At 38.5% G+C, this 71,435-nt stretch overlaps 3 protein-coding genes across 4 annotated transcripts; 2 read left to right on the top strand and 1 right to left on the bottom strand.

Annotated features, from left to right (window-relative positions):
- The first annotated feature begins 24,869 nt into the window (after nt 1-24,869).
- Nucleotides 24,870-28,270, top strand: LOC125274191 (nuclear factor 7, brain-like). The gene is made up of 6 exons (XM_048200379.1): nt 24,870-25,501; nt 25,602-25,697; nt 25,816-26,046; nt 26,136-26,158; nt 26,240-26,358; nt 27,553-28,270. The coding sequence occupies exons 1-6, from the start codon at nt 25,106-25,108 to the stop codon at nt 28,104-28,106; spliced, it is 1,419 nt and encodes a 472-aa protein (XP_048056336.1). The 5' UTR covers nt 24,870-25,105; the 3' UTR covers nt 28,107-28,270.
- Nucleotides 28,271-28,931: 661 nt separating this feature from the next.
- On the top strand, nt 28,932-35,538 carry trir (telomerase RNA component interacting RNase). Its single transcript, XM_048200270.1, has 3 exons — nt 28,932-29,666; nt 29,809-29,886; nt 35,122-35,538. The coding sequence occupies exons 1-3, from the start codon at nt 29,364-29,366 to the stop codon at nt 35,227-35,229; spliced, it is 489 nt and encodes a 162-aa protein (XP_048056227.1). The 5' UTR covers nt 28,932-29,363; the 3' UTR covers nt 35,230-35,538.
- A 2,745-nt stretch (nt 35,539-38,283) lies between these two features.
- On the bottom strand, nt 38,284-54,670 carry ubn2b (ubinuclein 2b). 2 transcript variants are annotated; one of them, XM_048199941.1, is made up of 15 exons: nt 54,097-54,670; nt 52,196-52,312; nt 51,981-52,082; nt 51,593-51,724; nt 49,985-50,082; nt 48,646-49,102; nt 47,254-47,324; nt 46,930-47,166; nt 45,010-45,120; nt 44,764-44,907; nt 44,640-44,690; nt 42,226-43,348; nt 41,167-41,362; nt 38,981-39,049; nt 38,284-38,862 (listed from the first exon to the last, which is right to left on the bottom strand). In XM_048199941.1, exons 1-15 carry the CDS (start codon nt 54,364-54,366, stop codon nt 38,816-38,818), a joined length of 3,225 nt encoding a protein of 1,074 aa, XP_048055898.1. In that variant the 5' UTR covers nt 54,367-54,670; the 3' UTR covers nt 38,284-38,815. The 2 variants fall into 2 exon arrangements, with proteins under 2 accessions (XP_048055898.1, XP_048055908.1); XM_048199951.1 differs by lacking the exon at nt 38,981-39,049.
- Nucleotides 54,671-71,435: the final 16,765 nt, after the last annotated feature.

Raw genomic sequence — 71,435 nt, 5'->3', positions numbered from 1 at the left:
TGAAGTTATTGAATATAATTTCTATAATAGTCAAGTTATTGATTTTTTTTTCATTATGAAAAATCATAAAAATGATACAAAAACAAATGTCCCCCAAATAAGAGTTGTAGTATAACTATCAGGACATCAGTGATGTGTGCAGTGAATTTGGTGACAATACAGTGTATTACAGTGAAGTTATTGAATATAATTTCCATAATAGTCAAGTTATGGAATTATTTTCATATAAAAAAAAAAATCATAAAAATGATACAAAAAGAAATTTCCCCCAAATAAGTGTTGTAGTATAACTATCAGGACATCATTGATGTGTGCGGTGAATTTGGTGACAATACAGTGTATTACAGTGAAGTTATTGAATATAATTTCCATAATAGTCAAGTTATGGAATTATTTTCATATAAAACAAATCATAAAAATGATACAAAAAGAAATTTCCCCCAAATAAGTGTTGTAGTATAACTATCAGGACATCAGTGATGTGTGCAGTGAATTTGGTGACAGTACAGTGTATTACAGTGAAGTTATTGAATATAATTTCCATAATAGTCAAGTTATGGAATTATTTTCATATAAATAAAAAATCATAAAAATGATACAAAAATATATTTCCCCCAAATAAGTGTTGTAGTATAACTATCAGGACATCATTGATGTGTGCGGTGAATTTGGTGTCAATACAGTGTATTACAGTGAAGTTATTGAATATAATTTCTATAATAGTCAAGTTAATGATTTTTTTTCATTATGAAAAATCATAAAAATGATACAAAAATAAATTTCCCCCAAATAAGTGTTGTAGTATAACTATCAGGACATCAGTGATGTGTGCAGTGAATTTGGTGACAGTACAGTGTATTACAGTGAAGTTATTGAATATAATTTCTATAATAGTCAAGTTAATGATTTTTTTTCATTATGAAAAATCATAAAAATGATACAAAAATAAATTTCCCCCAAATAAGTGTTGTAGTATAACTATCAGGACATCATTGATGTGTGCGGTGAATTTGGTGACAATACAGTGTATTACAGTGAAGTTATTGACTGTTTTTGTAGTATTCGCTTTTCCGGTTTTGCACTTTGCAGACGGTCCCTTGGAATCTGTCTCTCAGTCGTCCGCACATAGAGACTAATATATTTTGTCCACCGCGGAGGAAAGCTGATTTTGAGAAAAATTGGGTTGTAGCTGCCTCTCTACATTACTACAATAGAAAAGAGGTGTTATTTGTGTAGTAACATCGTTTAGCTCAGGAGTTATTGACCCGGGATAGTCGAATCTGTGAATATGCGGCCAGACAGCCATTAGGAGCGCACACTGTTCTTTTTCTGAATGCTGTATGATATAGCCTAGTGTTATGTAATAAAGGCTTGATTTATTCATTTATTTCGTTTCATTTTCTTAACAATTAAGATGCTGCATGTGTTTATCCAGTCTAATCGAAGTGTGCGTCTCTCCCCCGAATTTCCCAACAAAAATCCCGCGCCCTCTCAGAAAATACATAAAACTGACATTACTGAGCTATATGCGTTTAAAAGTAGCCTATTAAAATGGTGCAATGGCTCAGTTCAACGTGTTGGGAAATCGGGCATTTTGTCCCGCGTCAGCATTGATTCAAAAGTTAATAACGCTCAACATTAATAATGTTACTATTTCATTCTTTCATTGTTTCGGCAAATGTCTCCCACTTTGCTCTTTCTATTTGTGTATTTGTGAAGCTTCCACTCCTCAGTCTTCACCTTTTCTCTTGCCGCCTCCATCTCTAGGCCTACCTGCAGACTGAGCTCGTGCGTCATCTTCGCGCAAGTTATTCAGCCAATAAAGTCTAGGCCTATGTATTTCATAGAAAATTGTGTCTAGTACTATATAAATTACAAAGGTTTAATTGGCATCTTTATTTCAAACGACCCGACCGACCGCGACCCGAATATCATTAAAAATATTTTTGGATGACTCGTAACCGCGGGTAACCGCGGGTGACCGCAGGCACCTGCTCATTTTGGATCAACCCGCGCATCACTGGTTCCGATAGAAACCTGAAACTCACACTTAGGACTGCACGTGCGCATTGGCTCATCTAGCTTGAAAAATAAGTGTTTAACGCTATTTGAGCATAAGAAACATTATGGGACAGTTCATGTCAGATTTTGTTGCTGATTTGAAATATGTTACTTAAAGGTGCCCTAGAACCCTTTTTCGCAAGATGTAATATAAGTCTAAGGTGTCCCCTGAATGTGTCTGTGAAGTTTCAGCTCAAAATACCCCATAGATTTTTTATTATTCAATTTTTTAACTGCTTATTTTGGGGCATAATTCAATATGCGCCAATTCAGCGCGCGTCCCCTTTACCTGCTTGCGCTCGTGGTAACTTTAACCACATTTAACAGTACATTAGCAACATGCTAACGAAACATTTAGAAAGACAATTCACAAATATCACTAAAAATATCATGATATCATGTCAGTTATTATTGCTCCATCTGCCATTTTTCGCTATTGTCCTTGCTTGCTTACCTGCATAAAGTCTGTTGATTCAGCTGTGCTGCTCCAGACATTAATACTGCCTTGTCTAATGCCTTGAACATGAACTGGCATATGCAAAATTTGGGGCCGTACATATTAATGATCCCAACTGTTGCGTCACAGTCAGTGTTATTGAGATTCGCCTGTTCTTCAGAGGTCTTTTGCACAAATCAAATTTACATAAGAAGGAGGAAACAATAGTGTTTGAGACTCACTGTATGTCATTTCCATGTACAGAACACCAATTATTTAACTATGCCAAGGTAAATTCAATTTTTAATTCTAGGGCACCTTTAATTGTGAGTTCGCCAAGCAGTTTTTGAGATTTCAGGTTTCTCCAATTCAAATACAGTAGTCAACATTTGAAGTGGATCAAAACAGTTAATCAAAATTGTCCCAAGAACTAAGTAGTCCTAGGAGGAATTTTTAGGACAACTTTGATGAAAGGTTTTGATCCACTTCAAATGTTGACTACTATAGATAGGATTAGGTCTTGGATGCCCGAAATATCTGCCCTGAGGCGTTTCAATTATGCCTGCTGAGTGAACATAATTTCCTAGTGATGGGCAGATCGAGGCTTCGTGAAACACTGAAGCAGTTGAAGCAAATGTGCCGTGATGTGTCAAGGCTTCGAAACAATCTGACACCCGTCTCCATGGTGACCCCTAGTGGTCAGAACAGTGTAAATGCAACAAAACACTCAGGCAAACATGCATTAAAACACCTTTTACAAATGTATTGCAAAGGTTTTATTGAAAGTAAAATCAATCAAATGCAATTGAAGGCAGGGTAGGTAAGAAATTTTGTTCCAAATTTGTTTAAACTTTCTATATATATATACATGCATAATTAAAATGTAAGAACTCTGATAAAAAGAGTATACAAATCGAGTGACTCTAGACCGTTTAATCTGTATTAAAAACAGCTCATTATTTCCATCCGGGACGAAACATAGGATTGGCTTAGGCGGCTGTCACTCTCTCGCAACCATGGCAACCACCCTTTTGCCACACATGACCTGCCCACTTGCGCGTGCACGTTTGATTTGGGGAATTCAAGAGGCATGGATCCTAGGAATACCAAAACAATGGCAGAGAAACAGCAAGCAAAATTCACAGTACCGGCCTATGCAGTTAGTGAAGGCAAACCAGGCAAAAAAGGAAGACAGTAACAGTACAAGAAAAGGCAATGAACAAAAAGTCTTTGGATAAACAAAGAAATAAAACGCGAGTTAATATCGGCGTGGCTCTCCAGCGATGGCGAGAACTGAGGGAACTCAAGGGGCTGAAAAGTGACTCCTTGATGGCTTTATTTCTGCTGGACAGGTAAATCTTTCTTTTTGTATTTTGATCATACATATTTTTTTTGTTTATTTTTTCATGAAGCATGTGTCATTAGCACACGTAGCTGCGTAATATAGCTAACATAACATTACTTAGCGAGCCGTAGTAGAGACGATAAATAATCTATAGGCCTAGCACAAGATGATAGCTATAGTGTTGAATTGTGCATATTTTTGCTTTAGATAACTAAATACATGTTTAACAGATAGTAGGCCTAACGTTACTCCGCATCTAGGAACTTTTCTTATAACTATATTTACTCTCTGTCTAACTCTTTTACCATGTTCACCTGTAAGTTTACCTGCACGTTTTTTTTCGCCTTTGTTTTGTTTTTATATTCTCTACCTATGTTTACTGATGTCTTTATCTTGTATCTGTGTGTGTCGTACACACTTTGTTGTATGTGTGTGTTATTATTTTGTGTCTGCAATGCAGTTGTGAGTTGATATTTGAGTGTATGTTACTCTGTTTATCTGTAGAACAACGTATATGTTATGAATCTTACACGAAATTCATCTTCATCACAGTGTAAATGATGGTAATGGAAAAACGTGTATCATGCAACCTGTTTTTAGCTTTGCCTTATAGATAACTAACTCGTTAGCGAATTAAATTATGTTTATCTTCATAATTATAAAGTTATTTTTATTACATGTGATTCTGACATGATGTCACTACATCTCCGCTCGTCTCAGGTAAATAATGCGTCTTCCAGCTCAGTGGTTGGAGTCGCACGTTCATGCATTTTGGGGGCGTGGCTTTGGAAGGAGCCCAGAAGGGAGGGGGTGGAGTGAATGGAAATAATGAGCTGTCTTTAAAACAGTCGTGAGAGGTCTACAGACACTCGATTTTTATACTTTCTTTTTCAGAGTACTTACATTTTAAATATGTATTGATATATAAATAAAGTTTAAACAAATTTTGAAAAAAAAGTTTTTTATAAATTTTTTACCTACCCTGCCTTTAACTAATCATCTAATACGATTAAATATAGAGTGTCTGTATAATATGCGTTCTTTTATCAGTTTTCAAGGCTTGTTTCTCTGTTCCATGGCTCAAGCTAAACAGGCCAATAAGAGCTCTTAATAACTACCATTATTCATTTTAATTATTCTAATGTCTAATTAAAACATCTACAAATGTATAAAACTGATCAGAGATCAGGTACAAACTCATAGACACATGATCAACTGTTCTCAGTGAATCTGCATGATTCATGGGTTCACTTTATCATCGCCCTCTACCGGTGAACCATTGAAATTTCGAACTGTTTTGAAACGATTCGAAACAGTGATGACGTAATGAAGCCTCGTTTACTGAAATCACGTGACTTTGGCAGTTTAATACACGCCGCTCCGAATCACTGATTCGAAACAAAGGATTCATGAAGCTTCGGAGCTTCATGAAGCAGTGTTTCGAAATCAACCATCACTATAATTTCCTTGAAAGGGACTTGCTTCCATTCACAACCTGCAAAAGCAAGCTCGTGCGAAAAGTTTCAGATTTCGCTGTTCCAAAGTTCAAGTTTGGTGAACTCTTGAGCTGTGAATTCGCATCACGTGAAGACGTATGACCAGTGAAAGACTGATATGTCACAGCGTGACCTCTTTGCTAAATATAAATAACAATATTTTTGCATTAAAGTCGAGTAGATTGTATTTTTATTTTTTACATTTTTAAAGTATTACTATTTGTTATATGTTGAATTCCGGTTTATAAGAAAAGACGTTGCAGAGCTTGACGTCATATGACGACCATTGAGATCTTGCACTAGTGCGCAGATCTAACAAATCGTTCGAGCGACTGGAGGTGCGCACTCAAAAATGACCAAAGAGTTTCGATATTTTTCCTATTTAAAACTTGACTCTTCTGTAGTTACATCGTGTACTAAGACCGACGAAAAATGAAAAGTTGCGATTTTCTAGGCCGATATGTCTAGGAACTACACTTTCATTCCTGCATAATAATCAAGGATCTTCGCTGCCGTACCATGGGTGCAGCAGGCGCAATGATCACACAGATACATTTTTTACTTTTGGTAGGCTAGGCTAAACCTTATGAAAAAGCGAGCATTTCGCCATAGGATTTCAGGTCAATCGACTGAAGCGACAACACTGAGTCGTGCAGCCCCGTGGCATGCCAACAAACACAATACTCGTTCCGTATCTCAGGGAACCGAGGTTACGTTCATAACCGAGTATGTTCCCTTTCGATACTTCACTCATACTGCGTGTGGGGAATGAATACAATCCCGCCGTGCCATGGGAGGGAACGACTGAACCTATCTTGGACACCAGAGGGGTCCAGAGAATAATTAAGGAGGCCGAAGCTGTCAAGCCCTTTATGTTACACATGCTAAGAAGGTAGCTAGCTGATGACGACAGGGCTCACTAGAGGCCGTTGGATCATACTGAGAGGACCCGAATGTTTAACGCCGGAATGGCCAGGTTATAGAATCTGACAAAAGTGGACGGCGAGGACCAGCCGGGCACCTCACAGATGTCTTTAATAGAGTCATCACTAGAACAGGCCCATGAGGAGCCCATACCTCTGGTGGAGTGGGCTCTTACTCCTATGGGGCAATCAAGGCCCAGACAAGTAGCATAAAGCAATAGCGTCGACTATACAACGCGAGAGTCATTGCTTTGTGACCGGAAGCCCCTTGGTGCGGCCGCCAAAGCAGATGAAGAGCTGGTCAGACTGCTGAAACGGCTGTGACCGCTCGATGTAGGTCCTCAATGCCCTAAATGGGCAGAGTAAATCCAACTCTTGCTCATCCGCCGAGGGAGGTAGCGGCGAGAGGGAAATTACCTGTGCTCTGAAATGGAGTCGAGAGCACTTTAGGGACGTAGCCATGCCTGGGTTTTAGAATGACCTTCGAGTCGTTAGGCCCAAATTCAAGGCATGCATGGCTCACAGTGAGGGCCTGCAGGTCGCCTACGCACTTAACCGATGCTAGAGCAAGCAGCAGAGCGGTTTTAAGTGACAGGGGCCAAAGGTCAGCTGACCACAGCGGCTCAAAGGTGTAGTGATTTTTACTTTGTCCATCCAAGGACGCGAAGTAAAATAGGGATTGGTACTCACGTCACCGCTGACGTTGTGATTTTTGGATCACACAATTCTCTTAAGGTGTGATTATGAGTACATCAGATGACCACTTCCCCCCCCTTTCCCTAGTTCAGGGCACCAGTCAAGGTCTTTTACCATTGGCAGTATGAGAACACTCCCAACAGGGGCTTTCATTCATTTAGAATTAACACTCTGAGGTCTGAAAACGCGCCGGCGCATTTTGCAGGTTTTTTTTCACATTGCAGCAAAACAGACTTAAAATACTCCATCATTTTTTGTCATAGAGACATAAGTAATATATCAATTGAAACTATAGAATATCTTCTTTTATTTGTATACACTCAGAGTAAAAACAAAATGTTGTGCTTTTTGTAAAATAAAGAAAACTAACATGATGCGTGATTTCTCCTCTCCCTCTGAACGAAGTCCAATCTGATAGTTCTCAGAAAATGAACTGTAACTTAGTGAATACTAATCACAGAAAAATTAAACTTATGTCTAAAAAAATGTTAAGATGTCAGGTTTTAAATCATGTAAGTCAAATCGAAAACAAACCTTCTGTGTTTATGTAATCTGTATGAAAAGAGAGCCATGTCAGAAGTCCGTGATTCAGCTCATTATCTGCTAATGCGGCCACGCCCACGGAGCCAGCGCTATTCAGACGCAAATTCAGAGGCAATACATGCATTCATCGTCTCAATCGTGTATTTATTGTCTTGAAAAGTGTTTATCTGGATGTAAAAGTCATGGTTAGCGAGCTCTAGAAGACATGCAGTTAGTTCCTGTTTTCTTTTCTTCTATAGATGAATTTTAGATGAGTTTTTGTTTCTTTAGCGCCCTCCGGCTGCAGTATGAATTGGAAACTCCATTCATGGAATAGCCTCTTCTTCTTTTAGATGAATTTGTGGACTAAAAATGCACAGAGAGCGCCCTCTGACTTCAAGTATGAATTGAAAACACCAGCGCTCATAGTAATGACAATGAATATTAAATAAATATAACTCCTCTGTATAGAAAATTGACATAAGCATAGAATCCAATATTTCTCCAAATGTGCATGCTTTTAAACTAAAAGCCTATATTCAGACTCTTTGCATCACAGAAATACATTATATTTTAAAGTATAATATAAAACCATTACTTTATATTGTAATAATATTTTTCTGTACAGTAGGTGGCCATCCAAAACGGTGTTTCTACCGCCGCCGCGTCGCAAAGTGCATTTGCAGCTTTTGACCGCTGAGTGGCGCTTTAAACACGTTATCCAACAAATGCATCTAAGCACATTTAACTTTATGCAAACTGTCAATTTTCTCAAATATTAGGCCTATATTTATCACAAATACATTTTTTATTTATATTTTAAACTCCTTTAATAAAACAGGATGTTTGACACGCACATACTTTGTTATTCGTTACCTGTCCTTTATTTGACAGATAACTACTTAGGAAAAATATAGCCTGTTTGGACACTGATTAAGAAATTGTTGCGTGTTTCATGAATTATATCCTTTAAAACGTGAGTCACTGAATAATTTCGCTCCCATTAAGGCACGATTTAGCTAAATCATTGAAACTAAAAAGAATGGACGGATTAATAAAACGTCATAAAAAAACTGCAACTCCTGCAGCCGCGTTTAAATGCATGAGTGTATTTTATTCCTTAAAATATCAAATATCAAATTCAGAAACAACACATTCCAGCGGATAGATCGCCTCTTATTTAACACAGACCTACGAATTTATTATCGAATTGAGATATTTATTTCTTTTTAGGTACAATTATTCGCTGAGTTTAAGTTCATTTTGAGACGTTTCATATTCTCGCAGAGAGCCAGCTAAAAGCGCACCCTGTTTTTTATTTATTTTATTTTATTTTTCAAAAGTAGAAGGTGTTGTTGTTATTGTGAGGGTACACAAATAAAAGTAGACCATTTGTAGTCTTGCACTAATCTGTAGGCTATCGCCAAAAATGACGGAAGGCCTGTTTTAAATTGTTTCAGCTGTCATGAAGAGAAAATCCATCAGAACGCGCCGGCGCTTTCGTCGGCCAGAGGGATAAAAATGTAACCAATTTAGTTTCATAATTATATTTAAATATTGGGCTATAGCATAATATATATATATTTTTTTTTAAGATGTCACCAATGTTGATTATGAAAAGGGAATAGCATGACGGATGCACAATGTTGGGAGACATATGCAGCGGGTCAGACATAAGTTTGACCACTTCATTAAGTTTTGTTTTATAGTAAGTCTTTCTTTAAAGTGAATTTCGTTTTGTAGAAATTGTATCCTAATTTCAATCAATGTTTCATCAACCAATTGCCTATATTTAATAATTAGGAAGAAAACCATGAACGTCGGGTGTGGAATGGATTGAAGTGCGTAACAAACGAACTCATGTTTCCGCGGCCTTTGAATAAGGCTGAATCAATAGATGTCTTTCTGTTTTTATTAAATTTCTTAAATACGTGTCTTTATTACTTAATTAATTGATGAGATGTTTTGGTCTAACAATATATTTTGGCTGGTCTAAATTCTAAGTTAGACACAAATTTGCGTATAGGCTATAGGCTATATAAGGCAGTCAAGCGCGTAAATTGCTGTTTCGGCCGCAAATTTCCAGTAATTTCGATCGGTGCATCAAATGATATAGGCCTAAACTAAATTCATGTATTTACAGTAAAAGAAATAGCCTAACTCTAGATTTATTTGCTAGGATATTTACGTTTGGGAAATATATAATAATAATAATAATAATAATAATATCTCAACAAAGACCGAACATATTTAGCTATTTGTCTCGGCACACGACCGCTAACAGTAACACAGTAGCCAACAGCGCATCAAAGCTTGCTGTTGTCTTGGCTACCTTACAAAAGGCGATGGAAACAACAGTGAATTTCCCCTCCTTTTGTGGTAATTTAGCACTATTTTCTATGGTATTCTGCTTGTATTTTCGACTAAACTCAATTGACTAAAGATAAAAAATAAAGCATAGATAAAAAATAAAGCATCCAACTGAATCAGTTGGATGCTTTATTTTTTATCTTTAGTCAATTGAGTTTAGTTCTAAAAAAAAAGCAAAGGCTAGTAAATAATCTGCGACGGGGCCCATCATAGGGTGGGGGCTGCGGGGGTGTCCCGTACGCCCATGATGTAATGGTAATACATCGCTTACAAAGGGTTCATGTTAACTACTGTATGATTATCAGACGATTTTAATGTGTTAATGTTTCAACCATATCGTGCAATTATAGCTAACAATCTGATAAACTGCAATTGTGCAGTTTGTATCCATTAACACGCTCATAAACATTACAAAAAGAAATGTCATGCCATAAGCTACACAACTACGAAAAAAAAAAAAACGTTGATATCCCAATAATCAACATTTTGTTATTCAACAAGTGCTAGGCTATTAAGATAAAAAGTTTCTGCTATAGTTTGCGCCTAATCTGACTCTCCACAATGGGCTACACAATATTTTATAGGCCTATTTGTATTTTGACTGCAGTTAAGAGCAAAATGACGAGAACATGTTTAACATTGGATGTTTAAGATTCTTTATTACATATTCTTACTTTATGCAAAACATATAGGCATCTGTACATTGTACCTTGATAACATCATAACATAAATTATTAAACTATAGTTCAAATGAACCGTACAAACCCAATCTTGGTTTTTGCTATCGTTTTTTTTTTCTATTTATTTAGGCCTATTTATTTATATCAGCAGATCTTGATTCAGTTCATTTCAATAACTGCTGATGTTGCAAACTGTGGTTAAGCTGTAAAGCAGCTCGAAAGAATTGACCAAGATATGAAACATTATGGCTCCATATTATTAGAACAATAACTGTACAGAATCTTTACTGACATCCAATGTTCCTTAAAGACAAAGAAATAAAATAAAAATGTTAAAGAAAAACAAACAAAAACAACAAACCGATTGTGTTCCATTTATATATCAATGTATAATGTTTACATTATCTTGTATAAAAAGCATTCACCCAACCAAACAGTGCTTGCTCTGCAACAATTGACAAGTTTGAGATAGGGGGAAGGGCGCTTTGTTTAAAATGTTTGTCACCAAAGCCATTAATCCAGAGGGCGGGAGACTCAAAATATTAGCCTAAGCTATGCGCGACAGACCTTTTTGCAATCTTAGTGCTTTTTGTTAATTTTAACATCCCGATCTGATCATATGAAATAAGCTGACGAGATACACAATTGTTAGACTCTGTTATGAGTATTTTCAGTAAGTTTCTTTATTTGTTTGTGTTATGGGGATTTGCAGAAGTTCTCCCCCGTGCGTTTGCCAGCGTCTGTTGCTGCCGAGCAGAGTATGTGCGAAGTTTTGACTGGAGCTGGGAGGGATTTTTTAAAAGTCGGAGCGTCGTGTTTTTTTTTTTTGTTTTTTTTTTTAAATCTGCAAGAAATGTTATGAGTTTGGCGTGTGGTAGGAAAAAAGAGTTTGCACAATAAGGCACTACGCAAATGTGTGTCTAACTAGACCAGCTAAAATATATTGTTCGACCAAAAACATCTTATCAATTAATTAAGTTATAAAGACATGTAATAAAGTAATAAATACATTTAATTAAAACAGAAATACGTATATTGATTCAGCCTTATTTAAAGGCCGCGGTTTCGTTTGTTACGCAATCCATTCCACACCCGACGTTCTTGGTTTTCTTCCTAATTATTAAATATAGCCAATTGGTTGATGAAACATTGATTGAAATTAAGATACAATTTCTACAAAACGAAATTCACTTTAAAGAAAGACTTACTATAAAACAAAACTTAATGAAGTGGTCAAACTTATGTCTAACCCGCTGCATTTGTCTCCCGACATTGTGCATCCGTCATGCTATTCCCTTTTCATAATGAAGGTGAAATTAAAAAATAATAATAATAGGCATTAGCCCAATATTTAAATATAAATATGAAACTAAATTGGTTACATTTTTATCCCTCTGGCCGACGAAAGCGCCGGCGCGTTCTGATGGATTTTCTCTTCATGACAGCTGAAACAATTTAAAACAGGCCTTCCGTCATTTTTGACGATAGCCTACAGATTAATGCAAGACTACAAATGGTCTACTTTTATTTGTGTACCCTCACAATAACAACAACACCTTCTACTTTTGAAAAATAAAATAAAATAAAATAAAATAAAAAGGGTGCACTTTCAGCTGTCTCTCTGCGAGAATCTGAAACGTCTCAAACGTGAACTTAAACTCAGCGAATAATTGTACCTAAAAAGAAATAAATATCTCAATTCGATAAGATATGGGTCTGTGTTAAAAAAGAGGTGATCTATCCACTAGAACGTGTTGTTTCTGAAATCATGGCCAGTGCTCGTTGCTGCTGTTATTAGTTCTCTTGGCGCTCGTGCACACGAGCAGTTTTCACACAGACAATCGAGCGTTTCGTTCTGGTAAAAGCACAAAACAAAATGCACACAACGTGTCCTTGCTCTTGATGTACAATCACTGATGAACACCTTTGGTTTTAATTAAATTAGCCTAAATATTTATTCCTGCCGGTATTTTAGTATGCGATATCAACATCACTAAACATTACATAGCATATAGGCCTAATAGCCAAAAAAAAAAAAAAAAAAAAAAATCAAGAACAATAAAAAAAATCAAGAACAATAGCAGTTAATAAGAATTATTGCTCTTAATGCGGTCTTAATGCTGGACCGTTCTCATTTCGCTCCGCATATGGAACTTGAAGGATTTTTTTTTTTTTTTTGCTAAGAGCAAACCAGAATGAAAATATTACATTTTAAATCCGTGTGTGTGCTCCTAATATATATATATATATATATATATATATATATATATATATATATATATATATATATATATATATATATATAGGCCTATATATGCCTAGTAATGACTGTTTAATGACAATAGCATGCAGTAAGACTTTGTGTAGCCTAAAGGTCTTTCTTTTAATTTTTGATGCATAGAGCCTAAGACTATCCCACGTTTTGAAATTAACTCTCACTTTAAATTTTCTAATGGTTTTTAAGCATGTTAAAATGCTATATTATAATGTTATTGTTGTTTTACTTCGTCCTTTCATCTCCGTTTACAAACCGACATTTTATTATTACAGTCACTTTCCAATCCGTCCCTTTGCGCCACCTGGCGGTAGTTTTTTACACGCGACTGAATTTCAGTTAATGCAACGGCCCTGCGGCGGCGGTATGCGCGGCGGTAATACCCATTTTGGTTGTCCACCTACTGCATGTTTCATATATCATGATGAGCTTGAGACATCACAGAAGGTTTTTTTCACAGCCTACCTGACTGAAATGCCTCATTAATATGCAAGTCATTTCAGCTCATTACTATGCAATTCTTTTGTCTTCTCAGGTGAGAATGGCCCATTATTCAGTGGTGATTCACGCCTCCACGCATACTGTGTTTCTTGGCAAAAAGTGTCTTACAAAAACTAAATCAATATATTGTTTTATATGAAGGAGTAGGCAGCATAATTTTTACATAATTTTTAAGCAAAAACTCTAGTTTACAACCTCCAATACCCTAAAGTATTGTAAACACAGATTTACTATCCTAAATCCTTCTCTTTATTCCTATTCACATATTATAACTTTCTTGTTTTTCACTAGATTACTTAACCTATTGCATAGTATTACTAAACGGAACGATTTATTACTAGTAATCTACCAGCGTAATCACCTAGTGTCAGCCATAGCCCGCTAGCCTGCTAGCTACCGTCTATTTTTTCCTCTAAACTAACCTTCCTTGTCGATCTAATGGCGGATTTATCTGATGTATGTTATTCTGATCTGTCCTCGCCAGATCGGGAAGCTGTGGAGACTTTGCTGCCCGGCATTCAGAGATCCACCGTGAGGTACAGCGTCCCGCACATCACCCTTGCCCCAGGCACCGGCAAGCGACCGAGACATCCAGCTAGCGAGTCCCGTGTGCGATGCAGTTTTTCGGACGGCGTACAAAAACACGGTCAGTCATGTCCGACGATTATCATGTGTACTAAATGCAACATGTACAGCTTAGCTCTTTCTGTCAGCAGTGAGACTTACACTTGTGATAAATGCAGGGATATTGTCAGGCTGACAGAGAGAATCTCAGAATTAGAGACACGCATCCAAACTTTAATTGAGGATAGTGAGAATGAAAGGGCCTTAGATACTGCTTTGGATGCGACTAGCCTAGTAAACACTGCACATTCGGTTCCAGTTGTAGAAGCCACGCAGCAGGCTAACTGGGTGACTGTGAGGCGGCATAGTGGCAAGAACAAACACCACTCTTCCGTTCTGATTAGAACATCAAACAGGTTCTCCCCACTCAGTGACGCACCCACTGAGAATCCTGTTGAAAGTGCCCTAGTTATTGGCGATTCTATTACACGGAACGTGAAAATAGAGACACCAGCCACCATAGTCACATGTTTGCCGGGGGCCAGAGCACCTGACATCAAAGCAAATTTAAAAGTGCTGGCTAATGCTAAACGTAAATATTCTAAAATCATTATCCACGTCGGCACAAATGATGTTCGACTTCGCCAGTCGGAGATCACTAAAATTAACATTAAAGAGGTGTGTGAACTCGCAAATTCAATGTCAGCAGAAGTAATTTGTTCTGGCCCTCTTCCTGTTCGTCGGAGTGATGAGATAGTTAGCAGGTTATCATCACTCAATGGCTGGCTGTCTAAGTGGTGTCCGCAGAATAATATAGGTTTCATAGATAATTGGAAAAGCTTTTGGGGCAGACCTGATCTGTTGAAAAGAGATGGTATTCATCCCTCCCGGGATGGTGCTGCTCTTCTCTCTAGAAATTTGGCAAATAGTCTTAGAGCTGAAACATGACAAACCAGGGCCCAGATCAGGACGCAGACAAACTGGCTAAACCGACCGTCTGCTAGCCGCCTCACGTCACAGAACTCAGATAATTCACAGCACATAGAAACTCTTTCACCTAGATATTATCACATAGAGACTGTGTCTGTACCTCGAACTAGTAAATACAAAAAACTTCCGAAACCTTTAAAGGGTAAAAATTTAATTGATGTTTAAAAAATGAAAATCACAGATAAATCAGATAAACAAATGATAAAGCTTGGGTTACTGAATATTAGATCTATTTCTTCAAAAGCACTTATTGTAAATGAAATTATCACAGACAATAAACTAGACTTGCTGTGTTTGACAGAAACCTGGCTAAAACCAGGCGATTACATTATTTTAAATGAATCTAGTCCTCAAGGTTATGACTATCGACACAATCCTCGACAGAAAGGCAAAGGGGGAGGTGTTGCTGTAATTTATAGTAATATATTCAGAATCATTCAAAAGAATTTCAAATATAATTCCTTCGAAGTGATGGTGCTTTATGTAACATTATGTAAGTTGACATTTGTGCTGGCTACTGTATACAGGCCACCAGGGCACCATACTGACTTTTTCAAAGAATTTGCTGATTTTCTATCAGAGTTAGTACTGGCTGCGGATAAAGTCCTTGTTGTTGGTGATTTTAATATCCATGTAGATAATAATAAAGACGCATTTGGATTGGCATTTGCAGACATTTTAAACTCTATTGGAGTTAGACAACACGTGTCAGGACCCACTCATTGTCGTAATCATACCTTAGATCTAATACTGTCGCATGGAATTGATATTGATGCTGTTGAAATTCTACCGCAGAGCGATGACATATCAGATCATTATTTAGTCTCGTGTATAATACAGTTAGCCAAGGCTACAAAACCACCACCCAGCCATAAATATGGTAGAACCATCACTTCTACCACTAAAGATTGCTTTATAAATAATCTCCCCGAGCAGTTTCATCGCCTTAGTATACCTGACAACTTAGAAGAACTCGATGCTGCAACAGAAACTATTGGCTCTCTCTTTTCCAGCACATTAGATGCAGTCGCTCCTTTACGTCTAAAGAAGATTAAGGAAACTAATCCAACGCCGTGGTATGATGAGCACACTCTGGCTCTAAAACGAGCTGTGAGAAAAGCTGAACGTAGTTGGAAGAAAACAAAACTAGAAGTTTTTCGCCTTTCGTGGAAAGAAAAAATTATTGAGTACAGAACGGCTATAAGAAATGCTAGATCTACTTATTTTTCAAATCTCTTAATAGAAAACAAACATAATCCTAGGTACTTATTTGACACAGTGGCTAAATTAACTAGAAACAGAGATTCAACTGCTGACGTTTCCAAAGAGCACAGCAGTAATGACTTTATGAACTTCTTTACTTGCAAGATTGACAATATTAGAGAGAAAATTATAAACATGCAACCATCTACAGTTTTGCTTCAGACAGTGCACTGTAGTGTCCCTGAGGTAAAACTAGAATCATTCGCCGCTATAGGAGAGGACGAATTATCTAAACTTATCAAATCATCAAAATCAACAACATGTATGTTAGACCCAATGCCGACTAAACTACTGAAAGAAATGCTTCCAGAGGTCGTAGGTCCACTTCTTGATATAATTAATTCATCTTTAACTCTAGGATACGTGCCAAAAACTTTTAAGCAGGCTATTATTAAACCTCTTATTAAAAAACCTCAATTAGATCCGAGAGATTTAGTAAATTACAGGCCAATCTCAAATCTACCTTTTCTGTCAAAGATACTAGAAAAGGCAGTTTCAACACAACTGTGCTCCTTTTTAGAAAGAAATGGAATCTGTGAGGATTTCCAGTCAGGATTTAGACCATACCATAGTACTGAGACTGCTCTCGTTAGAGTTACAAACGATCTACTCTTATCATCCGATCGTGGCTGTATTTCTCTATTAGTGTTATTAGATCTCAGTGCTGCTTTTGACACTATCGATCACAACATTCTTTTAAAAAGACTTGAAAACTATATTGGCATTAGTGGAATTGCTTTGGCATGGTTCAAATCGTACTTATCTGACCGTTATCAGTCTGTAGTAGTTAATGAAGAGATGTCATATCGATCACAAGTTCAATATGGAGTACCACAAGGCTCAGTACTAGGACCGTTGCTTTTCACTCTGTACATGCTGCCCTTAGGAGAGATAATTAGGAAGCATGGTGTTAGTTTTCATTGCTACGCTGACGATACTCAGCTCTATATTTCCTCGCGCCCTGACGAAACCTACAAATTCACAAAACTAACAGAATGCATAGCTGATATTAAAAACTGGATGACAAGAAATTTCTTATTATTAAATTCAGAAAAAACTGATATCCTAATCTTTGGACCAAAAATTTCCTCACGTAAAAACCTTGAATACTCTCTAACACTTGACGGGTGCTCCATTGAATCTTCGTCCTCAGTTAGGAACCTGGGTGTGCTCTTTGATACCAATCTTTCATTTGAAAGCCATGTTTCTAGTATCTGTAAAACCGCCTTCTTCCATCTAAAAAATATATCTAAATTACGACATATGCTCTCAATGACAAATGCGGAACAGTTGGTTCATGCATTCATGACCTCAAGACTAGATTACTGTAACGCTCTACTGGGTGGTTGTTCTGCTCGGCTTTTAAACAGACTACAGTTGGTCCAAAATGTGGCAGCTAGAGTTCTTACTAGAACCAGAAAGTATGACCATATTAGCCCAGTTCTGTCAACATTACATTGGCTCAATATTAAACATCGTATAGATTTTAAAATCTTGCTACTTACTTATAAAGCTCTAAATGGTTTAGCTCCCCAATATCTAAGCGAGCTCTTGGTGCATTATAGTCCTTCACGTCTATTGCGATCTCAGAATTCAGGCCAGTTGATAATACCCAGAATATCAAAATCAACTGAAGGCGGCAGATCCTTTTCCTATTTAGCACCTAAACTCTGGAACAATCTTCCTAGCATTGTTCGGGAAGCAGACACACTCTGTCAGTTTAAATCTAGACTAAAAACACATCTCTTTGCTCTTGCATACACATAACACATTATCAATACATTGACATTTTTCAAATCCGTTAAAGGATTGTTACGCTGCAATAATTAGGTCGGCCGGAACCAAGAACATTTCCTATAACACTAGATATACCTGTACATCAGAATAAGAATGGCATCTACGCTAATATCAGTCTCTCTGCTTATCCTGAGGTTTGCCGGGTGCTGGATCCAGGCCGTATCCAGATCAGATGGAGAACCTGTGTCTGGACCTGACTACAACGTAGCCCAGGAGACAATGGGCCTACAGATCCAGTTCTGGCTGCATCTATAATTCAGATTTTTAATCTCCGTATCCGCTTACATATATTTATATATAATCTATTTTTAATCTCTATAATAAAAATGTATAATTCAGATTTTGATCTCCATATCCATTTACATATATTATATATATCTTCCAAGGGTTTTTTTTCCCTCCTAGGACTTTTTTCCCAGTGTTAGCACGCTGGGTTTTTCTCCTAGGGTTTTTTTTCCACCCCTGGGAGTCAGCCGACATTGGCTTAATGTAGCACCATCTTGTATATGTTACATATTACCACGCTTGCTTGTACAGCTTATTTATAACCACTTCTCTTTTTTTCTGTGCTTCTAACATGTAAAGCTGCTTTGAAACAATTACCAATTGTAAAAAGCGCTATATAAATAAATTTGACTTGACTTGACTTGACTATACTTTTTTGGCCTTATTTCAGTGACTTAAGTTTTTTGTTTTTTCAATAACCACGCATAAATGTTATTCCTTCAAAAACACAAACATGTACATACATGTTCCTCACATATTATTGTAGCCTAGTTTGTGCTGAATACAGTGTAATGACACTTTTTCCATTAATATGTTTATGAACAACTGAAAAAAGCACAAATGTCAGGGCATGTCAAAACTTTTCCAGGCCCCAAATCAGCCTTAGACTCTAGAGGGTTAATGTAAAGTGGTCAGCTGATTTATCTGAAAGATTGGTGATATTGCTAACTTGTAGAACCTTTTCTGTATTATCAGCACAAGGAAGACACAAGTGTAATAAAATAAATTTTATTAACAAAAAGATAAACAAGAATAACTAACACAACTACTAAATGAATACTATGAATGATAAAGGAATAAAGTGCATAAGCTACATAGAATACAAGTGATTAAGTTGGGTGTGGCTATGGAAGAGTTACGCTATCTTATGGAAAGATAAACTGTTTCTCTGAAAATAATAAGGTGGAGAACCTTATTATGCACCAAACAAATAAACGAAAGATTATTTGTTATTAACTAACATCAGCTATATTACATCTAATGGAAATTAGGAAATTATATACTGATAATATACAACAATGCCAAGGTCTCTGGAAAGAGGTTTGGTTAAGTGATATTTACGTTCCACGTGGTTGAGTCCAATGACGGTGACGTCTTCCACTGGTTGTGCTGGGTGACAATGCAGTGGGGAGAGGAGCCAGAATCTGTTTCAACAGTCTTGAACACGAAGCTCTGTGGGATGCTGATCTCCTGGAGCACCAAAGGGTCCTAAAGTCTGGAACACGCAGATGAGGCCCTGGTGTAGGTGCAGAAGGTCCTTAACAATCTGGAACACGCAGACGAAGGTACCTTGAAGTGAAGGTTTGCTCTCCTGAGCTTAACCTTGTTGCAGATGTCGTCACTGTCTCGCTGGACGGAAACTCTGAACATAGTGTTTGTTGATGTCTCTTTCCTCACAAGCTAGAGGCTCAGAACGTGGTCGTCTCTGTTGCTGCCTCACAAGCTGTAGGCTCAGATCACGGGATCTGTTGTTGTCTCTTCTGGATGGACCAGAGGCTCAGAACGGTATATCTGTTATGTCTTCTCCCTTCGCAGGGCAGACTCAGAACGATGTATCTGTTGTGTCTCAGCTTCGCAAGCCGGGACTCAGAACGGTATATCTGTTATGTCTCCTCCGATGGGAGACTCAGAACAATATCTGTTAATGTCTCACTCCTTACAGAGTTGGGACCCAGAACAGTGTATCTGTTGTGTCTTTCCCCTTTGACGGGCAGACTCAGAACAAGGAGTGTCTGTTGAAAGGGTACCTTTATCCCTTTCTGATGAGGAGGAGATTGCATTTTGGCGCTTCTCCATTCGAGTGCTGTGATTGGCTGCTGGCATCAGAGGGGACACACACAGTGTGGCCCACCCTTCTCTCCCCTGTGGAACTCATTTGCATAAAGCACAAAGTTGGAAGTCTTTACAGTGTCTTTAAAGTTTACCAACACATTTCTCACTTTCCAAACCACCACCAGAATACCTTTGGCAATATTCTAAACAAATAGAGACTAAACATGATGGAAATTGTACATTAACAGCTGAATTTGCGTCAGAGGTTGCACTACAAATAGCTGTCACTGAGAATACTTATTTCTGTGAATAAGTATGAAATGGATGTGTAGTTTGCATCAGTTCTAAGGTTTTCAAACATAGTTTTGAATGGATTCGGATGGATCTTTGTGATCTCTCTTTGTTTCACCCATTGCTGCTAAGGTCCCAAGGAATTTTTATGGCAGTCTCTGGCCAACCTTAGGAAGTAGTGTCTAGATGGGTGAAGGGCAGTAACTGCCTGTGGACCAATGAGAAGTCTTGTCCTTCCCAGGCTTGGTACAAGAGGTCTTCTTCTTACCCTCTAATACCCCTTTTCCACCAAGGCAGTTTGAGTGCTGGTTCGGAGCCAGAGCCTAGTTTCAAATCAGTTCTTTGTCTTTCGACACACAAAGCACCAGCTCCGAACCAGAAAAAGTGGTTCGTAAGTAGCACCAAAACATTGCTGGGCTAGAAGTAAGAACCGCTTGCGTCAGGGGCTGGGGGCGGGGTTACCGTGACCAACAAGAAACTTGTGACCGCCATTTTTGAAATAGCAGCTAATCGAGCTAATAGCAGCTCGATCGTAATCTCCGTCTATATACAAATTACGGTGAGCCGTGTTTGGATGCCGATGTAGGTTCGCAAAGCCATGAGCATCAACAGCAGGGAAACATCCGCGATTGTTGATAGAAGGCTTGTTCGAGATGCATCGGAGCAACGCGGACCGGCGGGTGCCGCGGATCCGCGGGAGCGTTTGTAGAGCATACGACTCCTTGTACTTTTGGATCGTTCTCGCGGAGCTTTGATGTCATGCGCCGATCGCTTTGCGAGAAGCCGATGCATCTCAAACGAGCCTGGTGTATTTGTGTTTGGCGCTGCGGCGCTAGCTTTGCTGTGAAATATGAGACGTATACAGTGACGCAAGACCTGGCTCTGTGGTGGCTCTCTAGCCTGTGGAAAGGCAAACTGGTTCTTAGAAGGCTCGTCAATTGAACCAACTCCGAACTGGCACTAGCACTATCTCTGAACTAGCACCTGGTTCGTGCTGGTGGAAAGGGGGTATAAGAGAGGTCTGGATGTTGTCCTTACATCTTTATCTGATGGTGTAGGACAGTTTGTTTGTGTTAGTCCACCGAGATCCAATCAAAATGTAGCAAACCTTTGTCCACTGTTATGGAGCGAGAGGGGCCCGACCGTAAACTGGGCCCTGGAATTCACTACAAAGGGGGCCCCTTTGAATGCTCTGAGGAGGGGGGTTCAACTGCCTAGAACCTCTTAAGAAATGCACAACAAGACTGTTTCGTCCCACTGACTGGCCAGCAATAGGTGCATGGAACGCTGCTATGTCTGCTACGTACACCTTGAGCGTAGAAGGGGTGAAGCCCTTGTCCAGACGCTCCTGGAGAAATGACAATATCGGAGATATGTCACACTCAACAGGGTCTTCGTGTCGAGCTGCACACCAGACTGACCATTTCTGGGCGTAGAGGCATCTAGTAGACGGGGCTCTCGCTTGAGAAATGGTATTCAGCACATCCTCTGGGAGGTTTACAGGCTCCCATCGAGGGACCACAGGTGCAGAGCCCAGCTCTCTGACCGGGGGTGCCAGATTGTCCTGTTTGCCTGAGAGAGGAGGTCCCGTCTTTGTCTTCCCTGATTCGTCTGATGACCTGAGGGATCAAAGTGATCGGGGGAAAAGCATAAAGAAGGAGGCTGGGCCAGTCGTGGGCCAGCGCATCTATGTCCTTCAAAAAGAAGATTGGGCAATGAGAGTTGTCTTCTGAGGCGAAGAGGTCGACCTCTGCCCTCCCAAAGATCTCCCAGATTCTGAGAATCGTCTGGGGATGGAGCATCCACTTGTCTGAGGGGACATTGCTCCGAGATAGCATACCTGCTCCCAGATTCAATTTGCCCGGTATGTGTGATGCTCTTAGTGATCGCAGCCTGGGCAGAGCCCATTCCAAGAGCCACTTTGCCAGTGCACAGAGGCGACTGGATGAAAGCCCGTCTTGGTGATTTATGTAGGACACCACCGTCATGCTGTCCGATCGGACCCCTCAGGACCGTCTGAAAAGAGTGAAGGGCTCGACTCACTGCTAGCATCTCTAGGTAGTTTATGTGTAGATGGCTCTCCTCGCTTGACCACGAGCCTAATGCTGGCTGTCGAGATCACCATCCTTCTGGATACCGCCCCCAAGGGAACCCCACGGCTGAACCACAGAGGGTTCTTCCAGGGTTTCAGGGCTGCTATACAGGCCTGATTTAGCCTGACAAAAAAGCGGCCATGCCGCCAAGCATGAGGTGGGACCCGAAGGTTTAGCCAGTATTGCAGAGGCCGCATTTGCAGGAGGCCAAGCTGCAAAACTGGGGAGGCGGAAGCCATCAGCCCTAGCATCCTCTGGAAAAACTTCAGAGGGAGACGGGTTTTGATTCTGATTGAAGCCGTGAGCTGCTGAATGGCCAGAGCATGCTCTGGCGAGACTGTAGCCCTCGTATGGGCTGAGTCGAAAACTGCATCCAGGAACAATATATGTTGGCTGGGGAGCAGTGAGCTCTTGGCGAAATTGACCCTGAGTCCTAGGCACTCCAAGTGGCTGAGGAGCACTGATCTGTGATGTTCTAGCTCAGTATGAGCCAGTTGTCGAGGTAATTCAAGACACAGATTCCCATCTGTCTCAGAGGGGAAAGCGCCGCATCCATGCACTTTGTAAAAGTGTGAGGAGCTAGGGACATGCCCGAAGGGAAGGACTATATATTGGTAAGCCACTCCCTCGAAAGCGAATCTCAAGAATCATCTGTGATGGGGGGCTATCTGGATGTGAAAGTATGCATCTTTCTGGTCCAGTGAGAAGAACCAGTCCCCGGGGCAAATCTGCATGAGGATCTGTTTCAATGTTAACATCCTGAACTTCTGTCTCATGAGGGAGCGGTTCAGGAGTCTGAGGTCTAGGAAGGGTCTGAGACCGCCATCCTTTTTGGGAACGAGGAAATATCGGCTGTAAAAACCTGATCACTCTCTGAGGGGGGAACTATTTCTATGGCTCCCTTTCCTAACAAGCGAAGGACATGAGCGTTGTCCGGTTTTACCAAAGTGAGAACTGAAAACACGGGGGTCTTCAGGCGAACTGCAGCGAGTAACCTCGATTTATTATCCCCAACACCCAGCTTGACACTCTGGGGATGGCCTGCTAAGCCTTGGCCCACGTGAAAAGGGGTTGGATTAGGTCGGTTAACAGACCGCTGTATAGGGGCCTGAGCACAGACGAGTGTGGAAGAAGAAATTTGCTCTCTTTTTGAAAATATAATTTTTTTATTTTGTTCGCCATGAGAACGGCGTTTGGCGCGGGTGCAACAACAGTGGGCCCAGGGCGCAAAAAAAAAAACATTTTGTCCCCAACACCCAGAACTAAACGGGTGGCGGGGGAACTAGACGAAGCAGCTTTGGGGGTGGTCCGGCCGCAGCGGGACTATTAGATCAGGAAGACTTTGGAGGGGTCAGGTCCAGCGTAATCCTAGGCCAGTGTCCCTGACGTCTAGGGAAAGACTGATGCTTAGAGGAGCGAGATTGCTGACGTTTCTCCTTAGGGGGCACTGCCTGGGATGTAGAGGGTGCTCTGCTGCTGAGTCGGCGCAGGCCTGGGGTGACTCGAGGCAGTGGCTGATCTGGAGCGCTTGGGCAGGAAGTGCCGCATGGCTTGGGATGACGTCTGTGCAGCAGTGAAGCGCTCAGTGAAGCCCTCTACGGTGGGTCCAAAGAGACCGGTGGGAGAGACAGGGGTGTCGAGGAAGGCCACTTTGTTGATCTCCTTAATCTCTGTTAGATTAAGCCAGAGATGATGCTCTAATACAACCAGGCTGGCCATTGACCACCCGATGGCCTGGGTTGTAGGTTTCGTGGCCTGCCAGCCAGAGCAGAGGTCGTCCTGCTGAGCTCGGTAGGGAGGGCCCATTTGATTTTCCATCCCACAGCCATGGGAGGGCAGAGATGAGCAGCCACGGCCTCGTCCAGGGGTGGCATCTGCTCTTATCCCTTCTGATGAGAGCCATCCACGGTGGTGAGAGCTGCAGATGTGGTCGTCATGCACCTCGTGGAAGAATGGTGCCGGTGAAGTCCCTGTGAGCACCGCCTCTGCATGGGACTTGCCAGGCAGAAAATGCACTCACCGTGCCCGCCGTCCTGATGCAGAGGGGCTCTCCATTTTGGCGGGCTTTGGCGCGCTGCATCGCCATAGGCTCACACAGCTCCGCCGCGCCGTCATTGGTTCAAAAATTTTCCAGTTTGAACCAATGGCCGTGCAGTTACACTGCGTTGTTGAAAAAGGCTTCAGTATAGAGGAAAAAATTAGTTTTTTCCAACATGCAGTATGAGTGAAGTATCGAAAGGTAACTGTTTATACAAATGGTAACAATTCACTAAAAAACCATGGTTAGGCTACAATTTTACTTTCATAAAACCATGGTTAAGCACTTCTGAAGAACTCCAATTACTTTTTTATTTGTATTTTTTTAAAGTAAGAGAATTTGTGATTTCGGACACAGCCATGTACCTTTAACCTAAAGGAAATTCTGATGTTGCTCTTTGACCTGTTTAAATACACCTAAAGGTGATCATAAACTCCCTCTGATAACACTTACCAGGAAGAGACTCACTGAATTATTTCTCCTTTTGTCACACTGACTCGCTTCTCTCACGGAAAAAGCAAAAAAGAATCGGCGATCAATGAAGAAAAGGAGAAAAACTTTCAAAAAGAATTTAAAACATTTGTTTCATAACAGACAGCAGATCTTTGTGATTCTTCTGGTTATTTATATTTTGAAACCTTGATTTTTAAACCTTGATTCAGAAAGTGAAAGTAAAGTTTAGATTTGTGGAGGTCAAACAGTGAAAATGGCTTCACTATCTGAAGATGATTTTTCTTGTCCCGTGTGTCATGAAATCTTCAAGACTCCTGTTCTTCTGTCATGTAGTCACAGTTTCTGTAAAGAGTGTCTTCAACAGTACTGGAGAACCAAGGAAACTAAGGAGTGTCCTGTCTGCAGGAGAAGATCCTCGAAAGAGGATCCTCCAGTTAGTCTTGCATTAAAAAACTTGTGTGAGTCGTTCCTGAAGGAAAGAAATGAGAGGCGTTCATCAGGATCTGAGGAGATCTGCAGTTTGCACAATGAGAAACTCAAACTCTTCTGTCTGGAGGACAAACAGCCTGTGTGTTTAGTGTGCTTTACTTCACAGAAACACGTCAATCACACATTCAGACCCATCAGTGAAGTTGTTCCTTCATATAAGGTAAGATGGATTTACAGATGAGGATAAACACTTGTTTAAGCTTATGAGATCTTATTACAGAAATCTCTGGTATCTTATAGTTTTTCTTTTTAAATTCTAGGAGGAGCTAAATACAGCATTGAAGTCCTTACAAGAGAAACTGAAACAAAATAAAAAAATTAAAGGAGAGTTTGAGAAAACAGTTCAACACATCAAGGTGAGGATTGATACTTTTGACATATTTACAAGTTTGTTTAGAACAGCTGAAATGATTTATCTGACATAATTACGTTCCTTTATTGACTGAAACACACGCACACACACTGTGATTTCAGTCTCAAGCTGAGCACACTGAGCATCAGATTAAACAGCAGTTTGAGAAGCTTCATCAGTTTCTCAGAGATGAAGAAGAAGCTACAATCACTGCACTGAGGGAGGAAGAGGAGCAGAAGAAACAGATGATGAAGGAGAAGCTGGAGGAAATGAACAGACACATCTCAGCTCTTTCACACACAATCAAAGACATGGAGGAGATGATGAAAGACAATGACGTCTGCTTTCTGAAGGTCTGATTTCACATCATTGATTGATTGATTGATTGATTGATTGATGATTGATTGAGTTCTTGATGATTAATGGTGTGTTTGTTCTGCAGGAGTTTCCAGTCTCAAAGGAAAGGTGAGTGATCTGCTGGTGTCTCTGGTCTCTCTGATTCTGATCCAAAGCCACTGCAGTTCTGACTCCTGAATGTTTTTCCAGAGTCCAGATCTCACAGCCGGATCCACAGATGGCTTCTGGAGCTTTGATTCATGTGTCACGTTACTTGGGCAACCTGCAGTTCAGAGTCTGGAAGAAGATGCAGGACATCGTCCAAAACAGTGAGTCTGGAGAAGATCTGTGCTCTTACACACACACTGGAAATCACACAGGGGTTTTCATGAGACAAAAGCACTAGATTATTTCATTTTGTAGTAAGGGAAAAGCTAGTCTATATAATATTATATAATATTATCTTTTTGAGAATGTTTCTGTTTTCTTCATCTACTCAAGTCCAGAACAAACTCAACAGTGTAAAAGTGAAAAGATACTTAATAGAGGAACTACTGACAGTCTCTAGAGTTCATGAAGAAAATTATTAATTTTATCATCTCCTCAAAGCTGCACAAAAGGAACATACTTTTGTATGTCTTTGTATTAATAACAATTTTTGAGTAAAACTTGCTTGAGAAATTTAGGGCAATCAGTTTCCACACACTGTAAAAATATTGCCTTGGTTTGAATAAAATAATTGAGGCAACTATTTGCATTAAAATTCTGAGTATTTTGAACTATATTTTTATCATAATAATATATGGAAATATATTTTCCTTCCATAAATATTTTTTAAGATGTTGTACTTGAGAACTTATTTACTTTTTCAAGAACTGCAGGAACATTCAAAAAGTTTCTTATCTTCAGAAGATTTTCATGAATCCTGAATCATTTTGAAAGGGTTTCTAGAAGAAGTGCTGCTTCATGAATCTTGATGTTTCCATGTTTCAGAAACACAATGATGAGGGTTTGTTCAGATAATGATGTTTACCAGAAGAACCTGCTTCAGTTACTCACAACACACAGATTTATTACATCTTAAAATATTAAAACGAGTGATTATTTGTTACTAAGTCAAACACATTAGACAGTAAAAAAGTATTTAAATTCAATCAAATTCACACACATTAAGATTCAGTTTAATGAAGATGATTAGATGAGGATGATCAGATTTTTTACAGATACAGTTTTTCATCTCAACAGCTCTGATTGTTTGATTGTGATTTTAACTTTTCCAGAATATCAGTTTCTCTTGATGAGACACAAATGTTTGAATCATTTAATGTTTGTATCTGATGCCATTAAACACTGATAATAAAAATGAGTGTGTGACTAAAAACACTGACAGTGATCAGAGGAAAATGTCTGATGTGTTTGATCAACAGGACGAGTGTCATAATTCATAATAATCTGTGTACAGTTCCCTCTCGATCATTATATGAACATCAGAATAAAAGCAGCTGTTTATTGTGTCTCATCAGCTCCTGTGATTCTGGATCCAAACACTGCAAATCCATCTCTCGTCCTGTCTGATGATCTGACCAGTCTGATATGGAGCTTGAACCTTGACAAACAACCTCTTCCTGATAATCCAGAGAGATTGGATAGTCATCGCTGTGTTCTGGGTTCAGAGGGTTTTAACTCAGGAACACACTGCTGGGATGTGGAGGTTAAAGGGACTGACTACTGGAGTCTTGGAGTAACTACAGCATCAAACCAGAGGAAGGGACGTGATTTCTATAAGACTGATGTCTGGAGTGTGTGGTATGAGTCACCTTACCATTACCCAGAATTACAAAACGGACTGTTTGAATGGTCTGGTTTTCTTGTTGAACAGAATCTTGATCGTGTGAGAGTTGATCTGGATTATGACAGAGGAATGGTGTCATTCTTTGATCCTGTAACTAACACACATCTACACACATTCACAACCACCTTCACTGACACACTCTTTCCTTTCTTCTGTTGTGGTTATAATTCATCTATGAAGATCTTACTGGTCAATAGTCATCTTTTACACTCATCATGTTTTTAATATTTGTATGTGTAAAACTTCTCAGAAATGCTCTTAAAGGGATAGTTCACCCAAAAAAATGAAAATCCTGTCATCTTTTACTCACTCTCCCTTATGTTGATCCTAACCTGTATGAGTTTCTTTCTTCACACAAAAGTGTAATGTGGCTGTTATCTGACTGGCTTAAGTAGACGGTGGGTGGAGTCATTTGTATTTTTTTTTTTTTGCAGATCTCATTTAATTTTTTTGTGAATCTCTTTACATTTATTTGTGAATCTCAATATATTTATTTGGAATAATGCAACAAATCTCTCCCCAAAGTCAAGAGCCCAGCTAAAGCAAACACTGATCATCATGATGGTGCAAACTGAACATTTTCAACCAGACATCTAAACCTCTGTTAATCTCAATAAGAACTTCTGTAGACGTCTGAGTCTGACAGAAATAAAGTCAGTCTGGTTTTAAATGAATAAAGGTAAGACGAAAATAGTAGATTTTAATTGGGTTTTAATAACTGTTCATAATATCTAATATGTCTTTTACACTGTTTTCCTCTAAACAAATTTGTTTGTCAAAAATCTTTATAAAATTGTTGAATAATAAAGCTTATTAATGTGTGTTTCTGATGGAATCCTACCAAATCTGTGATTTTTTAAAAACAAACTTTTGCTGCCTCCTGGTAACTGTTGCAGTTAATATTGTATTATATGTTTTCATGGGCAATAAAACTGAAATAAGTACAATTTTATGCAAAAGAGTCTGCAGTTACTTATAGAAAAAAAAGAAGAAGAAGAAGGAAAGAATAAGGCATTGCAGTTCTTCCTCCGGCCTAGAGGTGGCGGTGGAGCGTCACTCAAACGTACGAACACTGACTGCAGATGAAATGCAGTATGGCGGAGCGTCACTGAAATCAAACAAAACTGTATGAAATTCATCGGGATTAAAGCCCGGAATCCTGCCGATTCATCCCACAATCCGCCCGATCTGCGATTATAATCACATACGGATTCACGGCTCGATAAATCGCGTTCTTTGTGTTTGTTGTTAGAGGTGTTTTTGTTTATCGGAGACCCCGCGATACTTTATGAGCACATTATAAGACAAACACGCTTATTATTATTTATTTTTCGTCTTTATTACATTCGTCACATTTAAATTACGATTCATTCTTTATTAAGCGCGCAAATCTTCACTTTTCGTGCAGAAATCTAACCAGCCCTGTACAATCACAGGCGTGAATGTAAAGGCTTGTTTATTATTTGACTAAACATCAAAACGATGGAGAAAAAGCAGCATAAATCAGACAAACATCATCATCGCCACCACCACCATCATCATCATCATCAGTCCTCGAGCAGCAGCAGCAGCAGCGGGGAGTCCGGCGGCAGCAGCCCGGCCCACGGTGCGCCCAAAGCGGCCAACGCCTTCGCCAACGACGGCAGCTTCATGGAGATGTTCAAGAAGAAGATGGAGGAGGAGGAGAGGAGGAAGAGAGAGACTGAGGAGCAGGAGAAGACGAAGAGTCCTGCTCCGGCAGGTCAAGCGGCTCAGGACAAGAAGCCCTGTAGCGTGAGCAGCATTGTAAGAGCGGCAGTGGAAGCGCTTTACATTAGTGTAACATTAACACACACACACATACAGCAGTAGATTCTGGCTCTGTTCGGGTCCTGGCCGCTTCCTAAAGCCCGTGTAACGCTCTGAGTCTGTTCCCTTATTAACTCAGGTGGGCAAGCGGAGGGGAGGCGCGCGTTTGGCCCTCAAGACCGGGATGGTGGCCAAGAAACAGAAACTGGACTCTGAGGTGAGAAGCGACAATATTATATAATACAAACCTTTTCGTTATGAATTTATTTAAGTTCATACAGTATCTATCATAAGGTGTTCACGCCATGAGATTACGACTTGTAAAAAGCATTCACGTCCTCGTAGAACTCATAATTACAATTTGTAAACTGGGAATTTGCTGAGAGCTCCGACTTGTACCACGTGACTGCTGCAGATTCATATTGGTGTTGATAGTGTTGCCATAGAAACGCGTAATTCAATAATTTAATAATAACTTCTCCGATTTTTTGACGGTTAAATTTCACATGTAGTATCTACTCAGTATGCGATTTCAGACGCACTGCTAGTTCCTGACTGAACGGACAGTTGATATGCGACAAAACAACGATCCGATTTATTTTTTGCATTTGCTCATAGGTTTGCGAAAGTTGTGTACGGACGCCCATTTCTTCCACACAAAAAAAAACTTATGTTTCAGTTAAACTTAATGACATACAAAGTTGTAATTGTGGTTACAAAGTCAAAATAATGACCAAAGAAATTCGCATTAATGAATTGTGACTTTAAAGGATTAGTCCACTTTTAAAATAAACATTTCCTGATAATTTATTCACCCCCCATGTCATCCAAGATGTTCATGTTCTTCTTTCTTCAGTCGAAAAGAAATTAAGGTTTTTGATGAAAACATTCCAGGATTTTTCTCCATATAGTGGACTTCAACGGAGCTCAAACGGTTGAAGGTCAAAATTACAGTTTCAGTGCAGCTTCAAAGGGCTTTAAACGATACCAGACGAGGAATAAGGGTCTTATTTAGTGAAACGATAGGTCATTTTCGAAAAAAATACAACCATTAACCGTAAACACTAAATATCGCCTTGAACGTATTTCCCGTTTCCGCATTCTTTAAAACACTTACACTGTATGTCCTACACCTTCCCTATTCTACTTACGGAAAAAAAAACTAAACTGGCGCTGCGTTCGTTACTGTAATTTTGACCTTCAACCGTCTGGAGTCCAAGTCCACTATATGGAGAATAATCCTGGAATGATTTCATCAAAAACCTTAATTTCTTTTCGACTGATGAAAGAAAGACATGAACATCTTGGATAACATGGGGGTGAGTAAATTACCAGGAAAAGTTTATTTAAAAGTGGACTAATCCTGTAACCCTTTGAGCGGTACGGTCCCACATAACATTCAGCGACGTCACATAACTGCCAGATTCAAACTGCTTTTGCGCTTTGGCTGCGAGACGGACGCGCTCAGCTCTTGTCATATATCACATCTATGCAGTGTTTTCAGCTACATAATATTTTTTTTTTTAAGGTTTCAGACATTTAAATACGCATAAGCACCAGTAAAACAATTCATTTAGCATTTATAAAATACACACTGATGTCAGACATCAGTGGAAGCAGCAATGACAATCCATTCAAATATAATTTGCAGATATTCATATCAGACACACATAATGGGCCTAGGTAACTATAAAGTTTACTCTATTATTCTTCCAGTTCACCAGCCACTTACTTGCATATATTTCGGGAGAAACTGATGAATTCACCTGCTGTAAATCTGACTGACAGGACTCTGAACAGCGGGGCAAACTAAGATGGCGGCGCCCATCTCGCATTATAGATCATAACGTTCGTTTAGGTTTTAAAACGACAAAACAAACAAACTTACACATATTTGAGGATCGGAATATCAGATAGTTGATGACATGGTAAGCAAGTTTGTGAATATTTTAAGTAAAGGAAAAACAGTTCAGCGCTCGTGACGCGCATGATGCGTCGCCATGGAAACAATAAGGGCAAACGTTCTAAAATAACGGTCGCCTTAAACTCGCTCTAGAACATTTTAAACTCACGCTCGAAAGAGTTAAGTTGAAATCATGACATACTAAGTCATAATTAAGATGCTGAAAAGTTTGGTATTATAAAGTCAAAATTTCTCATTTTCGTCTGTCATAATTGACATAGTAGTCATAGGCCTAAAAGCCAAAATTATTAGGCAAGGCACTTTTATTTATAGAGCACGTTTCAAACAGCCACTGCTGACCAAAGTGCTGTACAATCAGTTCAGACAATATAAAATACATAAATACATCAGCAGACACAAACACATCGTAACCTATCATAAAAACCCATCATAAAATTACATTTAACCAAAAGCCAAAGAGAAAAAATAAGTCTTTAGTGAAGATTTAAAACTATCAACAGTGGAAGACAACGTTAGGTGTTCCGGCAAATCATTCCACAGACGCGGAGCAGCAACAGAAAAGGCACGATCACCTTTTAATTTCAGTCTAGATCGTGGCACAGTGAGCATCAACTTGTTCGAGGACCTTAAAGATCTAGAACATTTCCGGTGGAGAAGATCTGTAATGTATTGAGGAGCTTGACCATTTAACCCCTTAAACACATACAGCAATACCTTGAACTTGACACGGTATTCGACCGGCAACCAGTGAAGCGAAGCAAGAACAGGTGAAATATGTTCCCTCTTTCGGGTACCAGTAAGAAGCCTGGCGGCAGCGTTTTGTACCATTTGTAGGCGGGATAAGGAAGACTTAGCCACCCCAAGGTACAGCGAGTTACAATAATCCAGCCTCGATGAAATAAAGGCATGAATCACTGTCTCCAAATCTTTTACTGTTAAAAATGCTTTTAATTTCGCAATAGATCTCAGATGATAAAAGCTACTCCTCACCACGGAGTTAATTTGTTTGTCAAATTTAAGGCCGTTATCAAAAATCACTCCCAGATTTTTGGTATAAGCATGAGAATTCTCACTTAAAGGACCCAGTTGTTTTTTAATCTGTATATTAGAAGCTGGTGATCCAAAAACTACAATTTCGTTTTTAGAGTCATTCAATGTTAAAAAATTAGCTGCCAGCCAGCCTCTTACCTCCTCGAGACAGTTCAACAAAGACTTTGTCATAATTATCCCCATTTTTTAAAGGGAGATACACCTGTGTATCATCCGCATAAAAGTGATATGGAATATTGTGCTTTCGAAAAATCGAGCCTAAAGGGAGCAAATACAGCGAAAACAACAGCGGGCCCAAAATAGACCCCTGAGGTACACCACAAGTTAATGGTACAGAAGAGGAAGAAAAATTCCCAATCTCCACAGAAAATGTTCTATCTCCAATTCAATGCGGTACCTTGAATTCCTACACAATTACTCAACCGCTCAAGCAAGATAGCATGATCAATTGTATCAAATGCAGCACTGAGGTCCAGAAGGAACAAAATTGCACAGTTACCCGAATCCACAACCAGCAAAAGATCATTCAACACCTTCAGCAAAGCTGACTCTGTACTGTAATGTTGTCTGAAACCAGACTGAAATTTGTCCAACAAATTATTCTCACTTAAAAATACCGTCAATTGATGGAAAACAACCTTTTCCATTACTTTTGATAAAAATGGTAATTTTGAAATTGGACGATAGTTATCTAAAATATAAGGATCTGAACTGGCCTTTTTGCGGAGTGGATTCACTACTGCGTGTTTCAGAATTGATGGAACAGTACCTTGAGATAGGCTGCTATTTATAATGGTTAAAACAAAAGGTTCAAGTACACATAACACTTCCCTAAAAAGATGTGGAGGCACCACATCCAAAGAGCAAGAAGAAATATAAGCAAGAAGTTATAATTTAGATTGTACATTTAGCATGTCATACTTTTACTTTTTATGTCATAATGTAGACTGTCAAACTTTTTACGTCATAATTTAGACTTTTTGTCATAATTTAGACTCTTACTTTTGACTCTTACTCTTACTTGTCATAGTTTTTGACTTTGTCATCATTTCCAACATAATTTTTGACTTATGTCATAATTTTGACCTTTTATGTCTTAATTTTTCGACTTGTCTTAGTTTTCGATTTTGTCATAATTTTCGACTTAATGTAGACATCATACTTTTGATGTCATCATAATTTTAACTGTCATCATTTTGACTGTCAATTTTGGCTTTTTATGTCATAATTTTGACTGTCATAATTTAGACTTGTTAATTTTGACGTCATAATTTTTACTCGTAATTTTGACTTATTTCAATTTTGACGTTGATTTTTATGTCATAATTTTGACTTTTCAATTTTGGCTTTTTATGTAATTTGATGTCAATTTGGACTTTATTTCATAATTTGGATTTTTTTGTCAATTTTAGCTTTTTAATGTTAGTATTTAGACTTTTTTTGTCTCAATTTTTTGCTTTCATGTCAATTTAGACTTGGTGGTTCTTATTTATAAAGCATGCGTACGGCTGTATTTGATCGTAGAGTGTGTGTAGCACCACACCACACCAGCGTTCGTATTTATAAAAACAGTCTTTGACGTGGAAAAGTGCTCAGCACCACATCAGGGTTCAAGCAGACGCACTTTTCCTTGTGGCAGAGAGTTGGAGAACTGCAGGTGTTTGGAAATCTTAGCCATACTTGCCACTTGCCATTCTCAAAAAGTGAAGGATTTGGACGTTGACTGGTGCTCTTTTATATGCTAATGAAATTAATTAGGCGTCTTTTACAAGACGGAGATCCAAACCCATTCAGCTGCGCACAATTTAATGATCATTTGGGAGTCATAAATTTCACTTCTGGAAGAGAGGCGTACACACGTTTGTTGTGCACATGTTAGTTCTCTGAATCACACATACACACATTTGAGAAATGATCGTAAGATCAAATGTAGGACGGCTTCTTTGCAACATTTTATAAATGAGGTATGTCATAATCTTGACATTGTCATACTTTTTCATCTTCCTTGATTTAGTATGTCAGAATTTTGACATTTCATCTCATAGTTATTACTTGGTATGCATGCATTGAAAAATTTTTCTCTTGTGTACTCTCACTTTTTTCCCCCATAATTTCCTTTAGTCTTTTATTTTTATTTTTGATACTATATAATTTAAATTTATAATTTTCAGTTATTTGTTGATTAATGTGATTAAAATATTGTAAAGCATATTGTTTAATTCTTACATTTACCTAGAAACAGTTGAGCAGTATTAAAGGAGTCAATAACACAATAGTTTTTTTTTTTAACCATAATTTTCCTCTCTCTGATCTTTTTAATTAAAAAGGCTTTTACTTCTTCACCTTCAAGACGTCTGTATATAAATTGATAAATGTAAATGACCCCAAATGTTGAATGGTATGAGTGTGTTTGATGCATTTGCAGTAATTTTCATGTGTTAACTCATCTGTGTGTGTGTGTGTGTGTGTTTAACGCAGGTGGAGGCTGGAAAAGGAGATGCCTGGACTAAATACATGGCTGAAGTGAAAAAGTATAAAGCGCATCAGTGTGGAGACGATGATAAAACCAGACCACTGGTCAAATAGACTGGAGCTCTTCTGTGGACACGGGCCGCACTGCCACATCCTCATCCTCTCACACACACACTGATGTTATTCACGCTGTCCTTCTCTTTTCCTTCAAGTCCTTGTTTCCAGATTGAGTTTTACCTTGTGCGCCGTATTTGACCGTTTGTTGGGTTCTGGTTAATTTTATGACATTATTTACAGTGTATTCTTTAGTCCATGGCATTAGAAAGATCTCCTTCCCCTTGTTGATATTTTGTACTCGACATGTTTGGTACTTGAATGTCAATTGATCGAGATTGATGATGAAATTAAAGTCACAGTACCACAGGATTGTCTTCTGACTGTGTATGTTAACATCAACACCTGATTGCATTGTTTATTTATGTGAATAATTCATGTGTTTGCATTTTACACACTTAACCAGTTAGGATACCAGGCTTTATCAAAAAAGAATTACAAATTATTCTGAAATGAAACTCGACCTTTGTATAGTTTTTGCTTCCTTCTCTGTTGCTAATTGGTCAGAATTTAACAGTGTTCTACATTTTAGATGAAATTACTTCAAATGTGCAATATAAACAGCATCATCAAAAATCTGCCTCACTGCAGAACACAAGATCCAGGGGGGTGGGGGTGGATCCAACCCCTCCCACTTTACATATGTGACTCCGCCCCCTGGATATCGAGTGTTTGCAGTGAGTGGCTACTGAAAAAAAGGGCTTATTTTTCCTTTAGCATAAGAAAATCTAGATTTAAATAATGGTAAAATGGTCACGCTCAATGGAACCTGACTTTGAAACATGTATTAGTCCAAATCACTAATAATAATAATGTATATAAAGCTTTCAGAGCTCAAAGCACCTGGACTCTGAATTCACAAGGGTAATTTGTTAAAACAAACCCCCCAAGAGTTTTTAATTCATTTAATTAGATATTTAAAGTGATCTCAATCCGGTGTAAAAAGTAAATGTGCCTTTATTTTTTACCATTTTGATAAAAAAAAAAGGAAGTTTTTTTACTTGATGCACAAAAAAAGCTAACAAGCTTCAAGTGCAGAGATTCGAGTCTGAGATTTTATGGTCTCGCACCATATAATTTTTTAAAACATGAAATAACTTAGAATTAATCATTTTAAGGTGTGGATTAATACAGCAGATAAACTGACATGGTCTTAGACGTCTCATTTCTAAGGCTGCGTCCTCCGGAGGTCCCATTTGAAGGCTGCATATGTCATTGAGGCGGTCTCATTTAAGAAAAGTAACTGTTACACCGTATCCTAACCAGATGCGATAATTCCAGCGACACCAGACGCGACGCGACTACGATATGCGACAAAATCAATCAAAACCCACAGCCAATCAGAACAGCGTGTGGGCGGGCTCTTGCTGCAAGTGCGAGGCATCAGAGATTAATCTTGATGGCACACGATAAGTAGGCTACATAATCAAATTAACAAATATTACACCATTTAAACAATATTAAAAATACATCCTGCATTACTTAAACAAGATTTGCCATAGAATACACTTGTTTGGTCACATATTGAATACTCTTGTTTCCATTTGTTTAATTTCAAGAGCTGAGGTAAATTATCCATGATTACTTTCAGTATGGCCATAAAGCTGGGAGCACTAAATGATAATCAAAGTCACATTACACATTTTTAACATTAAATAAAGCACATAAAAAGTAGCCTACCTGAGATTATCATTGCCATACTTTCTTGTTGGAACTCAACCTCTGAAATGATGCAGCTGAATCATGAAAGTGACATTTGCATTTTAAGATTGCAAATTAACTCTATTCAAAAAAAAAATAATAATAATAATAATAAAAAATAAAAAAACAATAATTTTCACAAAATATTCATGGTCCCCAGAATAATTTGTTGCGTGAATATCATGCAAAACCTGTGTATCAAAAGAAGGAAAACAGTGCTTTCATCTGCTCCTTTTTTTACTGGATATTCTTTACTCTATAAGGAGTTGAGTGATAGCGCCACCTACAGTATAACTGTGAAAACACGGAAAGCCGGAAAATTCTGTCAATGGCGGGGAAAAAGCTAAAAACATCAATAGCAGCTCTTATTTCTATATCCCTCGCAACTAGAATCAGTTCAAATTGATAAAATGTTTGTTGAACCTACTTAGTATTGTTTTATTTGTACTTGAACTGAATAAAATACAATTCTAAACATTTTAGACCAGAATCACTTGTAATGTACACTTAAAACATGCTTTCCAAAAGGAAAAAAGCATGGTAAAAAAAATCCCCCACTGGTAATAGTTTTTAATGTTGTTTTTATGTCTCTATGGCATTTTTAATATGCTTTACGACAAACCATGTGCAAATTTACAAGTCAACACCATTGCTGAGTATTTTGTCTTTAAAACTGCAGCGATCTAAAGACAGTTTCAAAAACACAGTTTGAAATCGCTGGTGTTTGTGACGTCACAAACTAGTGCGGGCGGGGATTAGCATTAACTATTAACTATGACCGATCTGAAGCAGGAGAGTCTCAAGAGAAGCCAGATTATCCCAGTACATTTTTGTTGACATGAAAAATCGGGTATATTTAGCAATATAGCGGGTGTATGATGTATATTACAATGATATGATGAACTATATGCCTTTCTCCATTCTGAGTTTGTGTAACATTAGCAACACATTATAAGCAGCTGTTTGATAAGTCAAGCAAAAGGCTAATCATATTATTTACTGTTGTGTCCGATGTTGTAAAGAGTGACACCATTGTGAAGCGTTTACCTCAGGAAAGTTGACCGAGTGGATCTCTGAGCTTGTGTGAGCAAGTGGAGGCGGGACTGATTAGCATATTCATTAATCCAAGTATATTAAATGAGGCAAGGGTGTAGAATTACATTCAAGCTATTTTAAGACATGACATTTTTTAAATGTCACTTTGGTGATCAAAGATTAGTTATAAGGTATAAAATTATACATTTAAATGACAATCTGGATTTAAACATGACAAAATGTGTTGAAAAAGCACAAATCAAATCAGCCAAAACGTACTAAACAAGCATCAAAAACATCAGACACACAAACACAGTCTTTTGCTAAGGCTTCTGCATTTTTATTTCGCACGTGTCCTGAAACGCAAGTAAACAAATCCTGAAAGTTCAAGTATATTACAATCGTCCCATTCCCGCCCACCGTCATTTGGTTTTCAGTTTGTTTCGACTTTAAAGGGGCGTTTCGTTCGTGAACAGCACCAGAGACACTGACCTACATGAGAGAGGGAGGAACACATTCACTCGCTCATGAATATTCAAACACTCGACACATTAAAAAAACCCATTTACAGAAGCTGCACGCTAATGAACATGCAAACACACACACACACACACACACGTGTTTCCCTCCCCGTCCACAGTGATTAGGTCTGTCTGTGTAAACATTGATACATATGTACAACTGACGCATTATTATTCAAATTTCTAATACATTATTCATGATATTCTGAGCATCGCTATTCAAACGCGTATAAAAACAGTTCCTGTCATTGGACAGCCAGCAGATCATGCATAAAAGTGGGCGGAGTCAGTCAGAACTGGATCAGCCAACAGTCGGGAGTTGTGTGATGTCATAAGGACTTCCTCTGCAAGTCTCCGCCCTGCGTTTGATTGACATCTGCACAGACAGAGAGAGCGGTTAGTCGTCGTACGCAACGCATCCTGACAGAAGATGATGAAGAAAGCGACAAACAGAAGACGCATGCAGCCAGCGGGAGGCGTCGGTCAGCGTTTACCTGAGAAAGCCAGCTGCAAGTGTGGCGGCAGAGCAGCCTGAGCCCCTGACATGAGACCCTTTAACACATCTGAGGAGAGACGGGACAGAGAGACACACACCGACACGCATGAGACGGATGGACAGAGAACGAGAGCCGTTCAATGGAGGAAATCAGATTCATGAGGAGCGAGAGGATGAAAAGCAGAAGATGAGCCACAAAAACACACCAGCAGCAACAAAAACACACACGACTGCAACTAACACGTACTTACATCGACTAAGTTCGTTAAGTAATTAGATATATTTTCCCAACAAACACAAAATCTGCTTCACATTGTAACCGTTAACATTTAAAACAATTTGTGCACACTAGCCAAGTTTCCATCCACTTTTGCTATCGACAGTGAATATGCATTAAAAAAAGATTATGAAATCTGCTATAAAAATGAATTAAATGGTGTGCATAATGACATCATCCCTAAAAAAAAAAAAATGCATTGTTGCATGTTTTGTATCGCAAAAAAAAAAAAAAAAAATCTGTGAGTCATTTTCATACATAATTAAGCATATAATCGCAAATTATCATATCTTTCACATCCCAAAATTATCTTACTATATTGTAGATTTAAAAAAAAAAAAAAAAAAAAAAAAAAAGAATTAGCATCAGAATAAATGTCCTGGATTTAACTTAAGATAACTCAAATGTTACTTAATACAACTTCACATTTTAAGTTGACTAAACTTAAAATTTTCAGGCAGCACAAACACTTGAAATAACATTTTTTAGTGTACAAAATGCAATTTGACTTTTTCATCTCTGGAACAAACCAATAAATTTTAACTTGTTATAGCCTAAAATAAAAGGAAGATCAAATTAATATGTATAATCAAGAAAAACATTAGAAAACTTACAAAAATAAAGATGAATGATGTTTCAGAGGTAATGCGTTTTTTTTTTTTACCAACAGTAATAAATTAATTTTATATACAATGAATATATGGTAAACATTTTGATGTGGTAATCCTTTTTTCAAAAAAAAAAAAAAAAAAAAAAAAAAATCCTTGGATGGAAACCTGGCTAATGTAAAATGGTTTAAATGTTTCAATGAGATTTTTCTCATTGTCAATGAGATTTTTTTCCGGCATTAAAATGAGCTTTTCACTGTACTTTAAAGTCGCATCACTGAACAAATTCGAAATTTGGAAATTTTCATGATTATTAAAGATTTTATCAATTCGTTATTGCAGCGATCACACATAAACACAAACACATATAGCGCGTCCAGTAGAAAAACGGACAAATCATTAAAACTAAGTGAATTCTGGAGATTTTACAGTATTTTAACTGCAGCAGTGTATATTAGATGCGACTGAAGGGCAAAGCTGAAAATCTTTTATTTCAAATGCACATTTTAACTAAGTTTTTGTTTACATCTGACTCCACTAACCCATGAGCTTAAATACTAGAGATTAATTCATTATTAGTATTAAGTAATTAATTAGTAATATTACTATTAGTAATAACTGGGTCATTTTCCAATTACTGGCTTTGGACAATATCTGTGTCTGCTTGACTGATTAGAAAACATGTTTATTCTGCTTGTGTCCGTTCTCAAATTTATCAATGCCAGAATATTGCTGATACAAATTATACATACAAAATTTAATTACATTTTTATTTATTTATTATAATATAATTTTTTAGTTTTTTAAATGTATTTTTTTTTATTTTTTATTATTTAACAGCATATCAGCAGCAAAGGCTATTTTCATGGCAAACTAGTCATTACAATAAACCTTCAATAAATCAAAAATACATTTTATACAATGTAACTTTTTTTTTTTTTTACAAATACAGTAAAAATAAAGCAATTATGCAAGCTTTTTCAGTTTAATATCTGATAGAAAATCTCATTTTAAAAAAAGTCCAATAAATAAATAAAACTGTTAAATTCTTCACCTATATATATATATATATATATATATATATATATATATATATATATATATATATATATATATATAAAATGTATATCAAGAACATTACAGCAGTAATAAACATGTTAGAAAAAAAACAAAAAAAAACAAAGCAGTGTCAATTCTTTGAGATCTAATAAAGTATGTAAAATTCACCTCTCTAAGAATTTTTAAATAATAATATATTTATTTGGCACGTCTCTAGTGTGTGTGTGAAGAGCGACTCACTCTGGGGAAGGTTGAACCCTGAGCTGCTGGGATTGGTCGAGCCACTGGTGGTCGCCGTGGAAACCACAGAGGAAGGAAGATTCAGCAGGTTTGGAAACTGGAACGGGAGAGAGACGGGAACCAGTCCTCCCAACATCCCGAAACCCAGAGGCAGAGACGGACCAGCCGAACTGAGCAGAGCACTGGGGGACGACACCTGCAGATGGGTAAAAAAACAATCCCCCATCATTATACTGTTTAACCCAATTTAGTGTTTTATAAAGACCTCGTCACTGTGTTAAAGCAACATCCCTATTCATCCCTCTGAAGAGTCCAATTCTCTTTTTTAATGTGAAAAACCTTGACAACTATAAAGAAACTGTAACACTGACAAAATAAGCAATAAAACCACCAAGTTGCCCAAGGAAAAAAAAAAATATATATAATAAAAACATTCATTAAAATTGTATTTTTGTTTAATAATAATAATAAAAAAAATATTATATAATTTTTGTAGAATTACACACATGCATATTCATTTTAATTAAGCATGAAAAATAATTAATAATATGTAAATTTTTATTCGCGATTAATCAATTTGACAACCAAAATTGCCTAAAATAAAAATTAAAAATGATAAAATATACATTCAATAAAAATGTTTAATTAAAGTATATATTAATTATGTATATTATATAATAATTCATTTAATTCGTTTCATTTTAATTAAACAAAAATACATTTAATGAATGTATTTTTTATTTTTTACTTAATTTTTAATCGATTAATCACAAATAAAAATGAATTAAAGCTAATTAATTATTTATAACGATTATATATTTAATGAAAAACATACATTCATACACACACACACACACACACACACATATACATATATATACATATATACATTTATACATTTATAAATTTTAAATAAGCATTACAAATTCATGAACTTAAATTTTTATTAGTGACTAATTGGTTTGAGAACCAAAGTTGCCTAAAAAAAATTTATTTTGTTTAAATGATTTCAATAAATTTCTAACATTTAATGAACATGTAGAATATGACCGGACAGACCTGTGAGAGCTGAGCTGTGGCTGTAGACACTGATGTGATTGTCTTCACCCCCTGATTAGCTCCACCCACTTGTCTGTGTCGCTGGCTGTGATTGGCCGTCCCTGTCACGGGCGACACACTGGTCACCGGCTGTTTGGCAACAGCTGTGGTTGTCGTGGCGAGGCTAGAGATGTTGTTGCCCTGAGATGAATTCTTCTGCCCCACGGGGGAGCTGTAACTGCCAGCGACGAACCCCGTGTGGAAGTTCGGGCCCTTGGAAGCATGCTGGTGCATGCTGGGTATCGAGGGCAGCCTGGAGACAGGCGAGGCGGTGGGCGTGAGCTTGATGATGGGCGAGCTGGGGTTGTTGGGTGATTTGGTGAGCGTGGCCTGCATGGGCGTGATGAACCCGGGTTTGGGCGGCTCGTGGGGCGGAAGTTTTTTGGTTTGCTGCATCAAGTGGAAAGGCTGAACGGATTTGACGTTTACAAGCGACGGCGAGGAAGTGGTGAGAAGTGCGCGCGACTGCGGCGTCGAGCTGTTATTGCTTGTTTTGATGAGACCCGTTGACATGGTGACCACCGTTTTTGCCGCCGGAACCTTTTGAGGGGCGTGAAGAGGCGATGATGTTGGAGGTGGGCGAGGCTTCGCCTGGGACACGACCATCTTAGTGGGCGGAGTCATTGTCGGTCGCTGGGCGGGAATAACCGAATGTCTCTGAACCTGCGTCAGGACGCTCACTCCTTTAATGACAGGAGATGCAGATGAAGAGGAGAGAATGCTGGGAGTAGGAGGTGGGGGTGGGGTGTTGGCACTCTTTTTGGCCAGGTGTGGAGACGCGTGCAGTGCTTGGGCCGGTTTGGGTGCATCAGCGGACGGCGGGCTGTCGGACTGCACCAGGCCTTTGGCGGCGCTGCTGAGCATGGCTAGAGCGTGAGAGATGGAGTCCAGCGACGGGGCCGTCAGGTCCTCGTCCAGAGAGTCCGACAGGCAGATGGGCTCCGACGGGGACGGCGCTCGCTGGACGGCAGGTGTGGACGCGGGAGGAGGGGTGGCGTCCACAGAGACGGGTGTCCGCTGGAGCACACCGCTGTCCTGAGGCTTGGGTTTGGCTTTCGGAGCAGGTAACATACGTTTCTTTACCCTAAAAAACAAATCAATGCAGTTTTAACTGTCAGACACTCAAATGACAACACATACAACATTTTACTTCGGTTTTAATTAAAATAAAAATTAAAAATATAGATAAAAAATACATTAAACATATTTTTTTTAATTAATATTTTATTATATATATAAATAAATTAAAATATATATATATTTGTAATGTCTATTTAAAATAAAATAAATACAACTACATTTTAATTATTTCTTTAAACATTAATATATTTTATTATTATAGACACTCAAACATTAATGACATATGGCTGCTCCCATTTTACTTCTGCTTTAATTAAATAAAAAATACAATTATTTATATATAAAAACATGAAATCCATTTTAAAATTAAAATATATATTTTAATAATTTAATGCTAAATTAAAATAAAAAAATAAATTATATTTTTTTAATGTTTAATGAAATAAAATAATTTAATATTCATTTTATCATTTGTTTATTATTGAAACTACAGCTCATAGGTTCACACTTTTTCATACTATGGCCCAAAGTTAAACTGAGGATTAGCTTCATTTGTCAACAGTTTACTGATGTTCTATATATTGTATATCATATATTTTACATATTCAGTATCAAATTAATTATTATTATTATAAAGCCATGACCATGCATAATATTAGTACTGTTCTTTTGCATATTATGTATTAATGACTATGTAATAAGCTGTAATTGTGAGCTGCAATTGTTGCAGACTCTTTCTCATTTTTTATTATTAGATATTTTTCAAACCTAACCATGGGTGTGTTTAAGAATTAGCCAACTAGCAGAAATAACTAGTTCTTAACATGAATGAATGAATCGCTTACAATAGATCTGTGAATGTGCACCAAGACTAATTTATGTGGACTGTAATGAATTAATCTAGATTCAGTTAATGTTTAAAAATAACCAGATGCCCAAGATAACAGCATTTTAAAGAAACACAATGCTAGTTGTTATATTAAATTATTAAAATTATGCGCATTTCCTTTAATACATGTTTTTGTTACATGTTATTCCCCTAAAATGATTAAATATCCCATATAATAATTCCCCACAAAGAAAAATCAATTCCAGTCCTAAATTGTGTCACATTATGAAAGTAAAATAAGCTGTGAATGCCATGTGATCTAATGAATCGCTCACAATAGATCTGTGAATGTGTGCTAAGAGAAGTAGGTCAGAATGATTTCATGTTGACTATAATGAATAAATCCAGATTCAGCATCTAGTTAGTGTTTAAAAATAACCATTTCCTCCAGAGAGGAGAAACTCACGTGTTTCCTGTGAGATGATTGTGAGCCATTCGGCTCTCTTTAAACAGCATCCTGAGAAACAGAGAGAAAGAGATGAAGTTTAGTCAATCAACATTATTCACCAGCCTTTGGTGCCGAAACCCACCTGGCCTGCATCCAGCCTTTGGGCCACAGCGGTTTGACCTCGGTCTCCATGAAGACCTTGAGGTAATCCTCGGGAGAGAGTGAACTCTGACCCTCCAGCTCGTAACAGCCCAGCTTCACCCGCACCAGATTACACAGCAGTGTCCTGCGCAAACACACACACACACACACACATCAAGCGTTCACTGAGGGTCTGTCTCATGACCATCACATTAGAGATCTGTGAGAGCTGACGTCTGACTTTCACCTGAGTTTGTCGTCCCACACAAATTTCTTCCTGGGTCCCATCACTCTTCTCCCTGGCTTCTCATCGTCTTCCTCCTCTGAGCCGTTTCTGTCGCCGTCTTCGGTGTGTTGCCTGCACAAACACACAACAGTAAACACACGGCGGTCTCTTTACGTATTCATTCGGACCTGTTTTTCTCATCCAGTGGGCCTCAAGATGACTTGATTTATTTTTTCGATTATGGGAATTTATGTAAATTGACATCCCCAAATTAAAGATGCAAAAGTATCACAGAATGATCCCACGTGACACGTGTAAGTGTTTTGGAACTATAGGAACACTACAGGAAATGTAATGTATTATTAAATGAAAATCCTGACCTTTGCCATTGGTCTTCTAGGGCCCTATGATTTCCGTGGACGGAATCGCGGAATCCAGTCATAAAAACAGAATTTTGTATACAACGCGGAATGTCACGGAATTCCTCAAATTTTTGATGAATGAATTAAAAGCAGGTCAGCACACTTAAATCAAATCGTGATATAGACTAGTGTCCGTGAACATTAAACCTCAAAAAGAATATTTAGATATGAATCCTGCATACTTGTGTGCCTCTGAAATGAACGACGTGGAAGCGCGGTTTCATTTACCTCTCACACACACACGTACGTTTTCGTCCTCTGTTGCCTCACTATATGAGGAAATTAATGCACAAAATTCATCCCCAGAGCCGCTCTGAAAGTCACTTCATCAGCATTTAACCGTTTTGTTTGAGAAAAATACCATCATAAACACAGAGAAACTCAAAGCTCTAGGCAACCCGTCAAAATAAAAGTCTTGACAGAAACATTAGTGTTGTACAGTAGAATTTAGATAAATTAATTGAATAATAAATTATTAAAACTAGATTTTTAAAAAGGAGAAATCTCAGTTTTTATTCCATGTTTTAATTTTAACATTAAAGATCTGTTGTGCAGCACATTGTTTGACAAAAAAGTTTAATTTCATGATTAAAAGATAAATGAAATGGTGTGCGTTCATTTGATTGCCAGAAAAATTGAAATGCACAACAGAATTTCTGGGGAAAAAAATAAAAAAATAAATAAAAATACATTTTTAATTAATAATTGTTTTTAAGAAGTCCATTAATTAGAAATGTTTTTTGTTAAACTTTTAATAAATTGTTGGTAAATTAGACAAGTTTCATTATTTCAATTAATAAAACATGCTTTTTGGTTACTAAAATTTAATTTAACCATTAAAATGGAGTAAAAAAAAAAAAAAAAAAAAAAAAAAAAAATGGAAAAAATGGAATTTGGGAAGAAATAAAACGGATTTCATAGGGCCCTAGTCTTCAAGTCTACATGACGTGCGTTTTGTGCGACTGTTAGTGCTGCAGTTCACTCCAGAAAAAAAAGCACACAAGTTGGGAGAAATCAAGATTAACAAAAACGTGACAAAATACAATTCATGTACCTTGTTCTCTGATGTGAATATATTTGTCGTAACAAGAAGTTCACATTTGTCAGCTGTCATTCTGACTGTCAACAGACAAACGGAGGTCCAGAGATATTTGACTCAGTGAAGAGAGCACACGGATCATGTCTGTCTCGGGTCGGGTTTTGCATTTAAAGAAATAATTTATGCACCTTGGGTTCGGGCAAGAAGTGATTCTGGTCAGGTACAGATTTTAGGACCCGAGAAGACCTCTACAACATGTGTCACATGGGATTATTCTGTGATACTTGTGCATCTTTTTTTAAAAGCTTGATGCTGATGGCTATTCACAGCTATTATAATGATGAGCGCGAGCAGGACATTTTTTTTTAAATTCTTTGTGCTCCATGAAAGAAAGAAAAGCATACGGCATTAGACCACCACCAGGGTGAACTATCCCTTTAATAAATATTTTAATCCTTACTCAGTACTCCAGTTTCTTACTTGGCAACTTTGGCCATGCAGTCCATGTTGTATCGTGCGATCTGCTCCGGCATGACGCTGCACACGGCCAGCTTGAGTTTGAGCAGCGGGTTCCGCAGCCGGTCGTCCTGAATATTCAGACTCAGCTTCTTCAGCCGCTTCAGCAGAGCCTCTTTATTACACGGCACAAACGCCTCCAGATGAGAGTAGACGGCAGCGCGCACAGTCGCAGGCTGTTCCTGCACCTGCAGCTCGATACTGCAGACACACAGAGAGAGAGAAAGAGTGAGCTGATCGAACCAACAAGAGATGCTGGGAATGAAAACAACGGCCAAATTAACTCACTCCAGCAGGATGTTGTTCATGTCCAGCGTGAAAAACTTCTTCCTGCCCTCCATATCAAACTGACGAGACGCCTGAGAGACAAACAAGCAGTTAACAACAGCTCAAATGTAATTTAATGCCATACCAGCTACCACAGCTGCCTTCATGAAGACAAACAGGTTAAGAAAAATTTATCAAAATATGAAAAGAAAAACCAAAAGAAAACAAAATTTACATTTTCCATAAAATGCACGATATATCAGCCGACTCCGGCCAATATATGTTCATTTTTAGTGTTATTATCAGCCCAATAAGAAAATTTGGCCGATTTATTAAAGCCAATAAATAATGGATTATATAATCTACATAAAATTATAATAACACCAGTACGGTAATATAATGTTGTGAATTATTTGTGCACCCGTGTTTTAGCGCGTTGTTACAGGAAGAGCTTTTATCCACAATGGAGTTACACCTTCATGATAAGTTTACTTGTGCATTCGCAGCCTTTGTTTTGTAATATTATGTTTATTTTGTGTAGATATATATGAATTATCTCACATAGGATGTGTTTGGTTATGAATTAATGCAAACAGTGATCGTCTTTAGATTTAGAGCATGCTCTCTCCTCTGTGCTTCTGCGTTCTCAGTAACTAATAGTGTACGGCCATCTCCCAGAAGTTATTGTTTATAAATATGCTTCACTTCATCGCTTCACTTCAGAAGGCCTTTATTAACCCCCTGGAGCTGTATGGATTACTTTTATGATGGATGGATGCACTTTTTTGGGGCTTTATGGATAAAATAAAGTCCAGTCCTAAATTTTCCAGTTGAATATCCTGTTTCATATCATTACGAAAGTAAAATAAGTAGCGAATGTCATGGCATGTTGACTTGAAAAGATTAAAGACACATCCCATCACATCTGTAAACACATATACTGCAGCGTTTTATAACCTGACTTGTAGAATTACTCACTTTTTTAATACACACCAGTAACAAAACAGCATCTTCTGATTCACTGACACTGTTTTACCCTGTTCTCCACAGACCTCCATCTCTCTAACCTTCCACTCTTCCTGTTCTCACTGTTCTCTGTCTATTTTCTCTCTATCATGTTGATCTTCTCTTCCTCCTACTCCTGTCTCTATCTCGTCTCCTCCTCTCTCTCCTTCACTCTCTCTCTTTCCACTGGAATCTGTCTGGAAAGAAATGACACACACAGAGCAACTACACATCCATAAAGTTACTAAAGATCAATAATGAAAACTGTTGAGAACGAGTCATGAAATGTCTCGCTTTGTTTACGTACATGCAGACGGACGCAAAGTTAAAAATAGTTCAGCTTTTCATACTGCATCTCAAGAGTTTTGATGCAACTAAATGCATGTGGATATAACCGTCAGCACTCACCGCCCGCAGGTCCTCTATGCGTTTGATAAGCGGGGCAGGAAGGCTGTTGGGAAGGGGCGGCGGCGGCATCAAGCCCGTCTTCTGCACTCGTCCCGCGGCCCCTGCCTTCTGGGTGCCGTTCTCGCTCTGCCCGGGACTGGACGGTTGAGGAGAGTCCAGCAGCCCGAAGTCCAGATCGCCCATCAGCTCCTGCAGCATGTCGTTCTCCGTTCCTCCGCCCAGCAGTGACATCATCGCCGGGTCAGCGGTCAGGTCGGCCATGGACAGGTCGCTGCTGGGGGCGACGGCGGCAGCAGCGTTGGGTGGAGCGCGAACGAGCTTGACGGCAGACGCCGGGTTCTTCTTGCGGATCTCCTCTTTCTCGCGGGTGAAGCGGCGGATCATGGCCGCCAGAGACAGAGAGTCCTTCATCAGCTTCTTCCTCTTCTTCTTCTCCGGCCGGTTCAGAGCCGACACACTATCAGAAAGAGAAACGGAGAGGAACAAAATTGTTGTCAAACATAATACCGTTCAAAAGTTTGGGATCAGTAAGACAATTTATGCTTTTATTTATTAAATTGATTAAAAAGACAACTATAAATGTTACAAAAGATTTTCCCGGTTTCCACAAAAATATGAAGCAGCACAACTGTTTTCAACACTGATAATAATCAGAAATGTTTCTTGAGCATCAAATCATAAAATTAGGACGATTTCTGAAGGATCATGTGACACTGAAGACTGGAGTAATGATGCTGAAAATTCAGCTTTGATCACAGGAATAAACTATATTTTAAAGTATATTAAAATAGAAAACAGCTATTTTAAATTGTAAAAATTTTTCACAATTTTACTGATTTTATTGTATTTTTGATCAAAAAAATGCGACCTTGGTGAGCAGAAGAGACTTCATTAAAAACATTTTTTTTAAATCTCACCGACCCCTGTGTTTGAGTCTATATGTGCTTCCCACAGAAAAAAAAATACAGATTTGGAACTACAATTGTTTAAAATTATACCATGTTCACAAACAAATCAATATAATATACAGGCTTACGACATATTTCTTTAAACATTCATGACGAAACTCAAATACTCTCAAAGACCCAGAACTGTCCCATCGGCAGCAAATGAAACACAAACAGGCCATTCACACAGAACATTAAACATGTGAGACGAGGCAGAGCTGAGGAAAAGAAAAGGCATCAGGGTCTCGAAATGCTTTCTTTTAAAGTTGAACTTCGTTTAATTTGACACAGCATCTTAAAAAAGCAGCGAGATGTGGTGAAACGCTCAAAGACGTCCACCTTGTACTTGTTTACACAGAAACCGTGAAACACAAAAACGTGTCTGAACTCACCCTGGTTTGGGTACTTTGAATTTCCTGGGTTTCTTCTCCTCCAGGCTGCCGTCCTGCTTCTTTTTCCTTTTTTTAATCACCCGCTCCTCTCCATCTTTCTGTGAATCAACGTCAAGAACATCAGCTCAGTCCTCATTCACAGACCCAAAAAATCTCTAATAAAAATCCCTCGGTATATAAAAGACAGAAATGTACCACTAATTAGAACAGCATGACTTGGTCAAAAAGTCATATTGTTATTATTAAAGGGTTAGTTCATCCAAAAATTAAATTTCTGTCATTAATTACTCACCCTCATGGCGTTCCACACCTGTAAGACCTTCGTTCATCTTCAGAAAACAAATTAAGATATTTTTGATGAAATCTGATGGCTCAGTGAGGCCTGCATCTCCACCACTTTCAAACCCCAGAAAAGGACTAAAGACATATTTAAAACAGTTCATGTGACTACAGTGGCTCAACCTTAATGTTATGAAGCGACAAGAATATTTTTTGAGTGCCATAAAAAAAATATCTAGTGATGGGCGATTTCAAATCACTGCTTCATGAAGCTTTACGAATCTTTTGTTTCGAATCAGTGGTTCGGAGCATATCAAACTGACAAAATCACAAACCATTATGAAACCATTTTGAAACATTTTGAAACATTTAAGATGTAACAATGTCTCATCTACTGAAATCACATGACTTTGGTAATTTGATATGCGCTCCGTAATACTCATTCAAAACAAAACATTCGTAAAGCTTCAAAGCTTCATGAAGCAGTGTTTTGAAATCGCCCATCACTAGATATTGTTGAATAAAGTCGCTATTTTGTTTTTTGTTTTTTTCCACACACAAAATATTCTTGTCACTTCATAACATTAAGGTTGAGCCACTGTAGTCACATGAACTGTTTTAAATATGTCTTTAGTAGCTTTCTGGGAATCTGAAAGTGTTAATTATCTTGCTGTCAGCGGAGGCCTCACTGAGCCATCGGATTTTATCAAAAATATCTTAATTTGTGTTCTGAAGATGAATTAAGTTCTTGCGGGTGTGGAATGACATGAGGGTGAGTAATTAATGACAGAATTTTCATTTTTACGTGAACTAACCCTTTAACTGCAGTTTGAACTGTGATATGATAAAATGCACCAAAAATTATCTGCATGTTATGGCTGATGATCAAAAAAATAGGTCAAATCTAAGCTACTTTGTTAAAAAAGAAAATGAAAACAGTAAAAACCACTGCAATATGCACCCAGCAGCTCTCAATGAAATGCACTTTAACATGTTCAATGAGCTTTTTTGATAGTACTAGATGATCATCTAAACCTTAAAATAGGTTGAAACAAGTTAAATATCCGATTATGCCAAATACCAATATATATAAAACTGCCAATATAGTGCGCATCCTTAACAGCTGCGGCTTGAATATTAATGCCGATTAAATGTGATTATTGTGACTAAAATTGTGATTTGAAAGAAAAAATTAACATCTTCTACTGTATACTTGGATGTTAAAGCTAAAACAACATGCTGAAATCCTGGCTGTGCTAAAGCGTACACTTCCTCCGCAGCATGTGCTCAGTCTGCTATGACAGCGGGGGTGAGGGTGCAGATGATCACCTTGAAGTGATTGGAGTCTTTCCCTCCGTCCTCTCCCTCTGATTCAGACGCGGCCCTGAACTGAAGCGTGCCGGTGTTGATGTAGAAACCGCCGAGTTTAGTGGTCAGAGACGCAGGAACCAGTTCGTCGTACTGCAGAGACACAACAGACATGATATAGAGTCAAACAAATATAGTCTATACATTTACCAGAAAAACACTTTAATACATATTTGGATAAGGAAGAAGGGTCAGAATGGACTTCAAAGTAGTTTTTGGTCAATTAGGAGATGACGTGCATGTGTCTGAATTCACTCGTTTACCCATTCATTATGTATCGAAAGGTAATTGAGAGCATTTCAGGAGATAATCAGTGGTGAGGATCGATGACGCTCTCTATCATACTCACGGCCTCAGAGTTGTCGATAAACGGATCGGTTTCATCATAGCCGTAACCGATATCGATGAGATCCTGCATTCGGTCTCGTCGCTTCTTCTTAACAGTGTTTCCCTGAGACGATTATACACTGATCTCAACATACAGCCAATAAAACATCCCGCATTATTTAACGTCTCGTGATTAAGATTAAACGTTTTGACAGACGTCAGTAAAAGAAAACATACATATTTGCTCTCAAATTTCCTGGCGAGAGCCTCGACCTCTTGCCGTTCTTTGTCTTCGTCTGCAAACGGGTCGCTGGGGTCCAGAGCAGGTTTGAGTCCTTGAGGAGCTTTCCTCACCTTCAGGAGCAAATGAAACCGGTCAGACAGAGCCAATCGAATCATTTACATGCAAACAGATACAGAGTTATACATAAGAGGTTGTTCGATCCAACTAAAGAATATATACATAACACTTATCAATGTGCAATATATACATTTCAATAATCGGATGCGATATACGCATGTGCAGTATTTGTACAGATTTTAAAGTGTAGCAGATATTGACATTAAAGGAAAATAATCATCGAAACTAGACACATGCCGATATTCGGTAATACGATATCACGATAATGAATATACACAATATTGTTACCGTGGGCACCTCAAAATACTGTGAATACTTAATTATTACGAATTATTCTAATTTTTATATTACAATTTAAGAATATTTTACCCATCAACCGTATAAAATACACAACACTGCTGTATGCGGCGTCAAAGAGGCACTATGTAAACAAACCCAACATGCATGAGAAGCACATGGCAGAACGAGTGAAGGAGACGCGCTGAACAAAAGTGCACGTTCACTCTCTGACAGCAGAGGGTGTGTATGCGACAGCAGAAATGCAGTGGTTACCCCGGAAACCCCATAAACAAAGCAGCTGCGCTACTACAGTATTTAAAATGCTTCAAACAGCCATTTAATTTTTTGTATTTGCAATGTTGTTCATCACAGCACCAAATACTTCATACTTAAAGACTTGATAGGTTATTTATTTTCAAACTTAAGCATTTTTATATTTTAATATTGACTACAACATGCCCTATAATGATTGAAAATGTTGTGATTATTTGTTATTGTTCAGTAACACTCGATGACCTAAGGCTTCATTAGTTAACATGTTAATTTATTATTACCAAACTGACAATGAAAAATACTTTTATTATAGCATTTAAAATGGCATTCATTAATCTTAGTTAATGTAAATTTCTAGTTAATGTTTATTAACATTACTAAAGTCAAAAGTGGTAATTATTATTTGATGGACCTAAAACTAACAATGATCTGTTGTATTTTTTAACTATTATTAACAAAAAAAAAATACCTTCCGTATCAAATGTAGCTATTGCTCATTTTTAATCTTAGTTAATGCATTAAATAACGTTTAAATAATGAGACCTTATATAGTTTTACCTGTTGTTCTTTATAATTATTTTGCACTTTAATCTGTTTGAAACATTTTACTTTATAATTTGTGTACTGCGTTATTGTATTTAAATGATCAGATGTTCTTTTTTTTTTTTGTTATAAGAAAAATAGTTCTTAAACCGGTTATACTGACAACACTTTTTTTGCAACTTATTTCAATATTGTGATAATACAGTATACCGTAATAAAAGCTTCAGCAGTTAATCGCAATATGAAAATTTGTTACCGTCACATGCCAAATACAAACCAATAAACAAACATTTATATTTCACTAATTCAATTTTTTCACAAAAAATGAGGAGAGCTTCTAAACAAAAAAAAACCATAACGTAATAACCTTTATCATTACCAGCTCAGATATTGAACTACTAAACCACCATCACTAATCTCAATCCGGCTGCTGATGTAGTTACTTTTATAATTAATTAACAACACCTCATTTTACATTTGACAGGTTCAGTGATTATGGAGAAAGATATTTAATAACCACACAATAGTTATTTATGTCAGCCTTGGATATTGCTATGGTTAATATAAAGTATTGAATAAAAATAAAGTTTAATCTAAAGTATCTTTCGGTCTGTTTACTATAGGTTCGGTTCACATGCACGAGTCTGGGCTCGAACCCACAACCGTTCCCCGCTGATCTCACCTGAAGGCTGGCGTGGATCAGCTCGCCGTAGTTGAACTCCGCTGATTTCTGTTCATTCGGTTCTGACAGGCTCAGGTTCAGGCGGACGGTGCGTTTGGGTTCTCCGGGATCCGTTGCCGGTTTCCCGGCACCGAACACCCCGCCGGTGGCGACACCGGGACTCGGTTCATTCTCTTCGTCCTCCCGTCGGCGTTTCTTTGACTCGGTCGCCGCTGGTGTGGTGCTATACGAGGCGAGGGTGACGAACGGGACTTTTCTCGGGTCAGCCATTGGACTCTCCGGTTCTGCTCGAGCCCGAACACACACGCGCGTGCACGCGCGCGCCGCTGACTGTTAGCTTGAGCTAAAATTAGCACTCACACTATTAAACAAGAGTTTAATTCTGACACTAAACGAAATGAAGTCCGTTTTAAATTGTATAATATTTCATCACAGCATTCGAGTAGAATCCGTTTCATTTAGTCGATTGTAAAAGTAGTTTTTGTTTGTCTCTGTGAAATCTCGGCAGCATATGTAGCGGCCATTTTCGATAGCATAAATACAGGATGAGGCGGTGGGGTCACTGATCATGCGCAGTGCGCGCGATGCTGGAGCAGGACCAATCAGAAGTCCCTCAGCACTTTAGGGCCCGCCCACTTCACAGACTCCAGCGGGAGAGGGTGGAGCCGCTTCCGTGCGCGCTGACCGCGGGAGATTCAGAACCGCACACTGGTGTGATTCATCCCAGAGAATCGAATCTTTTGCGGGAAAGGTTCACAAAAAGACTCGTTCAGAATTCAGTCTATTTTTTTGTACATAATTATTTTATTACCGTATAAACACACTTTATTTTACAGTGCATTTTACATCACTGCTTTTCTTGTGTGTTGGTGGGTTGAAAAAATAATGTATGTTAAAGTATTTTGATATTGAATACGTAAAAATCATTAACAAAGTGCTGGGTATAGTTTTATTTAACTCACCTATTGTTTAAAATTACTATATGTCTGGCTTAAAATGAACCACAAATAGGTTAGAAATTAAAAATCAGACATATAATTACTAGAGGCAACAATAATAATCAAAAGGTGAACATTTATTAATAATAAATGTTTATTGTTTAATTATTATTCATTAAACTTGTTAATAAATGTTAATTTCCAGCATACTTTGAGTATTTAAGCAATCAGAATAGTAATTTTTAAACAATAGTTGAGTTTTACTACCCAGCAGTTTGGGCAAACATTTAACCCAACCACTGGGTCAAAACAACCCATTCACTGGGTTTGTCCATTTTCAACCCAACTTGGGTTGTTTTTAACTTTTAGAATGTGGTTTTACTACAAAAAAAAAAAAATATTAAATAAAAATATTAATATATCCATGTTAACCACAAATTAATCACGAGTATTCTACACTAATGCATGGTAGGCTATGTGGCTATGTATAGTAAAATGGTTATACAAATGATAATCAATCTAGCAAAAAAAAAAAAAAAAACATGATTACACATTGTTACTATAATAGAGCATGATTAATTTTTGTAACGGATGCCCCTGGTGGTCCTTCTCCAATTTTGTATTTTTTTATTATGGTAAAAATTTATATAGAGTCATGTTAAAATTTATAATATTACTGACAAGTTTCACACACTGAAAGGAAACCCAATATCGTCCATGAAATGAAGACTTTTAAACATTGCAATGACTTTAGCCGTAAAATTGTTACATGGACATCTACAAGGCCTAAATTCCCCTTTTTAATTTTAATATTGTACATGTACTCTCTGTTTTTATTTTCTCTCTCTTTTTTTAAATTCCTTCTTTATATGTGCATTCATATAACTGATGATAACCTAATGTTTATAATTTGCTGCTTCGCTTGATCTGCAGCAATAGGGCGACAATGGATGATGTTAGTTACCTGTTATTTGATGAAAGTAACCAACAAGAAAAAACAAAAGACGGTTATTTAGCTAAACATAATTGAGTATTAAAATATATAATAGGCTATGTTAACCTGGTAAAGAGAAACATGAAATCAAGGGGAAAATATGATAACCCATGCAATGTGGATGTCACTCATCTGAAGAAGTTTTGCGCGGCACAACTAAACATCATTCTCAGGATGTAAGTAACTAATGAATTTATTGAGAACGTCCATTTAGAGTGCAGATGTGAATTAGAGTATATGAAAATACTTATAAAGAGAAATAATTCTACCTCATAAATTAGCCTATATCACACTGACTTAGCAAAGCTGTGGAAATGACACGAGACACGAGATATATATACATACATACATATATATATATACACACACACAAATATAATTTCTTTGTTGGTAAGGTCATTTAAATATTAAGCAATGCAGATTTTCAATATATAAGGATAAACACATAAATAAGACTGTGCTAGTCATATTTCTGAATGTTATCTGACATAAACATTATGACTCAATATCTTATAGTAAAATAAGGACTGTGTGTAACTGTCCGAGGTCTTATACTGTAATATCTGGTGCTGCAATTCTACAGTCTCACCGCCAGAGGACCGTGTGCAGATTTACATGAAAAATACAATAAAAACGTTTTTTAGAAAACAGGTAGATGTGGGATTTAATCAAAATGGAAAACAGATTTATGTACAACACTTTCAATTGTGCTTTTTACTGGTGTAACTTAAGTAATAACTACTTGAGAAATATAGCTGCAAGCAGCAATTAAGGGGCCAAGCACAAAGACGGTACAATGTCATGCCAACATGGCTAGGAGCATCACAACAATGAGCAATTATTAAGATAATATTAAGCAAAATTACTGAAAAATCATAAACATAGACACTAGTAAAGATTTAATGGTTTATCACTTTCAACCAATAGGTGGCGCTTTGACTAAATCGATGTGTTGTTGTTAGAGTGAGGTGACCATGACACATGCAAAGTTTGGTGTCAGTATGCCAAAGCATTGCAGACATACAGCCTTTGGCATTTTGGCATCATGCCTCAAATTTGTTGCTGTGGTATATGAAAATGATTTTGTCTATTGACTTTTTGTTGGCACAGTATGAAGATGATACGATTCGGCATGACCCAAGGAATCTATTAAGACTAGTTTCATTAAGTACTGAGTAATATAAAGTAACTAAATTACTATAGGGTTTGGATTATAGTTTGGGGTTATTATGCATAATATGAAGTTATTACTATAGTAGCTGCATGTAACATATGTAACAATGACACTGTGAAACAAAGTGTTACCAAATATGCTAATTTAATCAAAAGTTATTATAATTTTTGAATATTTCATTATAACATTTGACCACAAGGGGGTGCTGCCCTGAAACTTTTTTAGTACTGTCAAGGCATAGTGCCGAAGACACATGAGTTTTGTGAAGATACGCTAACACGTTCATAAAATACAGCATTTTATGACAAAATACAAAATGGCCAACACCCAAAATGGCAGATATGGTAAAGCTGGATATCATTCGACTTAACATGATGCCCCGAAACTAACATTGATTTTTGTTCTAAAATTCTAAGCAAAAATAGCCATTTTGTGTATCTCCGGCCAGTAGGTGGCACTAAATTCAAAAATCGAATCATCTTGAGCCAAGAAATCAGAGGAGAATTTAGTTTCTAGCCCTTACGGTTCAAAAGTTATAGCATAAGCGTGAGTGCAAATTTGGACAGGCGGTGGCGCTAGAGGGATTGACTTAGAGACTCCAAATTTGCTATGGTCACACTGTCCTATTTCTGTGTGCCAAATTTCACAACCTTTTACCATACGGTTCCATGGGCTGCCTTCCAGAGCGGAAGAATAATAATAAGAAGAACACCAATGATTACAATAGGTGCCTGCGCACCTTCGGATGAGGAAGGAAAGACTGTGATAATGTACTGGGTTGATAATGTGTCACCATGTCATGTCCTCATGTGTTCCCAATAAATGAAGAAAATAGAACTGAGGATGATTTGATGATGATCAAAGACTAAAGACAATCTGATTTACAGCAACATGAGGATTTATGAAAAGAGGCACAAAGCAGGTCTGTAATTGTTAAGACTCTTGAAGTATTATCAGGTGAACTCATGGGGCCCTATAATACACCCGGCGCAATGCGACGCAAGGCGCAGCGCAAGTGTGTTTGCTAGTTTGCGTCCGGCGCCGTTCGCGTTTTCCCGTTCAGCGCCGTAAATGCATTTGCGCCAGTTAGTGCGCCCATGGGCGTGCTGGTCTAAAAAAGAGGTGTGTTCAGGCGCATTGCCGGCGCATTGCTATTTTAAGGAGCTGAAAATAGACTGCGCCACAGACCATCTCAAACCTGGTCTAAAGTCTAAAGTCAATGGCGCAATATTTTTTTGTTAGAGCGCGTTGGTAGAAACTGCGCCTCTGGGCGCGTCCACAGTGCGCGTTGACTTTGCTTATTACACACAGGGATGCGCATCACACAAACATGCCAAATATTAAAAACAATAGGATTACAGTGTAAAAGAATATTATTGTGTAGGCTACATAAATATAAAAATGTAATGATGAATAGTCATTGCGTGTATTAGAATTAGGCTACCTATTTTCAATTCAGCCTATTACTACTTATAATGATGAATGAAATTGGCTAATTAATTGAACAATCGTGCCAATACACATTTGAAAGCCTGCATCCAACGCAGACGACTGAAAGATTGACTGGCCACTTAACAGGTAATTTCAGCAAAACATCACTCGTTGAATCGGTTGAATCGGTGTGTTTAATAAGTCAGTGTATTTTATAATGTTATATGTTATATAATATATAATTATATAATATATATAATGTTATATCCTGCTTGTCCCGTAGATGATCTGCTCGTGCGCGAAGTTAAATCGGTTTCTTTGCTTGAAAAGCGTTCAGCTTTTCCGCCAACAAATTCCGCCATGTAAATAGCAATCCGCCATGGCGCGAGCGCATCTCGCTCTTAAAGGGAATGGGAGATGACACTCTGATTGGTTTATTGAACGTTACGCCCATTACTCATTAAGAGCATAGGGACAACCCATTTCAAAAATGCGCCCCGGCGCACGGACCGTTTTTCCGTCGTTAAAATAGCAAAAGTGGATTTGGACACGCCCTGAGTGCACCTGCGCCATGCGCTTTACACTTTGCGTTTTGATCGTTAAAATAGGGCCCTTGATCCTCAAAATAATAGTTATTCTGTTATAGGAACAAATCAAATTTATTTTTAAAAAAGGTGATACAAGTAGCATTGCCACTTTGCTTGGGCATCAAAACTTTACATAAATAAATTAAACCCATCTGCATACAAATTAAATATAAACATGAAATGAAAATGGCTGGGTGTGAAGAGTAAGACAAAAATAATAAATAAGAAGTTTAATTATAAACATCAACAATAAAATTCCAAACCAAAATAACCATCATTTTAACAATTAAAAGTAAATGGCCTTTTATGAAAATCATTTTGAATAGTTTGAATAAATGTATGAGATGTTGATGCTTTGAAAATTATATTTTTATTTGTTTTAAATGAGCAATTATTACAGATTCTTACACTATTTTTAAAAAAAGTATAATCAATTTCATTGAAATTTAAATTAAATGAAGCATAACATACAAAGTTTGTGTAGGCTAAAATAAAAAATAGGAGAACAGGGTTAGATGTTTCAAACGCTACATCTCAGTAACTATAATGTTTATAATATAGAAGTGTTTTTGTACGTAGGTTTCAAATATATAGTTTACAAACTCTTACATTTAAATAATTTTGTGAATTATTTGTGTTTGTGAAACAGTTAAAAAACTTTTTTTGTAGTCAAAGTTATCTACACAGAAATTGACTGAAATAAACCCTGAAAAATATTGAGGGGGAAAAAATGTGACAACTGTTATATGAAAAACACACTTAAAAACACTTGACATTTGCAAATGAAGAGTTTCATTGCAAAACGAGATAACTCCGTTTTTTTTAATTTTTCAAAAATCTTGTTTTTGGTTGTGCAATCCAATTAATATCAATTCAACTGCAGTTGATTTGTTTTGATTTAAACCTTCATAACTTAAAAAATACAGCTAAGTAGCACCATAAAACAAAATAATAACATGATAACATAATAATAAACATGTTTTGACAAAAATGTTAAAAACGGAGTTATCTCCTTTTGCAACGAAACTCTTCAAATATTAAAATTACATTTCATGTAGCATAAACATTTCCATATAAATTTGACAATTACAATCTTACACTCATATTATATGATATATGACAGGCACACATACATATAAAAAGATAGGAAAGTTCAATATTATCAGCACACAGAAACAGCATCAATTTATTAAAACCAACAATCAGAAGGATAACATATTTGTAAAGTAAATAAGTAAAATCAAAAGTTCATGTTATGAGACTTAAATATTTGTCCCTTTCAAAACTTCTTAATATACTAATATCTGTGCCTTGGAGACAGAAAGGCTAAATGATGACTGAATTTTATTTTTGGGTGAACTTAAACTAAACATGAAAGGCAGACATTATGGCACATTGAGTATAATGTGCCAGCTTATGAAGATCCAAATTAAATATCCCAATTCTTTTCATGATTTCTTAATTTATGATTCTTATTTGAATTAGTAGATAGGCTAACATTACCAACAATTTTTACTGCTCTTTTTTTAAATGTGTGTTCATGAGACTTTTTCAAACATTCTGAACCTCATAAAGAGGGAACACCCACTAATTCAGTGCAGCGTTGGAAGATGAAAACGCTCTCGAGAATTTGCTCCACCTCTTGGTTGTCTCTCACTCTGTGTCTCTGCTGTTTGTCTCCAGCATAACAGTTGACTTGGACACCACTCACATTTTTTACTAATGCAGCAGTCATAAATGCCAACAAAGACAATCACCAAGACACTGAAGATAGAGATCAAGATATAACCTGCATACTGGGAGAAAAAAATTAAATAAATCCCATGCCGTGACACATGAGAACAAATCTCATTGATTCTCGCACATTTGAGCGTCCATTTACCATATGATGTGCACAATGTTATTGTGTTGCAACTAACATGCTGAGCAATCAAAATTTACAGCTGAAAGGTAAAGAGTAGATGGCAGTCAACATGACCAGCTCAGTTAATGCTTTAAAAAGAAAACGACAGTCACAGCTGCAATGCCACAATTTAAGGAAACTTATAAAACATTGCATTTGAGCTGCAACCAAGGGACCAGAATGTTCTCAGAACTTTAGTTCTCACAAGGTTGTCAAAGTTAAGAACAAGTATTCTTCCAGTAACATTAAGAGAATGTTTGTTCAAAGGTATCTGGTCTTTAGTGATGTTCTCAAAATATTAGCACAAATCTATAATATTAAAACTAATATTAATATTAATACATAATTATTTAAATGATGATAATATGTCAGAAAAAGTTCATACAGTATATGATACTTACCTGAGACTGGTAAATATATTTGCGAGTCAAATCTCGTAGCTCTGTATTGTTTTGTAGAGTTTCATTAGGTTTACACCAGAACCTGTTGAGCTTGTCATCAAGCACATAATCTCCCTTCCAGTCTGTCATGCCACAAGCAACATATTGACCATCAAGTAACAAGATGAAGATCCGTATTACAGGTGGAACCAGACAAGATGCAAAAGCTTTAGGACAGTTCTGGTGAGTATCAGAAGAATTCTGCTGATCATCATCATTTGGCTCTGTACAAAAAACACTGCATTTATGTTTAAAAGGCCTTAAAAGGAGGAATATTAAACTAAAAGTAAGAAAGGCTGGTCCAATGAAGACGGACACTGTTAGCAGTGCATTCAGCTCGAGTATGCATGGGCATACAAAAAATTCTACTTCAACCAGCTTCTCCAATCCAATTAACAAAAGACTCAATGGAAAAGATGTAAAAACAGCAGTTCCTTTCAGAAATTCCAGTGATTTCTTAAAAAAATCTTTTTCCAATGGCATCTTCTGAGAGAGAGTTTGTATAGATTCACAATTCACAATTTGTACAGATTCCTTTAACAAAAAAGGAAAACATTATTCACATCATTAAATATAAACTTCTAGTCTCTAATCAATATAAAGACAGTTACATGAGTTTATAACACTTAAAAAAAGTTACCTCAGGTTTTTAAACTCTTTGTACAGGTGATAATATGGTGTTGCGTGTCAGAATGTGTTGTTTTCTCTTTGTCCTTCTCTTTATCCTATTTCAGTTTCATGTGTGACTATTTGCCATTGATCAACTCTGTTGAGCGTTTCCTGACAAACCAGATTTAAAGCACATATAAGGAGGGGTAACACTTTATAATAACATTCAGTTATAAGTCACTTATAAATTATTAGTTAATGATGAACTAATCATTTACAAAACATGATTATATGTTCATAAATGATTAATAAGTGATGCACTAATATTTTATGAATGTTTTATTAATTTGGCTATAAGTCATTTATAATTTATTAGTTAATGATTAGTGATTAGTTAATGAGTATTAGTAAATTATCATTAGTAAATGATCAGTATATGATTGATTGATGAAGTTGTAAGCTGGTCTGTGTTCAAAAGCACAAACATGCAGGTATGCTAAAGCATTATTTTTAGGAAGAGTAATTTATTTGTTTTGAAGTGGATAAACATTTATAAATGCATTACAGTCAGGTGATTCCAGTGGATTATATTAAATCCTTTCACTCATCAGCTCAGACTTGTGTTCTGTGTGGAGTGTGTGGGGTCTAGTGATGAAGTGACCTCTGAACCGGTTTTACCTTACACTGAAGCTCACATCAGGTGCACAGAGTTAAACACTCCATGTGTGTCAGAGAAGACAGCTGTCTATACCCTCACCAGTCAGCACTTACACTGCTGTACACACTACAAAGTGTTCAACATCTGTTATAGATGATGTGTAAACGCATGAATAAATCATTTACAAAACTTTCTGCATCCCCTATTCTAGTGTAAACTATTCATCAATTATAAATGTGTTACACATAATTTGTATTTTTCTTACCAGTTACAAATCATTTGTATATGTATACAAGTCATTTATAACACTTTCTGCATCCCCTATTCTAGTGTAAACTATTCATCACTTATAAATGTGTTACACATCTTTTGTAGACCTTTCTTACCTGTTACAAATTATTTGTATATGTATACAAGTCATTTATAACACTTTCTACTATTCATCACTTATAAATGTGTTACATATCATTTGCAGATGCTCCTGTTACATGATCCATCTCACTCCATCACTTTACCCAAGCCTAAAATTTACATTATTTAAAAAATAAATAAATCAACACTCTACCACCATTTAACCAGCACAATCATTTAATTTTTATCTTGTTTTTCATGTACAGCTCCTCACCATAACACCATAAACTGATAATAAACGTAGTCCATTATTTCGTGCATTTTATTTCAAGTCTTCAGAAGTCGTACGATGCCATTGTGTGAAGAAAAGATTCTTATAACGTAATATAACCATTATACATTAATAATCGTATCAATCCGCCGTCTTATAACTTTTAAAATTGGCGCTTCTAAGCTAAGAATACGACACAGGTTTGCGGCAGTAATGTCAAACCTCGCTTCTTATAGAGGGTATGCACGTGACGTCACCGTCGACCGTTACGACTGTGCGAGCCCCTTGAGCAGCAGCATTGGTTTTCAGCGTGAATATCGTGAAAAACACACAAAACACATCCAAAACGGGAAAGAGCTTTGTGATTGACTGTACAAATAGCTTTGACACAAACCCTGAGGTATTTAAAGACTGATGAAAGCAACAGGGAAAAAAGCAAATGGAACACTGCAATTCTCAGAAACAGCTTGACTCCAGGCAGAGAAACATGTTTTAGTTATCATTTTGTGTCAAATTGTTGGATTTTGAGGTAAAATCATACCGTATATATTGTATTGTTATATATTAGTTTGACAACTCATCAATTAATTATTTTCCATCTTATATTCTGCATAATTGGGTGTTTTTCAATAAACAACACTAACAAAAAATATACTATAAAACTATATATGTTTTAGGGCTGGACAATATGACGATATAACATTGATATAAGTGATTACGCGGATTTAAACCTACCGATATTGTAGTTATATAAAATAGTCACAGGCAGATTTGATTTATGTGTCTCCCCGCCGTCGAAATCAGGCACATATAAATGTTAGGAAACACGACTCCAGACTGCATGTAAATATCCATGGATTAGATTTATTTGACAAGTTGTAAGGAACACATTCAATTCCAACCTTTAGTGTAATTCGTTAGTTTTACTCGCGTTTTTCGCAGTTTCCCCTGTTAAATCCAGTCATGCAGCAGGTTCTTTTGCCACTCAGTCCAGCTGAGGGAGCGCGCTTTCGGCGGGAAAGTGACTTCGATGCATACCCTCTATTGGCTGTCACATGTGATTTGCGACTACCATAGAGTGTTTGCGACATGCCGAATTTGAGTTGCTGTGTTAGATTCGGGTGTATCCATAGACAGTAAAAGAAATGGACACAGCGACCCCATTGGAACTCAATTGAGACAAGTGAAGCCCATTTTTAGCGATTTTTAGCACTTCCGTTTCTGACGCGCAGACTCAAACTAAGCTTGATGACGTCAGCAACCTGTCTGACAGATGTAAATCTTCTAGTAGCTGTGCGTGCAAACTGCCATCGTTAATCTTGCAGAGACGGCGAGCTTGAGCGGGGAGTTCTTTGGCGTGAGTGAGCAGGAGTAAGTATTCTGATTAATTATTTTGTATAGTATTTTAAAATGTAACGCCAGTACGCCATATTAAGTTAATGCATACTATTGCCTGCGAGCTTCTCCTCCTGTCTGTACGGTAATTTCTTTACTGTGCGACAGAGAGTCGAGTGGTTATGACGCAATCGTTAGCCTATTTTTACAAAAATTGTATCTACGGGGCCATAATGTAACATAGAAGGTAATGGAGCCCTTTATACATTGTCGTGTATCTTTAGAAATAAATAATGGACAAATGGAGTCTTTAAACGCCTCAGATGTAAAGTTATTCACTGTCAAAGTGACGCCAAAATGAATGGGAGTCAATGGGGATGCTAACGCAAGTGAAGTTCTGCTACAAGATGGCGGCACCCGGCCGACTTCAACTTCCGGTCGACTTCCTTGGGCACTGGGTGTATCTCATACGTTCTGAAAAGTGAAGCCACGGGCTCTTTGATCGCCCCCTGGAGGCTGGATGCAGTATAGGTCATAAACCCCGCCCTCTCAATGCAGTCGAATGAGACTTCAGTGAAAACTTAAAAATAAATTCTGCTTCAAATAAAACTTTCTGAAAGATGGCTTTGGTCATTTAAGGTAGTTGTTATCACACTGATATATATTCAATTGTTCGTTTTTGTGATGATTTAGATTTTAGCTAGCAATTTGATGCTATAAAAACGGGGCGTGTCGTCATGATTCGAAGTTGATTGACAGCTTGTCTGAGGACTGTCGGAGCTTCGAGGGGAGATTGAAGATGTATTAACTAACTGTTAATTTTCGATTTCTTTGTTATTTAACACCAACAAAATGAGTTGTTCAGCAGTAAACTGTAACCGACCTACAGGATCTGACGGATCACTGAACTTTTTTTCTGTAACATCAAATGTGGGCGTTATAAGCTAATTAATAAATGTTATTAGTTAAGATAACGCACCTAATGTTAACCATGTCGGGAAAAAGCAGGTGATCGTTATCTGGCAGTTACTTATTATTTTTATGGGTATAAAATAATAATTAGCAGGACAAAACTAATGATAGCCTTCTCTAATTACAGCAATCGATCTCCTACCGGCCCACTTCGAGCACTGAGTAAGATCGCGTGGGTGTTTGAATTCAGATTGCAATTTTTTTATGAATAATCATGCAATTTTATTGCGCTATGTTTTTGCGCTGAATCGGTTTCGTTTTCGTAGGCTATTGAGTGAATAAATACAGAAATCCCTTCATTTCTATAAAAAAAAAAAAAAAAAAAAAAAAAAATCGAACCAATTTTAACTGATTCGTTCATCATTAACTAATAACTTATTGTCACGATCACGTCTATTCCTGTCACATCCTGGACTACATTTCCCATGATCCTCCATTGCTTATCACCTGCACTCACTTCACAATCACTCCACACTAATCACCACACCCAGCTGCCACACATTACCTGGACTATAAAAGACTCATACACACACCACCTCACCGCGAGGTCTTGTTTTCTCTGTGATACATTTCCAAGCGTTTATATCTTGTCTGCCTGTCTGTTTCCTGTCTACGATCCTGTGCCGCCTGTCCTGACCTTTGCTTTGTATACTGACCTGTGATTGATATCTGCCAGCCCTGACCCTCTGCTTGTTCCTGACTACGATTCTGCCTGTTCCTTGCTGTACCTGTTTGCTGTTATCTGACCCCTGCCTGTACGACCACGCTCACCTTTTAATAAAGCTGCATTTGGATCTTACCTTGAGTCCCGCTTTGTTACACTTATAAGTGTCTCATAACTGAATTAATAAAACATTCATAAAATGTTAACATATCACTTATTAATCATTTTTAAATGTATAGCCATGTTTTGTAAATGATTTGTTCATAATTAACAAATAATTTATAAATGACTTATAACTGAATTAATAAAACATTCATAAAATATTAGTATATCACTTATCAATCATTTATAAATGTTAACAAATCATTTACAAAACATGAATATATATATTCATGTTTTGTAAATGATTTGTTAATCATTAACTAATAATTCATGAATGACTTATAACTGAACGTTATTATAAAGTGTTACCAGTGTTGCGTGTCAGAATGTGTTATTTTCTTTGTCCTTCTCTTTATCCTATTTTCAGTTTCATGTGTGACTATTTGCCATTGATCAGCTCTGTTAATTTAAATAGTGTTTCCTGACAAACCAGATTTAAAGCACATAGTTAAGGAGGATATGAGGCAACAACAGGTTTCAAATTTTCATCTTAACAAATTAGGCTAAAGCAGCCACACGGTATATTCTGATATTCTCGTAATTTGAGCTATTTTCTTAGTTGGGCTGTTTCATAATAACGTTAGGCTACTATGTAAAAAAAAAAAAAAAAACTTTTTTTTTCTCCAAAATATAATAGGGTATATCTGGGGGAAGGAGCTGATAAAGGCTGGTTTAAATATAACTGTGTAAAACTAAATTTGATTAACAAAATAAATGCTTCTACACAATATTAACTGTTGTACATGTTTCCAATCACTGTTACAACAATGAGGGTGATTTTGCAAAGTACGGCATATTTTCTTTAACAATATTCAGTAACACTCTTAAGGTCTCTATCTATAATGCATTATAAAGGTATTCATAATGTACAATGTAATGCATTATACTGTATCTTTTCATAAATAATTGTAACCAAAGTGTCACAGACACGCCAGGCTCTACAATCACCCAGTCACAACGCACTCCCTCTCCTGAGTATTAACAAGCTGCACCTGACACTCATTAGCACCAATCACCACAGCAGCATAAAAGACACTCCAGAGCACACAGTCACTGTCCGGTCTTATTAACGCATACCTAGGCTACCTGTTATGCTTACATCAAGGACTCTGCAAACGACTACTTACCTGTCTCCACCGTTTTCTGTGATTCTCCTCATCTCCTGTGAGTGTCATTGTGTCTCGTCTGCTCCACATCTGCCTGCATCCACGATCCCTGGGAAAGATAAAGACAAGTATCAGATCCAGTATCATCTTCAGTCACAAACTTAACCTGCATTCACTTACCTGCATTCTACTGGTGTAATAGATTGATGCAAAAATTGGGAAAATGAGATCCAGGCAGAAGATAAAGTTGAAGAAAAATTATTTATTCATTACAATTAAATTTAGCCTCACACGTGTTATGACAGAGACACCGGAGGCAGAGATAAAAGCAATGTTGCAGTTTATTGAAATGATCAGCAGAGAAACAGGTGAGTAGACTGGTGAATACAATGATCTTGAAGGTGAATGAGAGGTAATACTGTCCTTTTCTTTACGATGCAGATGACACTGGAAGGAGACGCTGGAGCTGGCAGACGAACACACTCACACACAGGCAGGTAAGCACACGAGGAGACCAGGAGACGATGGAGACGAAGGAGATAATGGAGACAGGTAAGTATCACTTTGGAGTCCTTGAAGGTAAGCGTACAATAGGTTGTATCACAAATGAGACCGGACAAAGAGTGTGTGTGAGTGTGTGGTATTTATCCTGGTGCTGATGACTGCGGTGATGATGTGCAGGTGGCGGTGATTAGTAGGCTGGTGATTGAGTGCGTGGGTAAGGGAGTGAGGTGGAACCTGACGTGTCTGTGACAGTACCCCCCCTCCCACGGCCCGCTCCAGAGGGCCGCGGACCCCGACGTCGTGGTGGTCGTCCTCGAGGTCGTGGGGCAGGTCTGTCTGGGTGGTTGGTGTGGAAGGTCTGTAACAGAGCAGGATCAAGGATATCATTCTTGGGAACCCATGAGCGTTCTTCGGGACCGTAGCCCTCCCAGTCCACCAGATACTCTAAAAGACCACCACGGCGCCGGGAGTCCAGAATCTCACGTACAACGTAGGCTGTTCCATCATCCAGAATGAGTGGAAGGGGGGGCTCGACGGCTGCCACGTCAGGTTCTGTGGGAGGAAGAACAGAAGGGTGGTGAGGCTTTAATAGTGAAACATGGAATGTTGGGTGAATTCTCTTGTATTGTGCTGGGAGTTGTAACCGGTAAGTGACAGGGTTGATCTGTTGAAGGATGGTGAACGGGCCAATGAAGCGGGGACTCAGCTTCTTGCAGGGCAGGCGCATCTTGATGTCTCTGGTGGACAGCCCCGGTTGGTAGTTTGGAGCGTGGGAGCGCCGAAGGTCGGCTGTCGTCTTGCGCCTGCGCAGGGCTCTCTGCAGCTGGTGGTGAGCTGAGTCCCATACCCTCTCGCTCTCCCGGAACCAGTAGTCGACAGCAGGAACGTTGGAGGGTTCCCCGTCCCAGGGGAACAGTGGGGGCTGGAAGCCGAGCACGCATTGGAAAGGTGTTAATCCTGTTGTAGCTTGACGGAGGGAGTTCTGGGCGTACTCGGCCCAGCCCAGGTACTGGTTCCAGGAGTCCTGGTGGCCGTGACAGAAGGTACGCAGGAAGCGGCCAATCTCCTGGATCTTCCGTTCCGTCTGCCCGTTCGACTGAGGATGGTATCCAGACGACAGACTGACGGTCACACCCAGGAGGGAAAAGAAAGCCTTCCAGACCCGCGAGACGAATTGTGGTCCTCTGTCTGAGACTATGTCTTCGGGGATTCCGTAGTGACGGAAGACATGGTTGAACATTAACTCTGCTGTGGCCATAGCTGTTGGTAGACCCTCCAGGGGAATAAGGCGGCAGGCTTTAGAGAAGCGGTCTACGACGACCAGAATGCAGGTGTTACCATCAGACTCGGGGCGATCAGTGACAAAATCTACTCCCAGGTGTGACCAGGGTCTCTCAGGAACGGGCAGAGGATGGAGCTTGCCGGTGGGAAGATGGCGTGGGCTCTTGAAGATGGCACACTCCCTGCAGCCCTGCACGTACCTCCTGACATCGTTGGCCATGTTTGGCCACCAGAAGCGCTGTTTGAGCAGCGAGAGGGTTTCATTGACCCCCGGGTGACCAGTGCCAAGTGAAGTGTGAACGGAGTGCAGAAGTGGAGTGCGTCGTGTCCTGGTGATGTAGCGCAAGCCCTGGGGACAACCCGGCGGAGTGCGTGAGGAGGCATTGGAGGAGGGTAAGGTCTCTTCTGACCATTCGATGGGGCTGACGAAAATAGATTCAGGCAGGATGGTTTCGCGTTCTTCATTCTTTTCTTCTGGAGCGTGGAGACGAGAGAGAGCATCGGCTTTCAGGTTCTTTGAGCCAGGTCGGTATGAGATGGTGAAATGGAATCTTGAGAAGAACATCGCCCAGCGGGCTTGGCGAGGGCTGAGTCGTTTGGCGGCTTTCAGATATTCGAGGTTCTTGTAGTCGGTGAGTACTTGAAAAGGATGATTGGCCCCCTCCAACCAATGCCTCCATTCCTCAAGGGCGAGTTTCACAGCCAAGAGTTCACGGTCCCCGATGTCATAGTTCACCTCCGCCGGGTTAAGCTTGCGGGAGAAGAAGGCGCATGGATGGAGCCTACTTGGATTCCCCTGCTGCTGCGACAGGACCGCTCCCACTCCTGTGGTGGAGGCATCCACCTCCATGACGAATGGTAGGTCCGGGTTGGGGTGGACGAGGAGGGGAGCGGTGGTGAAGGCTTTCTTGAGGGTTTCAAAAGCTTCTGTGGCAGGTTGGGACCAGGACAGAGACTTGGGCTGCTTACGGAGGAGGTTGGTGAGTGGGCTGACGATAGTACTGTAGTTCTTGATGAATTGACGATAGAAATTGGAGAAACCAAGGAATCGTTGGAGTTCTTTTATGGTGCTTGGAGCTGGCCAGTTCTGGATGGCAGATACCTTCCCCTCGTCCATCCGGATGCCACTGTGATCAATCACATATCCCAGGAAGTGGACAGAGGGCTGGTGGAAAGAGCACTTCTCTGCTTTCAGGAACAGATGGTATTGCCGTAAGCGTTGGAGGACCTCCGCAACATGGTGGCGATGTTCGGCCAAGCTCCGGGAGTAAATAAGGATGTCATCGATATATACCAACACGAACTTGTGGAGAAACTCCCGGAGCACCTCATGGATGAAATCCTGGAATACGGAGGGGGCGTTGACCAGGCCATACGGCATCACGAGGTATTCGTAGTGACCGGTGGGCGTGACGAAGGCGGTCTTCCACTCGTCCCCCTCGCGTATCCGGATGAGGTTGTACGCGCTGCGGAGGTCCAGCTTGGTGAACACAGTGGCACCGCGGAGATGTTCCAGGGCCGCTGGGACGAGGGGAAGTGGGTATTGGAATTTAACTGTGATCTTGTTTAATGACCGGTAATCGATGCAGGGCCGCAAGCCTCCGTCCTTCTTGGCCACGAAGAAGAAGCTTGAAGCAGCAGGGGAAGTAGACGGGCGGATGTATCCTTGGTTAAGGGCCTCTTTGATGTATTCCTCCATGGCCTTCTCCTCCGGCACAGATAGGGGGTAGATGCGTCCCCTAGGCACTGGCTCACCCGGTAACAGATCAATAGCGCAGTCCCATGGCCGGTGTGGAGGAAGCTTGGAGGCGCGTTGCGGGCAGAAGACGTCACTGAAGGGGGCGTAGTCGGGAGGTATGTCGACGGAGCGTTTTTCCACAGGGCTCTCGATGGAGGTAGCATTGATGGAGAGGTTCTTGGATGGAGAAGATCTTGGAACAGGAAGGTCTGGAAAACAGC

Source organism: Megalobrama amblycephala, linkage group LG1 (assembly GCF_018812025.1).
Source record: "Megalobrama amblycephala isolate DHTTF-2021 linkage group LG1, ASM1881202v1, whole genome shotgun sequence".
NCBI lineage: Eukaryota > Metazoa > Chordata > Actinopteri > Cypriniformes > Xenocyprididae > Megalobrama > Megalobrama amblycephala.
The sequence above is the reverse complement of the archived record's forward strand: the minus strand, read 5'-3'. Positions and strand labels throughout refer to the sequence as shown.

What these genes read in the sequence shown, in the direction of transcription:
- LOC125274191 (XM_048200379.1), top strand. Translation starts at nt 25,106, where the DNA reads ATGGCTTCACTATCTGAAGATGATTTTTCTTGTCCCGTGTGTCATGAA. An exon ending in TTTCCAGTCTCAAAGGAAAG is followed by an intron (nt 26,159 to 26,239) that starts GTGAGTGATCTG and finishes ATGTTTTTCCAG; the next exon opens with AGTCCAGATCTCACAGCCGG. An exon ending in GCAGGACATCGTCCAAAACA is followed by an intron (nt 26,359 to 27,552) that starts GTGAGTCTGGAG and finishes GTGTCTCATCAG; the next exon opens with CTCCTGTGATTCTGGATCCA.
- trir (XM_048200270.1), top strand. Translation starts at nt 29,364, where the DNA reads ATGGAGAAAAAGCAGCATAAATCAGACAAACATCATCATCGCCACCAC. An exon ending in CCTGTAGCGTGAGCAGCATT is followed by an intron (nt 29,667 to 29,808) that starts GTAAGAGCGGCA and finishes TTATTAACTCAG; the next exon opens with GTGGGCAAGCGGAGGGGAGG. An exon ending in AACAGAAACTGGACTCTGAG is followed by an intron (nt 29,887 to 35,121) that starts GTGAGAAGCGAC and finishes TGTTTAACGCAG; the next exon opens with GTGGAGGCTGGAAAAGGAGA.
- ubn2b (XM_048199941.1), bottom strand. Translation starts at nt 54,366, where the DNA reads ATGGCTGACCCGAGAAAAGTCCCGTTCGTCACCCTCGCCTCGTATAGC. An exon ending in TGCATGGCCAAAGTTGCCAA is followed by an intron (nt 45,121 to 46,929) that starts GTAAGAAACTGG and finishes GTGTTTGTGCAG; the next exon opens with GCAACACACCGAAGACGGCG. An exon ending in CTTGCAGCTGGCTTTCTCAG is followed by an intron (nt 38,863 to 38,980) that starts GTAAACGCTGAC and finishes CTGTCTGTGCAG; the next exon opens with ATGTCAATCAAACGCAGGGC.